The sequence below is a fragment of the Phascolarctos cinereus genome, unplaced genomic scaffold (assembly GCF_003287225.1).
Source record: "Phascolarctos cinereus isolate Bilbo 61053 unplaced genomic scaffold, phaCin_HiC Scaffold_726;HRSCAF=1367, whole genome shotgun sequence".
Taxonomy (NCBI): Eukaryota; Metazoa; Chordata; class Mammalia; order Diprotodontia; family Phascolarctidae; genus Phascolarctos; species Phascolarctos cinereus.
The window spans coordinates 119,744,858-119,816,361 of record NW_027556098.1 but is presented as its reverse complement, the minus strand read 5'-3'; the positions used below and the strand labels follow the sequence as shown (position 1 = coordinate 119,816,361).

The 71,504-nt window shown below is 46.0% G+C and overlaps 1 protein-coding gene across 1 annotated transcript; it reads left to right on the top strand.

Annotated features, from left to right (window-relative positions):
• The first annotated feature begins 16,261 nt into the window (after nt 1-16,261).
• TNK2 (tyrosine kinase non receptor 2) lies at nt 16,262-62,895 on the top strand. The gene is given in 18 exon segments (XM_078146753.1): nt 16,262-16,347; nt 34,590-34,770; nt 37,904-37,974; nt 39,757-39,978; nt 40,563-40,715; nt 41,589-41,866; nt 42,680-42,806; nt 43,585-43,731; nt 43,919-44,013; nt 55,016-55,210; nt 57,527-57,618; nt 58,808-58,852; nt 59,694-60,496; nt 60,498-60,785; nt 60,787-61,083; nt 61,256-61,351; nt 61,523-61,650; nt 61,971-62,895. Coding segments are annotated over 17 exon segments (3,207 nt in total). The 5' UTR covers nt 16,262-16,347; nt 34,590-34,607; the 3' UTR covers nt 61,978-62,895.
• Nucleotides 62,896-71,504: the final 8,609 nt, after the last annotated feature.

Sequence of the window (71,504 nt, the reverse complement as noted above, 5' to 3'; positions counted from 1 at the left end):
CCAAGTTATGGAGGAACTTGGAAATGCAAACAGGATTGCAAAGAAACATAGGAAGGTAAATTTATGTGAACCATCCGAGGGGGCTCTATGATGCTGCTTCAGGGAGTATTGAGGGAATGAAATAGTTAATATAAAGGATAGGAAAGTGGATTGATTGGTTTTGTTCTGATGGTTTTTAGATGGGAACTAAAAGGGAGGATAATACACAAATGAAGAAATGAGGAAGGAGGTGGTGGAACTTGCTATTTCTCATAACTGGAGGGTGTCAGAATAGTCAGCAAACAAGGAGGAAGGGGTAGGGAGAGCTGGCGTCAGATGAATCTCATCTTCTTGAACTGGACAAAGGAGGCTTGAAAACACACACACACACACACACACACACACTTTAGTGTATAAGTACATTGAATTCAATAGGGAAAAAGTTGGGGATAAGGAAAGGGAGTGTTAAATGGGAGGATAATACTGAGGAAAGAATAGTAGAAAACAAAAAAAAATCTTTATCCTCATGGCTAGTAGGGTTGAGAGTAGGAGGATCAAAAGTTTAATAAAGGAGAGAAATGACCTGGAAATTAGAGGGAGTGGTCATCAATTGAAGAATGGCTGAACAAATTGTAATATGTGAGCACTTTGAGAACAGCAACTATTTTTTGCCTTTCTCTGTATCTCCTGTGCTTAGTACATTTCCTGGCACATAGTAGGTGCTTAATACTTTTTAATTGACTAACTGAAACATTAGTGTACCATAAGAAATGACAAGACAGACAATTTCAGAGAATCATAGAAAGTATGAACTGATGAAGACTGAAGTGAGCAGAACAAGGAGGAAAAAATGTATATAATGATAATAACATTGTAAAGAAAAACAACTTTGATCAAGGAAATGACCAACTTATGATGAAATACAGTACTCTCCCCTGACTGAGAAATGATGGACTCAAGGTGCAGAAAGAGACATCCACTTTTTTGACATGGCTACTGTTTGGATTTATTTTGATTGATTATGCTTATTTTTTCTGTTTTCTTTTTCAGTAAGTCAAAAAGGATTTATTAAGGACCAAGCATGGCTTAAGTGCCATTCTAAGCTTTAGAGATAAAAGTACAATCAAGGAAACAATTCTCAATTACAAAATCCCATACATATTACTTAAGTGCCTTAGGGAGTTGTTATGTCTGACTTCTATATCTGAGAAATCATGACAACAGGTATGCCATTGGTTTGGAGCAGAAGCTGCCATGGCAAGTGGGGAAGGCTCAGTGTAGCCTATCCCCAAAAGTTTCTTTCTTTTTTTTTTTTAATATAAATTTATTTATTTTTAGTTTTCAATATTTACTTCCACAAGATTTTGAGTTTAAAATTTTCACCCCATCTCCCCCCTCCCCCCACCCCAAGATGGCATGCATTCTGAATATCCCTTCCCCTAGTCTGTCCTCTCTTCTATCTCTCCCCCCCTTCTCTTATCCCCTTCCCCTTCTATTTTCCTGCAGGGCAGGATAGACTTCTGTACCCCATTTCCTGTATTTCTTATTTCCCAGTAGCATGTGAAAACATTTTTTTTAAACATGTGTTTTTAAAACTTTAGGTTTCAAACTTTCTCCCTTCCTCCCTCCCCACCCACCCTTATTGAAGAGGCCAGCAGCTCAATATAGGTTATATATGTGCAGTTATGCAAAACACTTCCATAGTAGACATATTGTGAAAAACTAACTCTATTTCCCTTAATCCTATCCTGCCCTCCCATTTATTCTATTCTTTTTTTTGACCATGTCCCTCCTCAGAAGTATTTACTTCTGATTATATCCTTTTCCAATCTGCCTTCCTCTCTATTATCCCCCTGCTCTCTTGTCCCCTTCTCCCCCTATTTTCCTGTAGGGTAAGACAGATTTCCATACCCAATTCAACGTGTATGTTATTCCCTCTGTAAGCCAAATCTTATGAGAATAAGATTCACTCATTCCCTCTTACCTTCCCTCGTTTCCCCTACACTGTAAGAGCCTTTTCTTTTCTGGTTATTTTTTTGGGAGATAATTTACCCCATTCTACCTCTCTATTTCTTCTTCTCCAAGTATAATCCTCTCTCATCCCTTAATTTTATTCTCCAGATATGACCCCTTAATCTTCAACTCACCCTGTGCCCTCTATCTATCTATCTATCTATCTATCTATCTATCTATCTATCTATCTATCTATCTATCTATCTATCTATCTAATTTTTTTCCTCCAACTACCCTAATACTGACAGAGGTCTCATGAGTTGTAAATATCATCTTTCCATGTAGGAATGCAAACGGTTCAACCTTAATAAGTCTCTTCTGATTTCTCTTTCCTGTTTATCTCTTCATGTTCCACTTGAGTCTTGTATTTGAAAGTCAAATTTTCTATTCAGCTCTGGTCTTTCCATCAGGAATGCTTGAAAGTCCTCTATTTCACTGAATGACCATTTTTTCCCCTGAAGGATTATACTCAGTTTTGCTGAATAGGTGATTCTTGGTTGTAATCCTATCTCCTTTGCCCTCCGGAATATTATATTCCATGCCTTGCGGTCTTTTGTTTTTATTTCTTTCAGGATTTTTTTTGGGGTAGGGGATTAGAAGACAAAATAGTGGGGCTAGCTAGCTATAGGGTTACCAAAATGGAAAAAAAAAAGTTTTAACAAGTTAGAAAGAAGGGTCACTGAATCATTTTTTCAGTGCCCAGAAGAAGATAGAAGGAAAATCAGTAGGAAACAGGTAAGTAGGACTGCTTTGAAAATCATATGTTGAAGGAACAGCTAGGTGGCACAGTGGATAGAACACCAGCCCTGCAGTCAGGAGGACCTAAGTTCAAATCTAGCCTGAGATACTTACTAGCTGTGTGACCCTGGGCAAGTCACTTAACTCCAATTGCCTATTAAAAAAAAGAAAAGAAAATAATATGTTGATCAAAATGGGATGTATAACCTAAATATTAAAAAGTATACCATAAAAAAATTAGAAGAGAAACAAATCATATACCTTTCACAACTATGCATAGAAGATGAATTCTTAACCAAACAAAGGATAGAAGGCTGTTACAAAAGACAAAAGAGATAATTTCGATTACACAAAATTAATTTATGTAAGTTAAGAAGGCAAGAGGTCACCTGGAAAAACAAAATAAAACTTTGCACCAAATCTCTAATAAGGATTTGGTGTCAAGATATGTAGACAACTAACAAATACATAAGACCAAAAACCATTCCCCAATAGGTAAGTGATGAAAGGATATAAACATATAGTTCTAAGAAGAAGAATTACAAACTATTAACCATATGATAGAACGCGCCAAACTGCTAGTAATAAGAGAACTGCAAATGAAAACAACTCTAAGGTTTCATTGAATATTCAACAAATTAACAAAGATGACAAAAAATAGTAATAGTCAATATTGGAGGAGCTGTGGAAAGACAGTCACTCTTACATATTGTTATTGGTGTTGTGAAGTGGTACAACTATTTTGGAAAGCAATTGGGGGTTGTGCATATGAAGCTGCTAACACAGCCACACCTTTTGACCCAAAGATTTCACTACCATGCTTATATACCAAGAAGGTCATTGATAAGAATAAAGTCCCCCTATATAACAAAATATTGTTGTTGTTCAGTCATTTTTTTCAGTCATATCTGACTCTCCATGATCCCATTTGGGGTTTTCTTGGCAAAAATACTGGAGTGGTTTGCTATGTCCTTCTCTATCTCATTTTACAGGTGAGGAAACTAAGGCAAACAGGGTTAAGTGACTTGCCCAGGGTCACATAGCTAGTAAGGGTCTGAGGCCAGATTTGAACTCATGAAGACGAGTCTTCCTGACTTTAGGCCTGGCACTCTATCCACTGCACCACCTAGCTGCCCCAAAATATTAACAGAAGCTTTTTTTTGTGATTGCAAAGAACTGGAAATAGATATCTGTTGATTGGAGAATGCTAAACAAATTGTGGTCCATTAATGTAATGGAATATTTTTGTGCTATGAGAAATGATGAGCACAATGAAGACAGAGAAGCATGGATAGACTTACATGAACTGATACAAACTCAGGGAGGCAGAGCCAGGAAAACAATATAAATGGAAAGAATAACCTCAAAATAATCTAAAATGAATATTGGGAAATAGGAAAGAATTAACTTGACAACAAAGAAGAGATCTGAGATCTTCCTACACCCCCATGCCCCCTACACTTTTATTTGGCAGAGGTGAGGAATCCATGGGTGTGGAATATTGCATGTGATAGAGGACTTTGTTTCCCCCTCCCCTTTTATTCCTGTTTTTCTTTCTTTTTTAAAGAGTTATTTGTTAGAAGGGATGGCTCTCTGGGAGGGGAGAGAAAGAGGGGCACAGGAGAAATCTAGGTGATGTAACAACAAACGCTATCCATAAAAATCCATTAAAAATGAAAACATGTTGAACTTCTTGTGTTTTTGTTCATGGTGCTAGTTTATGGCTTCACGTGCAGTCTTCTTCTTCTGTTCTGCTTTGCATATGGAAATGCTTATTTATTTTGGTATTTGTTAAGTTCAGAACAAAAAATAAAGAAAGAAAAAGAAATATGCCTTTCCCTGAGGTGGAGTGTGTATCAGATGATGCCTGGCTTTCCTCTCCTTTGTCACAAGTGGAAATGGTTACTTCCACCAAAGATCCCCATCTCTTTCTGCCTCAGCAACCAGCCCCTCCTTGCCTTTGCTTGAGAAGCAGCTCTAGAATAGAATTCCTTCTTATCGGTTTCTCTACCTTTCAAATTACTCCAGAAATTATTAACTGAGAGAAACTGAGAGAAACTCCAGCAACTCTCTGGATAACTGAAGTCTGTCCTTTCTTTCTTTCTTTCTTTCTTTCTTTCTTTCTTTCTTTCTTTCTTTCTTTCTTTCTTTCTTTCTTTCTTTCTTTCTTTCTTTCTTTCTTGCTAGGCAATATGGTTAAGTGACTTGCCCAAGGTCACATGAAGTCCTTATTTCTATGATATAGCACCCATGTGCCAGGAGTTAAGATCTGTTTCCCAAATTCCTCATCTGTTTCTTCTTTCTTTCTAGGTGACAATTCACGACAATTCATATCTGTTTTCTTTTCCTTTTGACGTTTACTCACTAACAATAATAATAGCTAGCATTATAGCATTAGAACATTTATAAAAATTTTGGAAATACATCATTTTATCCTCACAACAACTCTGAGAGGTAGATGCTATTATTATCCCTACTTTACAGATGAGGAAACTGAGGCAGACAGAGGCTAAGTGGCTTGCCACAAAACTAGTGTCTGATGTCGAATTCAAATTTAAATCTTCTGTCTCCAAGTCCAGTGCCCTAGCCACTGTGCTGTCTTGTTCATTTGTTTCAGTTGTGCCTGACTTCTTGTGACCCCATTTGGGGTTTTCTTGGCAGAGATACTGCAGTGGTTTGCCATTTCCTTCTCCAGCTTATTTTACAGATGAGGAAACGGAGGCAAACAGGGTTAAGTGACTTGCTCAGGGTCACACAGCTAGCAAACGTCTGAGGCCAGATTTGAACTCAGGAAGATGAATTTTCTTGACTCCAGGCCTGGCACTCTATCCACTGCGCCACCTATCTGCCCACTGTGCTACCTAGCTACTTCAAATGTTATCCATTTTTCCCTCCTTGGGTTCCTTAATTTCCTTATGTGAGTATATATATTTTAACATACCATGTTTCTCAGCCCCTCCTTTTCTGTTTCTTTTGAGTATGGCGTATCCTTTCTAGAGCTGTATTGCAGTCATAGATCTCATCTCACTAAATTTCAGTGATACCTATAAAGTCTAAATTGCTTCCTTGTGTAACTCTTGTTTTTTAGTCATGTTTTTTCTACTTGTATATAGCCATTTGTGTGTGCGTGTGTGTGTGTGTGTGTGTGTGTGTGTGTGTTTTGTTACTGGTTCCTTTTGGGGATTTTGTCCAAGAAAGCTTAGCATAGTGCCTGCTACGTAGTAGGTACTTAATAAAAATTTGTTGGCTGACTGACTCTTATTATTATTGCTTCCTGGGAATCTCTACATGTCCATAACTGTTCTTTCTTTTTTTTCCTTCAATTCACAAACATTTATCAACTATCTACTATTGTGGAAAAGTTGTACTAGGTGCTCTGCTCTTTGGTATTCTACCACCTAGGTTTCTATTAACGTGTGTTTTCTATTACATTTAAACATTGAGTTGTAAAAATATAAAAATAAAACATAAAAATATGATAATCAGTAATTTCCTTGAAGGCAAACAAAATAGGCACATTAATTTTGATGAAAACAGAATTTTGAAGTTCAAAGTAAGGCCCATCATTCTTTATCCCACAGTAGGAATGTCGCAGAGACAGAAATCTTTAACAATTAGGCTCATCCCCCTATGCGTCCCGTGTTTGTGTGACATGTGTGTCAGGGATACCTGCACTAAAACTATCTGCCAGCTACATGTTTCTCCATTGCTTTGATTCCGGTGCTTTCTCAAAGCAATCAGGGACTTATTTTCATGAGCTGGCCCCACAGGAAGGCGGGTGGAAGAAGGGAACAAAGAGAGTCCCTTAAAATCCTAGACTGAGGGGCAGCTAGGTGGCGCAGTGGAAAGAGCACCAGCCCTGGAGTCAGGAGGACCTGAGTTCAAATCAGACCTCAGACACTTAACGCTTACTAGCCATGTGACCTTGGGCAAGTCACTTAATCCCATTGCCTAGCTCTCCCCCCCCCCCCCAATCCTAAGACTTAGTGGGAGATGCTGAGCAAGGGAGAGACATTCCATCTAGTGCGGGAGAGCGTCTGGAACAAATTCACTCTTGTTGGCCCTTGGAGGATCCCTTCCACACCTGGTCAAAAGCATGCCACTCTCCTATTTTAAATAGAGGTCTAAAAAAATAAAGGACCTTAATTTTACACATGAGGAATCTTAGAACCATAGACTATTAGAGCCGGAGGGCACCCCCTCACATATATACAATTGATACCAAGGCCAGTGGAAGCCCAGTACTGGAAAGTTTGAGCTGCCTCCAAAACTAAATTAATCTGTTGGTTCTTCTGTCTTCACAACATCAAATTCCTTGTCCCACTTCTTCAGCAAATTGCAAGTATTGACTATTTTTTGGGGGGGGTGAGGCAATTGGTGTTAAGTGACCTGCCCAGGGTCACACAGTTAGTATTCATGAAGTGTCTGAGGCTGCATTTGAACTCAGGTCCTCTGACTCCAGGCCTGGCACTCGATGCACTATGCCACCTAGCTGCCTCTTTTTTTTAAATTTTAAGACATTTTTCATTTTATTGATATCTGTTGTTTTAAAATTTCCCTCGTTTCCAAAAAGACCCCTCCAGCACCCAGTGAGCCATTCCTTTTTTCCCTTTTTTAAAAATTCATTTATGGCTATTTGTTTTGACCTCGTACAGATGCCGCCCAAGAGGCAGAGCTCTATTTAATAACAGACCCTTCAGATGGCCGCCGCAGCCACAAAGGACAGAGCAGGCTTTTCACATGTGCGCTACATGAGGAAGATCAAAATTTAGAGGCAGAAGGGACGTCAGAGGTCACCTTGTCCAATTCCCTCATTTTACAGATGAGAACATAAGGCCCAAGAAGGGAGCATGAGGCAGATAGTACTTGGCAGAGTTAGGATTTGAACCCAGATCAACTGAATCTAGATCCAGGGTTCTTTCTGTTGTACATGGGAGATCCATCAGCTTTACTTCACTTTTGCAATAGCCCACCTCCTTTCCTGATTAGAAATCATTCCAATGGTATCATTTATGCCATTCCTCATTGGTGATACACTGTGATATGGTCATGTCCTCTACTCTAATATGGGTTCCTTCCTTACTAGCTTTGTGACCCTGGGCAAGTCATTTAAATGCTGCCTGACTCAGTTTCCTCAGCTGTAAAATGGGAATGATAATAGCATCTACCTCGCAGGATTGTTGTGAGGATCTAATGAGATAATATTTATAAAGTGCTTAGCACAGCGCCTGGCACACAGTAGGCTCTTAATAAATCCTTGTTCTCTTCCCTTCCCTTTAATTACTTGCTTTTGTTGTCGTTGTTCAATTGTGTCCAAGTCTTTAGACCCCATGGACCATGGCATGCCAGATCCTTCTATCCTCCACTATCTCTAGAAGTCTGTCCAAGCTCATGTTCATTGCTTCCATGACACTATCTATCCATCTCATCCTTTGCCCTCTCTGTTTCCTTTTGCCTTCAGTCTTTCCCAACATCGGGGTCTTTTTAAAAAAATATATATATATTTTTTAAATTTTCAGGCAATTGAGGTGAAGTGACTTGCCCAGGGTCACACAGCTAGTAAGTGGTGTTTGGTCTGAGGTCACATTTAAACTCAGGTCCTCCTGACTTTAGGGCTGGTGCTTTATCCACTGGGCCTCCTAGCTGCTCCTTGGGGTCTTTTTTTAATGAGTCGCATCTTTTCATTATGTAGCCAAAGTATTTAAGTATCAGCTTCAGTATTTGACCTTCCAGTGAATAGCCTGAATTAATTTCTTTAAGTATTGACTGATTTGACCTCCTTTTTGTCCAAGGAATTTTCAAAAGTCTTCTTCAACCCAGCTCCAGATCAATACTTTTGTCTTTTATTGGTTTTTTGTTTTTTTGGCAGATAAAAATATTATTGGCTGCATTTGATTATAGCCAGCAGGCATATATTTGATGCATCTGCAATATCATCAGTGTCCACACTCTTCCCCAGCTATAACCTATCTATACCTTTTCATATTATGCAGCTCTTGCTTATATTTTCCAAGAAATCCACCAGCGGGATGGGTGGACATGCATACAGTATACTGAGGTCCTTGCTTTCCTAATACTAGTAGCATACACAGGCTGTTTATCATCCCTTTCTCCTTCCACTTCACTTTCTATTCTAGCCATATGTCTCTCTGGGGACCTCCTTTAAGCTACTTTGATCATTTGATAGGAGAAACATTGATGTTACCTGCACCTATCGATAAGGTCAAAACAATGCTTGGCCAATCAAAAGCGGCTTCAAAAGGTTCCACTTAAAAATAAAATGAGGGGAAAGAATGTCACACCTTTGTAAAGACCTTTGTGATCAATTAATTGAGAATCCTATTTACTTTGGGTTGTACTTGTGGTAGCAAAGAACTGGAAACCCAATAGATTCTTATTGATGGAGGAATGGCAAAGCAAATTGTAGTATGTGGATTTAATTGATTATTACTATGCTGGAAGAAACAATGAAGACAGAGAAGCATGGAAAGACATATGAACTGATATAAAGTCAAGTAAGTAGAATCAGGAAAACAATATGTATGATGATTACAAGGTAAAAAGGAAGAACAAAAAGCATGAAACAATCAAATCTGAATGTGGTGAAATTATAGTGACTAAGCTTGACCCCAAGGAAAAGATAAGATACTTTTCTTCACTGCTTTACAATGATAGAAATCCCTGGGTAAGGGAGACTATATATAACAACAGCCCCCCCCTTTTTAAAATACATGTTGATTGGTTTTGCTAATTTTTTTCAGTTTTTCTTTTCCTCTTTTTTTTTTAAGGCAATTGGGGTTAAGTGACTTGCCCAGGGTCACACAGCTAGTGTCAAGTGTCTGGTCTGAAGTCAAATTTGAACTCAGATCCTCCTGACTCCAGGGCCAGTGCTCTACCCACTGTGCCACCTAGCTGCCCCCCTCTTTTCTTCCTTTTAAAAAATTATTATAAGTGATGGCTCTTTTGGAGAAGGTAGGAGGAGGGATATAAGGAGAAATGTAGGTGAATCTATTTTTTAAAAAGAAACTGATGTTAGGGATTTGTTAACTTTGCAATGCTACATCAAGAGAAAATTTCAATTAAAGTGACAGATTTTAATGTTACACCCCTCTCTGAGATACTCCCTAAGTTGACACTCACATTTATAGGCTGGGTCACAAGAAGGTGAATACCTCATGTTCTAGGGTAACCAAACTAAAACTATCATTCACAAGCCCCCATTAGTCTGCTTCTCAGTTAGCCCAAAGCAATGACACATATTAAAATGACATAGTGAGAACAGTATCTACAAAACATCCCTACCACCCACAAACAGGGGCATTCTCCCAACAAAACATACAAAGTACACAGGAAGAATGAGTGCAAACTTCAGATATAACAGTATCAAGGTACACACGTGTCCAAGGCTATTCTCTCCTCTGGTTCTGCAAGGTCTCGCAGTCCTTTATTTCCTCACACAATCCTCAGAAAAATTCTATGTTGGGTCAGTGTCTCTGCTGGGTGAGTTGCTCAGCTGGGGTCACAGGGTTTATTTCTTCCTGCATCCTGAGTCTCGATTGCTAGCCCTAGCTCTCCTGAGTAAAGAGCTGGTTGCTTTCTATTGTCAGAGGCCCCCTTGTTGAAGCTGTTTACTGCCTCCAATGACTATCTTTCGGCTTCTGTGTTTGTCTGAAGTGTATGTTTCTCCTACCTCAACTGTGCATGACACTCTCTTCAATTTCTGTGGGAGTGGTTCTGCTGCTGGATGCCATGGTAAATATGAGAGGAGGGAAAGACAACGCCCTTCTCCTCCGAGGAGGTGGACTTGCATTCTTCCCCTAAATGATGGATCCTGCCTCAGCTCTCTAAATGACTGAATTGTATCTCTGACTGAATTGTATCTCTTACAGGTTACCAGATAGCTTGTTCAATCATTGTTTATCCAACGACATTGCTCCTTTCTGATTCACTTGAGGGACCTTGTTTGTTTTTTATGAGTGACCTCATAAAGCGATCATCTGATTTGGCTGCATTTTTTTCCCCTGAGACTAGGGCTTCCCATCTTGTACAACCTCAAAGTACATTGGCCGTTGGTGGGCCTGACCGTCCTAACTAGCTTGGAAGCTTTGGCCTGCTCCATTTCTGACCCAGGCCAGTTCACCCTCCTTAGGCAACATAGGTTGACTCCTGCAATCAACTGTCTCTTCCCGGGGGGTTCCCTATGTTCGTGCCAGATAGTGCAGACCCTCAATTGGTTTTAGCCCTGTTGCAGTTCAGAACTCATGAACTCAAGCAATGCACTACCCTCAGCCTCCCCAACAGCAGGGACTTCAGGTGTGAGCCATTATCTGCTGCTGTGGCAGCGTTTTTACAATTAATTATCATTCTCTTTTCTGTGATTTGGTCCTGGGCTTTTAAGAACCAATTCTTCTACATTAAAATGGAAATTATATAATGTGGGAAAAGTATATTGGACTCTGCCTTGATGGAGGTCCATTGATGTCAAAAAGTCTACAAATGCTAGTTAAAACGTGTTTTCTCCTGCAATTTGTATACATTGCATCTTTCACAGACAATCACCTATATCAAGATATATGAACAAAGAGTTATCTATGTAATTATTTTTGATGTAATGATGTAACTCCTTTGGACTTCAGAAAGCTGAATGTTGGAAGGGGACAGAGAAACAATAAAATATAAAGGAAACATTCTGCTCAAGGCCAATAATGACAATGAACTTGCTCCAGGGCACTGACCGCCTTTAAACTTTTATCCCAGATACTTGTCTACATAATCCTCCAATAGGAATCTGGGAAATGTAGCTGTATGATCACCGTAAATAAAGGTAGGGTTCTTCACTGCAGGAATGATTCTCTGGACCATAAAGAATTATTAAACAGGAAAGACTAGACTTTTCTCATGTCCTGTCTGGAGGTGACAATCCTTAGAGCCAAAGGCCTCAGGGGAATCATCGATAAAGGGTTTCTATCAATCCTAGACCAAGGGTCTCTGCCCTTCCTAAAAGAGCAAAAAAAAGCAACCTAGTTAAAGAGGGTCCAGTGATACCCAGCTGAGACTACAGCTTCCCTTTGAAGACCAAGCCCAGGAAGGTAAGTTGATGCACAGAGATGTCATCCCCTGGGAAGAGCTCTGTCTAGTGTGGCACTTCAGCCTAGCCAGCTGAAAGACCTACTTGGACCAACCCCATAATGGATCCTCTATTCTAGTTGAGATATGGGAAACTCATGAGGACACTCCTGGGAAAGAAAGTACATTGGGGCCCAGCTGTTCCACAGTTGTGAGTTGTGCTGGCAACACATGTTCCCTACACACCTGTACTATTGATTGCACTTTCAGTCTGTGGCCATTCACCACCCTTCAGATTCCATGTGTATTTGTGGAGTGTGCAGTCCAGGATTTGAGAGGAACATTTTTATATTTACTGCTTTTGACGTGTCAGTTGAGTAAATGCCTTTTCGTAGTTAATTGAGTCTATTGTCTAATTGTTAAAGGGAAGCACAGCAACAAGGACTTGAGAGTTCTAGGAAGACTTATTGCAAAATTGTGTGATGATATGGGTGCAGAACATAGAGCAATTTTATACTATTGGGAAACATGCCAGCTTTCTTGTAGCCAAGTACATTGAAGGATGCTTGAACCAAAGGAAGAAATTGCTGTTTTTCTTAATGCTAAAAATAGAGATGAAACAATTCATTTTATAACAATTTTTTCCCTGAAGCTTACGTATTTGATTTTTTTTTTTAAGCTGAGTACTCTAAATAAAACAATTGTTGTTGTTCAGTTGTATCCAACTCTTCAAGACACCATTTGGAGTTTTCTTGGAAGAGATAATGGAGTGGTTTGCCATTTCCTTCTCCAGCTCATTTTACAGATAAGGAAACTGAGGCAGAGTTAACTGACTTGCCCAGGGTCACACAACTAGTTAAGTGTCTGAGGCTAGATTTGAACTCATGAAGATGAGTCTTCCTGACTCCAGTCCTAGAACTCTATCCACTACACCATCTAGTTGACCCTAAAAAAAAAATGCGATATTTAAAAAGTCATACTCTGATTCAGGAAAACAATGACAGCATTTATAGAAAAGAGCTAAGGATAAAAAACTTGCAAAATAATATTTTTATATGTTTCCCAGTTTTAAAAATACCTCACCGGAGTATGGATGCACTCCTCATCTTGTTTTAAAGACCTTGATATGTCCAAATAAGAACAGGAAAGGAATCCATTTGCCAATAACAAATATGTTACATGTGTTCTTCCTGCCTCTGTTGGAGACTAGTTAATAGATTTGTCTTGTTATAGTGCTTTGAAACTATCATTTGAATCTGGATAGCTTATATTTTAGCTACAGGTAAAGAATTCATTACTTTATTCAATCAAATGATAAAGCTTTTACTAATTTTTATTACCTATGTATGAAATGGGTTTTTCTGCTTTGTCTATCTATAAAGACAAAATATAGACCTCAATTAATGGTTAATGAAATTAGAAGTAGCAATATCATCAATGACAACATTTTGGAAACTTTGCCCTAACAGACAAGCCTGCCCATCATATTAAATATCATTATTTAATCCACTTTAGGGATTGAGATTGGACCTGTGATTTCATCATTATAGAGAACTCCCAGGTGAATAAAGAAAAGTCAACATCTTCTCTGAAACTTATAGTAAAAGAAAGTAGCCTAGGGTACTGAAAGGTTAGATGACTTGCCCATGGTCACACATATATCTGTGGGATACATGCCAGAGGAAAGACGTACTGCAAGTCTTCCTGGCATGGAAGCAGGCTCTCTATTGACAACATCAAACTGCATCTTATTAGTTATTATCAATATGAAAATTGTAATAGATTTTTTAAATGCTTAATGTCTGTTGCATTGTTTTATTGTATTTTAAAAATATGCTTTGAGTTATTTTAAAATCATAATAAATTCTTAATTTAATTTGAATAAATGTGAGGTATAAAATTATCTGTGTAGATTATTTTACAAAACATAGGGGGGTAATGGTGACTTCTTTTTGTTTAAAAGGTGGGAATCACTACATAAAATTTTGAAATGACTGGATATGATGCTCTCAAAGGCTACATCCATTTCTAAATCTATGCTTATAGTCATTTGCAAAAGGGGTAGATGAGCTCTAAGTATTCTGTGATTCTTAGTTCAGGGTTCTTAATCTTGGGTCTCCTGGACTTGGCTGAGGAAAAAATTACATCTTTATTTTCACTAACCTCTAACTGCACTTTCTTTCATTATGAATTTAAATAAATAAAAAACCCCCATAAAACAGAAACATTAATTGGATTGGTTCATAGTCTTCATCAGACTGACAAATGGTTGTCGTGAAGATCAAATGACATAACATAGTGTGTGGCACATATAAATGGCACACACACATATATATATATATATAAAACAAATAAAAGCACTAGATAAATGTTGTTATTGTTGTTATTATTTAAAGGCATCCATAGTATAGAAAAAACTTCTTTTTCTTCTCTTTCTCCTCCTCCTCCTTCTCTTCTTCCTCATCACAGAAAAAATGATGACAATTGAAGGGGTCCATGACATAGAAAATATGGTTATTATTGTTATCATCATTATTATTACCACTACTACTATTACTATTATTACTAAAGGGGTCCATGAGACAGGAAAGGTGGTTACTACTACTACTACTACTACTACTACTACTACTACTACTACTACTACTACTACTACTACTACTATTACTATTTTTATTAAAGGGGTCCATGGCATGGAAAAGATGGTTATTATTATTATCATTACTACTGCTATTTTTTGTTTTTACTTTTTGGTGAGGCAATCGGGGTTAAGTGACTTGCCCAGAGCCACACAGCTATGCTACTACTATTACTATTATTATTAAAGGGGTCCATTGCACAAAAAAGATGGTGGTTATTATTACTACTATTACTATTTTCATTAAGGGGGTCCGCGGCATGGAAAAGATGGTTATTATTATTATTATCATTACTACTACTACTACTACTACTACTACTATTCCTACTATTACTAAAGAGGTCCATAGCACAGAAAAGATGGTTATTAGTATCACTACACTACTACTATTATTAAAGGGGTCCACGGCACGGAAAAGATGGTTATTAGTATTACTACTACCACTATTATTACTAAAGGGGTCTATGACACAGAAAAGGTTACCCTGCACCCCTGCTCTCGTTCAATCCCTTTTGACAGATAAGGAAACCGAGGCCCCGAGATGGGATATCACTTTGCAGCGGGTCCAGTGCCCAGCGAAGGACCTGGAACGTGTCCTAATGCCCAGCGCACCCACCTCACTGCGCTAAATGCCTCGCACTGCGCCCCTCCCCACCCTCGGGTACTACAGCGCACACCCCCCTGCCGGCTTGCGCCAGCCCCGCACTTTCTTCCCGGGAGGGAAGCGCGCGCACCTTGCCTCTGCGCAGGGAGACTCGAGCCGGCGCCTGGCCCTTTAAGAGCGAGGGCCGTCCCGCCTCGTCCCGGACACGCACGCGCGCGCACGCGGCGGCTCCCTCCCCCGGCCCCACCTCCTCCCGCCCTGTCCTGGCTAGGCTGTAGCAGCACCTGCGGGGGCAGGAGGGGGCGCGAGCCCCGGGCCCGCGGCGGAGCGCGCGGGGCTAGGGATAGGCGCGCGGGAGCGGTAGGGGGCGGGGGCAGGCTCTGCAGCCCCGGAGGAGGAGAAGGCGGAGGAGGAGGAAGGGGCTCCGCGGGCTGAGCCCGGGAGTGCGGGGCTGCCCCAGCGGGCTGGAGGCCTCCCCAGCATCATCATCAGGAGCAGGAGGGCAGCGCGGCCTGAGGAGGGCAGGGGGCCCCGGGCCCCGTGGGGAGGGCTCCCGACCGCAGAGGGTTTGAGTGCGGCGGTGCCAGAGGAACCGCGGCTCAGCCGGCGCGGGCTGCTCAGCTGGGAGCCGCAGCAGGGGCGGGGGCTGAGGCCCAGCGTGCAGGAGCAGGGGGGCGTGAGCCCAGGGGTGCAGGAACAGGGCGGGGTGGGCGCGGGGGTGCAGGAGCAGGGTGCGCGCGGCGGCCGCAGGCCGAGCGCGAGGGGCAGCGCTGGCTCTGCGGGCGCCCCCCGGGAGTGCACGAGCCTGCTGCTTTGGGGCCGCTCCGGGAGCTGGCCGGCGGTACAGGAGGTGGGCTTGGGTCCTAGGAAGCAGCACCAGGAGAAAGGGGGAGGAAGCCCCGCAGTCCAGGAGCGCGGGGAGGCTAGAGCCGGGGTGCAGGAGCGGGGCGAAGGAGCAGGTCTGCAGAGACAGCCGGTGGAGCAGGAGGTCGGGGGCAGCCCCAGCGAGCAGGGAGAGTGGTTTAGGGGGAGCCCCGAGGAGCAAGCGGGGTGGTTCGAGGGGAGCTCTGAGGAGCAGGGGGTGCTGCTGGTGAGGAGCTCAGCCAAACAGGCAGGGCAGTTTGGGGGAAGGCCACCTGAGCGGCTCAGGGGGAGCTCCGGCAAACACAGAAGGGAGGAAGTGACCCAGCATATCTGGAGAGGGTTAGAACTGCTTGGGGGAGCCCGACTGGTAGGACCCGGAGGACCTGAAGGAGAAGGTCGGCTCGGGGTGCAGGAGGCAAATTGGAGGCCGGGGGTGCAGGAGGGACAGGTGAGATACTCTATCCAGGAAACTTATTTCGAGAGAAAAGGACACAAGGAGGGACAGGGCCTTCCCCAGGGTGCAGAGGCCACTCCGGAGGGGCATAGGATAAGGAGGCGGAGGAGGAGAAGGAGGTGGTGAGCCAACTTTCTGGGGGGAGGTGTGTGTGTGTGTGTGAAGGGGCCTGCCTGCGGGGGACCGCAGAACGTAGTGGAGGACGGTGGGAAGCAGAAGCGGGTTGTGAGGCAGGGAGAGTTTCCGGCACTGGAGTCCAGAAGCAGAGCGTTTGACCCTCTTCTCTCACCACTTTTTGGGGAGCCTGGAAGCTAGTGTGGTTTGGGAACTTTCTTCCCCACATCCTTCAGGGGCAAGGCGGCAGAAGGCTGCAGGTAAGGGCATTACTTAGATCTCACTTCTGAGTTGACACCTGGGTCCCTTTGTTGGTGGGGGTTCTTAGAGCCAATGGGAAGAAGCCTGTGGTCATATAAGGTTCTCAACTCTGACCCTGATATGTTTTTTATTTGGTTTCTCTTTTTACCTTCCACTACTGGTTAAGGTTGGGGGTGAAAGATACTCAGTAATTGGCTTGATGAATCTTGGACCATTTGCACAACACATATGGGGAAGGCCGATGTAAATAGGCCATGTGTATAATCCTCAAAGTCAAGAGATGGTCACACAGCCCTCTGTTCTATATGTTTCATAGGAATGCATTTCACTTTCTTCCAGAAAAAATGTCTCAGATTGGGCAAAAGGACCAGAGAGTGATAACCATCTTCCTCCTTCTCACTTTCCCTTTCAAGGGGTCTTGTGGAGGATATTCTCTTTTATGTGAGAGTGGTGATAAGTATCAGTTTGTAAGCAGTTCACAGAGTTTGAAATACTTTGGTGCTGGTTGCTAGAGCATATTCAAAGTAATGGGACTCAAGGCCAAGCCAGTATGGGTTGAAAGAACTTCAATAATAATAATAAGTCACATTTATATAGTGCTTTAAGGTTTGCAAAGGAGATTCCTGCCATTCTTATGGTAGGGAGAAGTAGGTTTGGACCAGCAAGCACCTGGCATCTTCAGGACTCTGTGAGGTCAGTGCTTGACTGAACACCTCATTCAGGGAGAGGGAAAACCGTAGTTAAGTCCAAATGTGATTTGCTCAGAAAGCAGAAAACTTATCCTGTAACTTTGCCATGTGGGCCAGAGGTATGAATGTAGCACCTGCCCTCATATCTACTACCCACCCCCATATGACAGGAACCTCATTATTATTGGCCCTTGGGGAAAAGGATGAGAAGTAGGTGGAAGGGTGGTGGGTATAGAAGGTGAGAATCTTACTTGGGTCTAGGTGAGACTGCAGATAAGGCCTATGGTCACAAGACTTGAATAGCTAGCTCACATTTCTCTTGTTTTTTAAGGTTAACAAAACATTCTACTCACAGCCCTTCGAAGGAGTTGCAGTTAATGCAAGTGTTATCATCCCATACTGGAACCTATGAGGCACTTAACTAATGCTTATTAATTGATTACCCTAGTTTTTACATTTGAGGGAACTGAGACCTATTGATTGCACGAATTTCCTAGAAGGGTTATAACTAAAAAGTATGATAATTTGGAGTTTGAATTTGGGTCTCACAGTTTCCAAGACCCAGGTGGATCCTTTCTTTCTTATCTGTGGTTGCCGGGAGTCCTAGCTGGAGGCTAAATTTTCACCAGGATGAGCTGTGGGTATGGAGCCTGTATCAAGACTAGCTCCCTGTCAGCGTGTGAGGCATGTGCCACTTCAGCTTTTATCTCTCTTTGGCTCTGTTCCACCTGGGGGAGGTGGCAGCCAGACAAAAGCTCTGGCATTCGGGGTGTCTCCTTTTGCAGCCACACCCAGAGCTTGGAGATGATCTCTAGCCTCCAAAGATGTTTTGTGGTGGGGAGGAAGGGCTCTTAGATTTCTGAGTTCTGTTGTCTCTATCTGACTGGTGGTCAAGCTGTGCCTTAGTTTCCTCCCATGGTGCAACAGTCCTTTTCCTTAGCTGACCATAGAACAGCTATGGAAGGAAGGTCAGAAACATTAGAGTTCTTCCTTTCCAGCTTCCTTGTTTGGGGGGTAGAATCCCTGTCTCTCTCTAGCTATCAACAGGACACATTATGGTCCTTTCTTCTTATCTTTTCAGTCTCGGGGAAGATCTGTAGCCATGTCTTTTATTATAACTATGTTGGGACCCCTTTTTTACCATAGTATTAGTATAAATGAAGCTACAAGCCAATGATGGGACATCCCCTTTGGGACTTGATCCCTAGAGGGAGAGGAATGAGCTGCCCGAAGAAGCTCCTCCCTATTTCTTCCCCTGTAGGGCTGAGGGGCAGCCTCCTTAGCAGGCAACTGTGCCTTAGCCGGTTAGCCTGCTCCAAACCCGTCTGTCTGCTCCCCGTCCCACGCCTGCCAGGCCATGGTTGGAGAACCGTAATTCTACAGTGATGACGTGCCACCCCCTTAGAACCCACACCCCAGAAACCTGGCTCCAGTGAGTGACCCTGTGTGGCTCCTGTGTCCTCTGTGTCGACTGTGGGTGATATTTGTGGCCGTGGGGGTGGGAACTACTGGGGAAGGGAGCTTTGGATGGTAAAGTAGTAGCTTTCTTGTTAGCTCTGAGTGCAGTCCCTGGTTACTAAACACAGCCCTCTCAGAATCTGCCCCCTGCCATCCTGTGTGTGCTGTAAGGATGAGTGTGGTGTGTGGGAAAGGAAAACAAAACAAAACGAAAGCAGCTTTGGAGTTGGAATCAGAAGACCTGAGTTCAAACCTCCAGTCTGTTAAATTCAGTTTCTGTTTTCCCATCTGTCAAACTGAAGAGTTAGAGTAGGAAAAAGAAACATCACTCTCACTCTGTCTGTCTCTGTCTCTCTGTGTTTGGTTTGTGCCCTTCCTCCTCCCCAACAAGTTGCTGGACTGGACAGGCCTCATAGCAGAGGGTGATAGGAAGATGGAAGAAGGAAGGAAGGATTCAGCCATGAGTGTGGGGTTTGGAGCTTAGAACTCTTGAAGGGGCAGGCCTGGTACTCCAAGTGGGAGTGTGTAGGCTGGGATTTTAAATGCCATCTCAGGGAGGTCAGTCAGTGAGCATTTATGAAGCATTTACTTTGTGCAAGTCATTGTGCTAAATGCTGGGGATGTAAAGAATGAGATGGGGGGAAGCATGGCCCTTAAGAAATTCATGTTCTGATAGGGGAAAATAACTGCATACAAGGTATATACAGTATAAATGGAAGGTGGGCACTGGAGATGGAAAGGGGCTTGAGGAGAGAACTTGGAAAGCCCCTCAGAGGATGGAATTTGAGTTGAGTCCTGAAGGAAGCTGAGGGAGAAAAGGCATTCCAGGCGTGGGGTGACAGGAGTTTCCTATGGAGAATAGAAAGGCTAGTGTAACGTATAGGAAGGATTTGGAAGGAGGCAAGGCTGTGAAGGCCTTTAAATGATGATCAGATTATAATAATAGGTAATAGCTAGCATTTATATAGTACTTTAAAGTACTATCTTGTTTAATCCTCCTGGTGAGGTGGGTACTACTAGTATTCCCATTGTGCAGAAGAGGAAACTGAGGCTGAGGAGGGTTATTTAAACTCAGGTGAGGGATCTGGATATGACCTTTATGAGCTACTATCTGGTCCTTCTTATTCTCCACCCTCTCCATATTCCCAATTTTCTTTTATTAGTTGTGGTCCCTTAATCTACCACTGGGGAGAAAGAGGGAGTAACTGCATGGGTGAGGTATATGTTAAAGCTACTTAGTATTCTCTTTCTTCTTGGGTTGTTAGTTTTTGGTGATGGGTATATGTTAGAGGCGACTGAATTTAAAAACGACAACAAAAAACATTTAGCCGTCTAAGATAGAACCTCTTACATTTCATTTCCATCAACATTTTTTTAAACTGCATTTATGTTCTGTGGAGTGCTGCATTTATTCTTCTTAAAAAATTAGTATTTTATTTTTCCCCAATTACATGTAAAAACGGTTTCCAACATTCGTTTTTTAAAATTAAGTCCCAATTTCTCTCTCTCTCTCTCTCTCTCTCTCTCTCTCTCTCTCTCTCTCTCTCTCTCTCTCTCTCTCTCCCTCTCTCCCTCCCTCCCTCCCTCCCCCTCTCCACACTCCCTGCCTCCATACTCCCTCATTGAGAAGGAAAGCTATTTGACATAGGTAATATTTATATAGTCATGCAGCATTTATTTCTAAGCTAGATATCAGTTACTTTTTAAATCACAAGAGACCAGAAAAGGAACTCTGGAATAATATTTTTAATAATAATAACTAATCCTAGTTAGTGCAGGGTTATGTTATGTTTAAGGTTTATAAAGTACTTTCTTCTCCAAAGCCTTTGAAGTAGGTTGTGCAATGCAAATATTGCTATCCTTGCCCAGGGTTTCACAGCTAATAAGTTACAGAGCTGGTGTTCAAACCTAGTTTTAGATTTTCTAAATCCAAGACCAGGTCACTTTTGGCAGCTAGGTGGTGCAGTGGATAGAGTGCTGGACCCATGGTCAGGAAGACTTGAATTCACATTCCATCACAGCTACTTATTAGTTGTAGGCACCTGGGTATCTCACTTAAACCTCTGCCTCAGTTTCCTCAGCTATAAAAAATGGGGATAATATTAGCACTTACCTGCCAGGGGTATTGTGAGGATCAAATGAAATATTTGTTAAACACTTAGTACAGGGCCTGGCACTTCATTTGTAAGTGTCAGTGAAACATTTATTAATCACCAGACATATGGAGAGTATTATACGAGGTGGGGTGCAAAATTTAGACAAATTTAAGAGCTCTAACTCGAGGATTAGGGCTCTTTTTTTTCCCCTTTCTTTTTAACATCATACTCTTATAATGACAAGAGTTGTTACCTTTCTTCAGTTGCAGATATTGAGGGAGCTAAAAACCCAGGCTGCCCTTCTGTTGGCGAGTCCTCTTTCTTCTGAGGCTTTCTGATCCCAAGTATTCACCCATTCACCCTGATGAACCTACCTAGGGGACAGAGCTAGAACCCAGGTGTCTCAGCTGTAGGCTGAGGGTAGAGGTTCCTCTTACTGCCTGTCAGCTGTGTGATATTGGTCTCGTCTTTCTGGGCCCTGGTTTTCTTGTCTCTAAATTATAGGTGTGAGAGAGGGGTCTCTTCCAGCTCTAAAAGTCTTAGATTCTGTAATCTAGTGCATTGCTCTGTCTCTCAGCTGCTGCCCTATCATCAGGGTCCCTGGGGAGAAGAAAAGGTCATAGAGTACTTTCAGGAAATTTATCTTTTCTCCCTCTTTTCGAATTCTCAACTTTTATTAAGTTGAACCAGAAGTTAGGAAGACCTGAGTTCAAATCCAGCATCAGACACGTAGCTGTGTGATCTTGGGCAAGTCACTCAATCTCTGAGTGCCTCAGTTTCCTCAACAGTAAAATGAAGATAACAGTCTCTGCCTCACAGGGTTGTGAGAATCAATTGAGATAATATTAGTAAAGCAGTGTGTGAACCTTAAACCACTGTCTCTTTGGGGGGGGGGGTTAGGCGGTGAGGTTAAGTGACTTGCCCAAGGTCACACAGGTGTAAGTGTTATGTGTCTGAGGTCGGATTTGAACTCAGGTTCTCCTGAATCCAGGGCCGGTGCTTTATCCACGCTGCCACCTAGCTGCCACCTAGCTGCCCCCTTAAACCACTATTTAATGCTAGCTGTTAGCTGTTGTGTGGAGGGCTGAAGAGGGAAATTGAGTATAGTGGCAAGAATCTTGAGTTAGGTGTCAAATGACCTGGTCTGCCCTTAGGTGCTTTTTCTGAGGAAGAGGTCAAAGGTTGCTTTCCTTTCTTCCTAAGACTGGGGTGATAGATGACATCCTTCCCACCCCCTGCCCTCCCAAAACCCTAAGCCTAAGTAATATACAAACTCCTCAGCCAGGCGTTTAAGACATGGAAACTATTACATTACCAGAATTATTTCATACCACTCTCTTGACAGATTCTACTGGACTCCTCTGTGTTCTCTGCGCTCTGATAAGCCCCTGTCCCCCATACCTGGAATTTTCTCCCACCTCATCTCTGCCTCTTAGAATCCTTCAAGGCTTAGCTCAGGTGACCCCTTTTCAGCATGGAGGACCACCTTCTCCCCTGACCTGGTACCGGGACAGCACCATACTGAGTGTACCTAGCCCTTTGGAACCTGTCCAAGAGGGGAGTAGTGGGTCTGGACCTTAGAGAAGGAGACCATATCTCTGCTAGACCCAGAAGTTTATAACCCCTCCCCGGCTCCTCCTCCTTGACAGTCCCTCTCTTCTCCCACTCCACTCTGAGGACTCTGGCCTCAACAATGGACCTCTTCAGCCCAGACCTCTGGCTGGGCATAGAAAAGAGTGAATATAGGCAGGGGCTGATTAGAGCTAATCTTTGCCCTTCCCTCTGCTTAGTTTTGGAAAAGATCTGAGGCTGGGGAGGGGAGGCAGGAAGTAGGGTGTTGTTTTTTTTTTTTTTCATTCAACATTACCCCTTCAACTCTAGTAAATTTTAACTTGTAGATTTATGTCTGAGTGGCATATTAAATATTTGTATGGGCTATGTTCATAGCCCCTACTGAGTCTTAGTTTCCTCCATGAGAAATATGGGCAATGGCAGAGTGTCTGGGCTCTTTTTGTTGTTTAATTGTGTCCCACTGTTCTTGACCCCATTTGGGATTTTCTTGGCAGAGATACTGGAGTGGTTTGCCATTTCCTTCTCCAGCTCATTTTACAGATGAGGAAACTGAGGCAAACAGGATGAAGTGGCTTGCCCAGGGTCACCCACCTAGTGAGTGTCTAAGGCTGGATTTGAAATCAGGAAGAAGAGTCTTCCTGTTTCCAAACCCCAGTGCTCTAGCCACCGTGCTATCCACTAGATAGCACCCGTGCTATGCACCTGACTGTCCAAGGGCTCTAGTATTCTTGTGAATTGTCTCTCCTCCTTGCCACCCACCCTTGACTTTCTGGTGAAAGGCAAGAAGGTCTTCATTCTGAAGTCCTCAATAGGTCTTGTCAGCATAGCTGTGGAACTTCATAAGATTATGTATTTAGAGCTGGATGGGACATCCAGCAGAGATGAGGCGGGACATCTCTCTCATTTTACTGTTGAAGAAATTAAGGCCTAGAGAGGGTAAGTGACTTTTCCAAGGTCATCTAGAGAGTGGCAAGTAGAATTTGAATTCAGATCTTCTGACTCCAAATACAGACTCTTTTTCCTCCATTCTACCAAGCTGGATCCTTAATAGTCTTTAAGTGGGCAGAGGGGCTCCTTCCAGAATATTTTTTTAGGCATTGAGAAATACCCTTCCCCCCCCAAACATTAATAATGTGAACACTGTCTACAGGGTTGTCAGAGACATATAGCTATAGGGTGTAGGTGAAACAGTTTTAAATATCTTGTATATGTAGGTGGGAATTGTGAATTCTGTTGGGGGATTTTGTCTCTTAGGTGAGAGCTCCTTCTTGTCTTCCTTCACCCCTAATCCTTAGTCCAGGGGTGAGGAACCTGCAGCCTTGAGTCCACCTGTGGCCCTTTAAATCCTCTAGTTCACACTTTGATTCCAAACAAAGGGCCACACTTGAGGACCTAGAGGGCCACAACGTCCCTTTGGGGAGTATAGCTCCTGCCTAGAGGGTCCTGATAGAGTGTGTTGGGGAGCCCCTCGCTCTGATTCAACCCCTGCCACAGCATTCTAGCTTTTCCCCAGAATGAGCCAAGTTGGGCAAATCTGTGCCCCTTCCAGACCAACCCTTCATGAGGTCCTTCATCCGTTTACCAACTTTCCTATCTCAGTGGGGTTTGGTGGCCCCAGGTGGTATCAAGTCAGCGATGGTGGCAAAGGGGCAGAGAAGCTGACTTGGAGCTTTCTCCCTGTAACCACAGAGGAGGCTGAGAGAGAGAGAGAGAGAGAGAGAGAGAGAGAGAGAGAGAGAGAGAGAGAGCATTTGAGACTGGGCTCGAAATAAATTGATGCTGAAGCCATAAGAGATTTGTAATAGCCAGGGAGCTGTTATTAGGTTTGTAGTAGCAATAGCAAGGATTGCATTGACGTCCCCAAAAGGCATCATCATCCCTTCTATCTCCTTGTCCCAGGAAGACTCTGGCTTTTCTGAATTAAAACAAAGAAGGGTTTGGGGGAGGGGATCCCTAAGGCCTACTGGATTTGGTCCTGCTTAATCACTGTTTGCAACTAGAACGGTAAAAAGATGCCAACTGCTGTCAGTATGAAGGTAAATCTTCCCTCTCCTATAATTGCTTACTTGTTCTTGTAATGAAGGCTTGTTAGAAGGGTATAGGACTCAAAGGGTATAGACCTCCTGGACCTCTAGAGCTGGAAGGGGTCTTAAAGCTTATTTGGTCCAATCTCCTCCTTTTACAAATGAAGAAATTGAGGCTCAAAAGGGTGGGGTTAGCTTTGTGCCTTGTCACACCTCTAGCAAGTGATGGCAGGAAATTTGGACTCGGATTTCCTGATTTGAAGGTCTGTTCTCACCACAGCATGTTGCCTCTGTTTGGACGTTCTGACTGTCTACCACTTCCTTCTTATTTTTCACCAAACCATTTTGCAGAAAGGAGTATAGACTGAGGAGCCCAGGATTTTGTAATATTGGTTCCGGATTGAACTTAAACTGGTGCACCGGGAGGACATGATAGGAAACATTTGTGAGTTCTCTCACTGCCCTGGGGTTTGTCATGGAAGGGGCTAAAGGTTTGTATTTGTCTGTTTGTGTGTGTCTGTATCTGTTTTTCCAAATCTCCCACCCCCAACTATTCAGCATATTGCCTATCCCCACCCCTAGATCTCTGTCATTTGGTTTATAATGTCAGTGATTGGGGTTCTTAGGGAGAACAGTGAGAAAGTTCCTGCCTGCTACTTGAAGTGGAGGGGAATCAGAATCAGAGGGGCTTGGGAATCCAGAAGCAGATGTCCAGCACCTGCCCGATTACTGCCCTGAAACACAGGGTGGAGGGAGTGCCAGGGATGGTGTGGGTTTTGGTAACAACACTGTGAAGAAGGAGGGAAGGCTCTCCTAATGTTAGTTCTTAACAAGGGATCTGTTCCAGACTTGGGAACATGCTGTTACTCTTCAAGGCCCAGTGGTGAGGAGGTAAAAATTAGGCTTGTTTATAGGTTGGCGTATATTCCCTGAATTATGGTAGGTTGTTTTGAAAAATCCTCCTGTCCGGAAATTGCATAGCTGGTCTGCTCCTCTGTGTGGATTTGTCACTTTAGTGCTGCTTTGGGGACCTGTGGGGGTGGGGAGGTGGGCAGAGATTCCAGGCACAAGTCCCTCCCTTTCTAGGGGGTGTGGAGCAAGAAGAGGACTAGGTGTGGAAGGGGAGGGGGGAGCTGTTCTCACTTCTTGCCAAAGATTATTTGGATACTGGAGACATCCTGCCAGAGGGAGGTGGGGGAGAAGGACTTGGGTCATTTGAATGACATTTGGTTACAGTCACTCCTTTCCATCAACCAGAGGAGGAAGGAGATAGGTCTGGTTTCCCTAGACAGGATAAAAATCCCTGGTAAAGTGCCCTTGGAACAATTTCTTCATAAGCCATCTTAGCTGTGGTGTAAGAGAGGAGCAAAGATGCAAAACTTCATTCAGGAATGGGGCCTGGAAGTAGTGGGCACCCGCGTGGCATAAGTCTTCTCCCTCCATCCATTTGGCCTGGGGTTCCATGTTGGGGAAGGCAAGGAAGGAGAAGAAATGGTTACCAAGAGCCTCCGAGTCTCCCTTCCTCCTCCCTTTCCCAGTTTGATCTTTCCTTAACAAGGCCCTCTGGGGTTTTCCCAGGGACAAGTATAGGATTGAAGCTTCCTTTGGGTAGTAGGGATGAAGGAGGAGGGTGGCAGGAGCTGGCTGCCAGAGTAAACCAGAACATGTCTCCTTTGTGTCAATCCAGGACTGGCTGAGATGGCCCCATCACAGCCCCAAATACCTGGTGAGGAGTCAGTGGATGCTTCAGATGCCAGGGAAATGAGGGTGTATGTGAGTGTGTAAGTGTGGTGGTTAGGGGCCCTGGGGGATGAAAAAAGAGGAGGAGTTTCTGGAAGAGGCCTTCTTTAATCCAGCAGTAGCCCTGGGGTTGACGGGAGGAGAGCAGCAACTTCTAGGGGAGCAGGTTGGAGCCATGCCAGGCAGAGGTGAGCCTTAGGTAGGACAGGGGCAGGGCCTATCCTATGGATTCTCTCCCCTTTCCCTTCCCTTCCCCCCTTCTCCCTTCTCTCCCTCTTCTTTCCCTCCTCCCTGCTCTCCCACCTCCTTTCCTTCACACCCCCACACCCCCCACCAGAGTTGTGAGCATTTGTTTCACAGGGTCTATCTGTGCCTTGGGAATTATATCACTAGACCTCTGTCATAGGGCCAGTGGGTTCCCTGGTGGGAAGGTGAGCCATTTGGTATTGGGAGCTTTATAAGGGGAGGAAGTTGGAAGAGAAACTGAGCATGGGGAGCTGGGAAGCAGCTTGAGGGTAGAGGGCGAGGGCGTTGCTTCTCTGCTTGGGTGAGTGCTGGCCATTTCTAAGAAGAATCTCCCAGGACCCTGAATTTGAGTACCTCCCCTCCTTGAGAGTAGAAAACCTTGTGAATAAGATAAGCTGAGGTATTCTGAACTAAATTTTAATAGGGGAGTGGGAGGGAACTCTCTACTATGCCAAATGCATCTTAGTGAGAAGAGGTGACCCATGTGGATTCTAGGACTTTACCCTTAAGGGAGGGGAGATAGAAGTGGAGAATGTCTTCATACCAGATGGTAGCTGGTATCCCCAAGTCCAAACTTCATTAGGGGGCCTTTAACCTCTGAGGTTTTGGTGAGGTCTGGGGTCCCACCAGACTGGGGCTTCTTTGTGAAGCTGGGGCAAATAGGCTGTGATTGGGGGGTAATCCCATCTAAGTGGCTAGAGATGAGACCTCCTAGGGTAGGAGTTCTTTACCGGTAAAGAGCCAGGGATCCTTAGACAGGTTTGAAAGGGTCTGTGGACTTGGGATGGGAAAAAAAACTACATCTTTATTTTTGCTGACCATTATTTTCCTTTGTTAAAGGTGTTTTATTTTATGTATTTAAAAATATTGTTCTAAGAAGGATCCATAGGTTTCTCCTGTTTGCCAAAAGAGTCTGTTACATGCAAAAAGGCTAAGGAACCAGTGTCCTAGAGGGTCATCTTCCCCCCCCCCCAAGGTCTTTTCCCCCCTCAGGTCTTTGTGCCTCTCTGCTCTTCCTAAGCTGAGAGCCGTGGGGGAGGGCCCATTGGTCTGGATGGGAGCATGAGCATTAGCACTGCCGAGGCTGTGTCGCCAGCAGCTGAATGGAAGCTGGGAACGAGGTTAGGGGGAGGGGACAGACAGGACAGTGAGGAAGCAAATCCAGCCTCCCCAGGTGGGCTGGGCGGCAGACAGCAGCCCTGCTGGCTGCCTGGAGTGCCTCCTTCCCAGATGGGTGGTGGGATTTGGGGCCTAAAGGTGAGAAGGGGAAAGGGATAAAGGAGGAAGAGAGAATGGCAGCCTTTACCATCCCCTCCAGGGTGAGGCCCTGAGAGCCCTTGACTGTTCTCATTGGGATCATGGATTGTTTAGGAATAATCTGGGAGATTGCTGTGGGGGAGGAAAGCAGTGGGGCTGGGGTCCTGCCTGCGGGGAAGCTTTGAATGGTGAAGATGCTGCTGGCACAATGGGTTTGGTAAAGACGGGAGGATTGAGGAATGCCCAGGCCAATGGGCTTTGGCTGTCTTCCTGGTCCCATTTGCCTGCTCCCTGGACTCTTAGGATCACAAGCTTGCACCCTTCCTGCCATTTTGGCATCACTTTTTTTTTAATTTGTCATTGCTTAGCAAATATTGAGGAGTATCGAGAGATAAACCTGGAGGGTGGAGAAGGGGAGGGGATGAGATAAATGTGCAGAATTAAGCAGATATGCCCTTTCCCTTTCCCCTTCCCTTCCCTCTTCCCCTTATTCCCACCTTTCCTATGGGGTATGTGGGCAGGTGAGGGCAGTATATCTGTGCCCCTCAGAAGTGAGAAAGCAGTGCTTTCTTGGTGATGATAGGGCAGTGCTGAGGCTTTCAGATGGGAAAGAGATGAGGGAGGCTGTGTGGGGGAGGGGAGCTAGGTGTAACCACATCATGCCTATTTCCTCACCTGCGTGAGTCACCTCTAGGGGTAGTTGGTTTTGTCACATTACAGCCCTCCATAGCAGAACCGTGGAGACAGCATGGGGACAGAGGTTCCGCTTAAGTCCATTTGGAAGGGCATTTCTCCCCTCCGTCCTGAATAGATGGCTGGTGTTTAACTAAAAGGCAGTTGAAGCTGATTCTCAATGTCCCTTCTCCCCTTGGAGAATGCTGGGTTGGTGTTTTCTCCTAGAGCCTGCAGGGGGCAGCGGCCACCTGGAGAAAGTAGATAGAACTTGGAGCTTATGAGGAAAATGGGGGCAGGGTTTTCAGTGGAATTCTAGGCGTTCTCTGTAGACCCAAGTTTAGGATTTATAGCCCCAGGAATGCCATAGAGAAGGGTAGCAGGAGGTAGCAGTGAACTAGACCCAGGGTGACTTCTACTTCCTCTAGGTGTTGAGAAGCGAAGTTGGCTTCTGCTTTTGACCTAGCCTTAACCGTTTATTGGCCAGCCTGTCCATCTAGCACTGATCTAGAAATCCCTTGGGTTGGGTACAAACTGAGTTGCTTTTGGGGACCGTTTTAGAAGTTAGCAGTCCCTTTTCTGGAGGAGGGATCAAGCATGTCTCTTTCCCTTCATTCCTCCCATCCTCCACCCCCACCAATGCCTAACTCAGAATAAATTTGTACTTTGAGGATTAGATTGGAACTGAAAGAAGCCTTGAAAAGGTGAGTGGTGGGGACTAGATGAAGGGAACTTTCTTAAGATGGATGGGCTGGTGGAGCTGAGGGAGAGAGCCGCAGAGGACTGTTATCCACCCCTTTGAGGCACACAGAGGAAAAACCCCAGAAAGAGAGAATCTAAGGATTCAGACTCCCCAAACCCTTCCTTCCCAGCTGCTAGGGTACCCAGCCTTCCCCAGCCAGCTGGTGTCCCTCACAGCTGTTAGCCAGCTGGGCTGGGACAAGGGACTTGTGTATTCCATTCAAGAGGGGCTCCTGGGTCTGACTGAGAGGGAATGGGGAAGTGGAGGGGGGGTTGGAGGCTTCTTCCTGCAGCTGTCAGGTGTGTCTGGAGGGAGTTGAGTTGGGGGTGGGAGCATCTCTTAGTCCCTTCTCTGAGCTGGGGTGGGGAGGAAGGCAGGCAGAGAGGATCGAGAAGACGACCAGAAGCCTGGAGGTGTTTGTGTCATGACACCGTGGGGGTGGGGGGTGACAGAAGTGACCAGACAGGGTATGTGTGGTAAGGGGAAGAGGATGTTTGTAGGACTTGTACTGGCTGGTTTGGTGGGGGAGTCTGGGTGTTGTGAGCTGAAGACAGGGTTTCCCTCTTGAGGAGGAGAAGGAGAAGTCCCCTTGTTCCCCCACCCCCACCTCATCTCTTGACTGGCTGTCCCAGCTCTGCCTCCTGGCTGGCTGCCAACCCCCTATTTCCATCGGGCACCAGGGCAACAGGGACACATGGGGTCTGAGCCAGGAGCCACACAACTAAGCTTGGGGGCAAAGGAGACAGAAGAAGGGTCTCTGAGGAGCCTGCCTTGAGGGAAGGGGTGTTACCTGAACCTCCAAGCCTGGGAAAGGGGCTGCGGAGTTCTCTGCCTCAGGGCCAGTCACCCATGGGACTCAAAGATTCTGTTCCTTTGGGGCCTGACACTACCCTTCCCCCCTACCCCACTTGTCCCCACCCTCATCTAAGGGGCTGTCTGGAAGAGTGGGGGCTGGGCTGGGAGGCAGGAGACAGGGGGGCCTTGTGTACAGTGAGAGAGGGAGGGGGGCCATGGGTGACTGGGAGGTCCAGAGGAAGCACACACTCTCCTCCCCCCACTCCCACCCCCATTCCCACCGCCCTCTTGGCTACGGTTCAGAAAGGTCTTTTCTCAGCCAATGCCAGAGCTCCTCAGTCTGGGAGGGGAGCTACGGAGGAGTGAGGGCTGGAGCTGTGACCACTGAGCTGGGCGGTGGGAGAGACAGAGACCCAGAGACAGCCTGAGGAGGACAGCCAGCTGACCAGCCCACTTCCCCAGACAGCTCTGAAAGAGTCCTGAAGCAGGAACAGGGAAGGAGAGCAGCACACTCACCTCTTGTGAAGTAGTTTTTGGAGAGTGGGAATGTTGGGAGTTTTTGAAGGAGAACCCCCAGTTGCCTTGTCTTTGGTGGAGAGCCCTGGGCTTGGGGGCCTAGAGGCTCCCACATCTTGCAACTCTCATCAGCTCAGGGTCCTGGAGTTCCACTGACCTCCTCACAAGCACTTGGTTTTTTGAGGATTGAAGGGGTTAGGGCCAGCCTCAGAGATGCTTCGCCGGTTCCCTGGTCTGGAGTTTTCCTTCCCTTTCCTGACTCGGCTTCGACTTCGTCTTTACACAGTGAGTAGGGGGACAGCAGAGAAAGTGGGAGTACACTCCTCAATAGTACATAGCCCTTGGGTGGTGGACAGGAAGAAAGAAAGACTTGGGAATTCTAGGTTCTAGGGTCAATTTTGTGTGGGAATGAGGACTGTGATCTGAGGGGCTTCTTGCCCCCAACCCCCTTTTCTCCTAATTCCCCTACCCAGTACTGGTTTTCTTCAGTGGTCATAGGGAGTCGGGATGGGAGGGTGTTATTAGAAAGAGTTTAGGGGTGTGTGTGTGTGTGTGTGTGTGTATGTATGTGTGTATACATTACATATTTACATATATGCATACACACATACTTATATACACATATACATTATATATATTATATATCATATATACACATACATATATATGTATATACATATACACACATACACATGCACGTATACATACATACATACATACATACATATATATATATACACACACATAAAACATGTTTTGCATGAGTATATGTACCCATAAATGTGACTTCTGAGATCTCAAGAAAGTGCTAGCTTTCAGGGAGTGGGGATGGTCTCTTTCCTCAACAGACCCTTTTTACCCAAAAATACTATTCCCTTTCTTCTCCACCTGCATGCACAAACTCCTTCACTGAGGTTGAGAAGTCGTTCTGGGCTGTCTTGTCCAGTTCTCCTAGCTTCATCAGAGGGAGCCTAGAACTGTCTTCCTTTAAGACTTAATGCAACCTTCTACAAGGGCTTTTCCAGGTTCCTCCCACTGCTGGTGCTTCTCTGAGATTACCTTCTGTCTGTTGTTCAGTCATTCCGTCTTTGTGACCCCATGTGGAGTCTTCTTGGCAAAGATTTTGGAGTGGCTTGCCATTTCCTTCTACAGTGGATTAAGCAGGTAGAGATTAAGTGACTTGCCCAGGGTCGCACAGCTACTGAGTGTGAGGCCGAATTTGAACTCAGGTCTGACTCTAGGCTCAGCGCTCTATCCGCTGAGCCACCTAGGTGCCTTCATCTTCTGTCTACTCTGTATCATCTTGAAAATACATAGTTGTTTGCATGTTGTATCCCCTTTTAGAATGTAAGCTCTTGGAGGACAGGGTCGGTGTTGCTTTTTTTCCTCTTTTTGTATCCCCAGAGCTTCGTATAGTGCCTTTCACATAGTAATTGATTAATTAATGCTTGTTGATTGACTGATTGAAAGTAGTATCTCCTTTGGCCTCTGACCAAGGCTTTGTGGTCTTCCTCAGCAGCTGCTGTCTTTCTTGCTTCTTGCCTCCATCCCCAAAGAGAGCTACATTGTCCAGGACTGTGGGAACAGGGAGGTGGCAAGCCTGGAAAGGCTTTGCTGTTCCAGCTGGGACAGAGCAGGGGTGCTGTGTCTGTTAACAGCTGGGAACATGGCAAACCTAGAGATTGAACCAGGGCAGTCCAGATATTCCCTAAGAGCTTTGCTGTGAGAAACAGACAGTGATGATAGGAACATTGGCTATCATGGAATCAGAGAATTTCAGAGCTGAGAGTTTAGGGATTGCCTAGTCAGTGCCCTGATTTGAGAGGAGAAAACTGTGCGTTAAACTTGGAAATGAAGTGATTCTTCTCAAATATTTTATTGGTGCCATTTGTTCTTTTATATCAACCATTTCCCAATATAGTGACCTCCCCCCTCCCTGGAACAAAGAAAAACAATTCAGCAAAGCCAGCTGATAATGTTTGCAACATTCCGCCTCACTAGCACCTCCTCTATCTACTACAAGAAATATGTTTTATCTCTTCTCTAGATCCAGGGCGGACTATGGCAATGAATCTGAATTCAGCTGCCTGTTAGTGGTTTTCTTCTTAGTATTGTATAATTAGTTTATTTAATATGGCTTAGTATTTAATTTATATTATTAATATAAAATACAATTTAATTTATATGATAATTCAATATAGTAATATATGTAACATAATTTACATGTTTTTCATAATTTAATATTCTTTTGTATAATTATTTTAGTGTTGTCTCTTATCTCTGTTGTCTTTGCTTTGGATAAGGTCATACAGATCTTTCCATGGATCTAACAGTTCCTTGTATTCTTTGCTTATAACACAATAATTTTCCATTTTATTCATGTATCATCGTTTAGCTGTTTCTCAATCAGTGAATATCTGATTTGTTTCCAGGTTTTGTTTTGTTTGGTATCACAAAAAGGGGTGCTGTGAAGATTTGGGCATCTGTGGGACCTTTCTGTCTTTTGATCTCCATAGGGTACTATGTCCAGTTGTGAGATAGCTGGATCAAAGAGTATAAACATTTTAAAGTGACTTTCCCATCAAAAGTGCACATCCAATTAGTGTTACAACTGGGATCAGAACCCAAGCCTCCTTGCTGTTAGTCCAAGGCTCTTTATTGTATCATTTTGGGAACATTTGAAATTTGGGGTAGAAGGAACAGTGTTGGTGGGAAGGCTAAAAACTCTGGAGGTCCAGGGTTGGTGGACATGGGTTCATTCATAGGACCACAAAAGGAACATGTTTCACATCTATAAAATGGTTATAAATTATAACCTGGACATAATCATCCAGTGAGCTGATGCATGCAAAGTGCTTTGTAAACCTTAAAGTGTTATATTATTGCCAGCCAGCCACTACTTGACTGAGTGGTCCAGTATTTTATCAGAGGCTCCTTACTGATGTCACTGACTAGTTTTTACCTTGGTATCCCCAATCATACACTCTCAAGGTGATACTCTTATACATGACTGGTACTAGAGGATCAGGTTCTCCCTCTTTGTGGATACTTTGGCTTTAGGGATTGACTTGGCTTCTCCAACCTTTATTCTCACAATCCTCCGTCTGGTGTGAGAAATGTCATTTTCGGGCTAGGGTGGGAAAGAGACTTAGGGGAATACAGCTGGTATGTAGCAGAGAGCTAACTCTTCTCCCACTGAAAACCAGGGATTTGTTGCATTTCTCCTGTGGGAAGCTGGGAAGATCCTCTGAATAATCAAGAACTAGGAAGGAAGTCAGTCACCTCTCCAGCTCCCACAGACCTAGCTTGGGTCTTCCTAGGTTCTCTGCAGGAAGGGTGATGCTTGAGGAGTCTGGAGAGGTGGCAGTTGATGAAAGACAAAATGGTTAGTTAGGGAGTTAGCCCTCTTAGGGCACTGGGATTGGGGACTAGTGAGTAGGGTTTCTTAGCTTATCTTGGGGGCACCTAGGAAGATAGGTGAAGTCACTTTGTTTTTTGCTTTTAGGCAGTTGGGGTTAAGTGACTTGCCCAGGGTCACACAGCTAGTAAGTGTCAAGTGTTTGGTCTGAGGCCGTATTTGAACTCAGGTCCTCCTGACTTCAGGGCCGGTGCTCTATCCACTGTGCCACCTAGGTGCCCCAACATAAGATTTTTTTTTAAGGCAATTAGGTTTAAGTGACTTACCCAGAGTCACACAGCTAGTAAGTGTTATGTGTCTGAGGTCAGATTCAAACTCGGGTCCTACTGACCCCAAGACAAGTGCTGTGTCCACCGTACCACCTAGCTGCCCCTTGAAGTCACTTCTTTAGCAGGGAAGAGAAGAGGCCCCTTGTTTGTATACTCTCTGGAAAGCTGTTGTGTTTGGGGGCAGGGAGGTGAGGGGTGACATGTAGCCCCAGGGCTTCCAACGTGTAGACCTGGATTTGCCCCTTTACTGCCCCTGTGGTGTTGCCAGGTCATTCAGGGAGCCAGAGTGAGCAGGGTGGGGAGAGACTCCTTCCCATTCCCCTTCTTGAGTCTTTGTTGGTCCTGACCCAGATCTCCTTCCCTACAGAGACTGGAGGGAAGCAGCATGCAGGCAGAGGAGGGCACTGGCTGGCTGCTTGAGCTATTGGCTGAGGTCCAGTTACAGCAGTACTTCCTTCGTCTCCGAGATGACCTCAATATCACCCGCCTGTCACACTTTGAGTATGTCAAGAATGAGGACCTGGAGAAGATTGGCATGGGCCGACCTGGTACGTAGGGATGCTGCTTTTGGTTCTTGACCTTGCCCTATTTTCTGTTCTCTGGTCACATTCCTCACCTGCCTTTTGACCTTTACCCTGAGGACTGGCCATTTTTCAGCCCGGTTCCCCTTTGTTTGCTGTTGGGGGTAGGCAAGAGTTCAGGGAAAAACTGGGAACTCCGTCAGCACCAGCCTGGAGAGTGTAGGTTTTTGGGCAGGCTTAATGAAGCACTTGTTAAGTGTCTTTCTATGTGCCAGGCTCCGTGTTAGGCACTGAGGACACAAAGGAGACAAAAGTGAAAGTGCCTGCCTTCAGGGGGCTTACATTCTAACAAGGGATTAGAATGCCCCTTTCTACCTTTCCAGTCTTCTCAGACTTTATTCCCTCCCGCATACTGTGATCCGGTGATGCTGGCCTCGTTGCTGTTTCTTGCACAGGGACTCCAGCCCCTGACTTCAGGCACTTCCACTGGCTTTTCCCTATGTATGGAATGCTCTCCCACCTGTCTCCACCTCCTGGACTTCCCTGGTTTCCTTCAAGCCCCAGCTAAAATTCCACCCTGTACAGGCATCTTTTCTCCATCCCTGCAAAAATGCCCTCTGTTGATTGATTATTGCCAACTTAGTGTATATCTTCTTTGTCCATAGTTGTTTGCATGCTGTGTCTACCATTAGATCGTGAGCCCCTTGAGGCTGTTTTTTGCCTCTTTTTGTATCTCTGGTGCTTACTTAGCCCAGTGCCTGGCTCATAACAGGCACTTAATAAGTGCTTATTGATTTGGCTAGGGGAGACAGTCTGTCAACTTGGGATGAGGTCCTTATAGATAAAAGAATCTCAAAACTGGAAGAGTCTTTCGAGGTCATGATGACCAGCCTGAACTTATGCCAGTATATGACTGAGTATAACTGATTTCTAGTAGCCTTGGGTTAATAGGGTGTCTCATAGAAGATGGCTGGAGTCAGGTCCATCTGGTAGTTTTGGCTGCAGGAGTAATCTCGTGGTCACCCAAGAGATGAGAAGGTTTTTGTGCTTAAATAACATCCCATTAAGGGATCATCTAGCCTGCCCTTCTTAGGGAAAGGAACCCATTCTCTCCCAAGGAACCATGTTCTCCTCTGGGTCAGCTTGCATTGTTAGGATGTTTTTCCTTACTTCGTGTTGATGAGTGCTGCACTGCAAATACCCACCCCGAACCCCCGCCCCGCCCCATCCTCTTGTCTTAGCTCAGTCATTTGGTCAGATTGCCTTTTTTTGTATCCCTAGTGCTTAGCACTGTGCCTGACACATTGTCAAGTCTTTTTCAGTCATGTCTGACTTGGCAAAGATACTGGAGTGGTTTCCTTCTCCAGCTCATTACAGATGAGGAAACTGAGGTAGAGTTGTGACTTGCCCAGGATCACACAGCTAGTAAGTGTCTGAGGACAGATTTGAACTCAGGAAGAGGAATTTTCCTCACTCTAGGCTGCCCACTTTGCCACACAGTAGGTACTTAATAAATGTTAATTGAATTGAATTGAATCAAAGAGACTAAGTCTAATCCCTCTTTCACATGAGAACCTTCCAGAATTATTGCACCAAGCTTGGTCCCTTTGCATGTAGTATGTGCCTGGGTGGTATTTGTTGATTTTTTGGTTGGTTTGTGGTGAAGGTGCTTGCTTTGCAAAGCTAAAAACTCTGTATCAAGCACATATGTGTTGTCCAGGATGGGGTGGTCATATCAATTAAAATATGTGGTTTGTGTTTGCTTCAAACTTTCCCTAAGATTCATTAGCCTGTTTCACACTTTGCCTTTATTAAGTGTGATATAATCGTACCTTTCTTTGATTCAAGCTCTTGGAGGGCTTCAGGGTCAGGTAGGGGTGTGTGTGTGTGTGTGTGTGTGTGTGTGCGTGTGTGTGTGTGTGTGTGTGTGTGTGTGTGTGTGTGTGTGTGTGTGTGTGTGTGTATCTAGGTGTGTTTAGAGTTTGGGAAGGGTGGGAGTGAGGAGCTACTGTGTACTGGGGCTGACCCTCAAGCAGGAAGGGGAAGGATAGCCAGTGGTTAATCCTTCAATCTGACAGCAGCTCTCCCTGATTCTGGGGAGGGGACATGTTGGTGGCATCCAGGCTGAGTGCCAAAGAAAATTAGTCCGCGTGCTTTGCTTGGCATGTGTGCAGGGGGTTGCTGAGCTCTGGCCATAGGTGATTGGGCTGAAGGTGTAGTGTCCTTAGGATATACCCCAGGAGGGAGATTAAAAAAATTCCTGATTTGGCTTGGTTTTTTGTTTTGTTTTGTTTTTGCTTTTTTTGGTGAGCCTTCCCTTCCTTTTTCTTCCTTTCTTTTTTCCTTTCTTCCTTTCTTTCTTGATAATCAGGGTTAAATGACTTCCTGAGAGTCACAAAGCTAGTAAGTATCTGAAATTGGATTTGAACTCAGGTCCTCCTGACTTCAGGGATTATGCTCTATCCATGGAGCCACCTAGCTGCCCTCTCCTATTCTTTAAGCAGACATCTCCCCCTTATTTTTATTGTTAGTTTTTGATTTTACGTAATTTTAGTTTTTGAATATATTCCCCTTCACTGCCCTACCCATTGAGCCATGCACTGTAACAGAGATTTTTAAAAGGAGTAAAAAAAAAAAGTAGTTAAAAAACCCCAGTGAACAGGCTGATTTTATCTGCCAACATATTCCACACTCATGGTCTCCCATTTCTGCAGGTCAGAGACAGAGGTGCTTTTTCTTAACTTTTCTCTGGAGCTAACCTTAGTCATTATAATTTTGAAGTGCTTAGTTTCTTCTTTTGGTTCTTTCTCTTATACGTTGTCTGTTTTCCCCTTCTGTAAAATTATTAATGATTATTCTTCCTCCATTCTCTTTGTTATTCGTATAGTACAAGACAGCTTCCAGGGGGAAATCTGTAAGATACCTTGGCCCAAATCATGCCTTAAGGGGTCTTCAGTACCTTTACTGCAGTCTTTGGGGTGGGAATCTCAGCCTGCTCCTGACCTAACCCTTTCTTTTGCTGTTTTTTGGTTATGCATGGTGTCACCTTGCTTTTGGGCATGGTGGAGAGGAGGGGTAAAGGAAGGCAGTTCCGCTCCTTACCTCCTTCTCCATCCCTTGGGGTGTATATGCCCTCTGACACGGTGCCTACTCTCTGCAGGTCAGCGGAGGCTGTGGGAGGCCGTGAAACGGAGAAAAGCAATGTGTAAGCGAAAGTCTTGGATGAGCAAGGTGAGTGCGTTGGACTGTGGCAGGGGAGAGGTTGGGGTGTGTAGGGGGAAGAGCAGAGTCCTTAGCAGGGACCTCATTCTCTCTTCCTCCCGATGGCAAAAGTCAGTCTGTCAAGTACAGTGGGAACCATACGACCTCATGTGTACCCCATTCCCACCCTCAATTCCCGGAATCTAGGGAAATTCCACTGTAATATTTTTCTTAAAAACAGCTTCTTTCTTGTTTGTGTGTATGTGCTTTCAGTCTTCTCTAGTCCCTAGGGTAGCTTCTGCCTTAAGTAAATGTATCCCCCTTAACTGCCTCCTCCCCAGCTGCCCACCCCCATCCCCAGCTGCCTTCTTAGCTGAACTTAGAATTCATTCATTCTTTGGCCCTTTGCTTGTTGTCCTAAAAGACAGTGAGAAAGGAAATTTGTGTAGGCCTGTGTTCTGCTATTAGAAAAGTCTCCGGCCTTCCCTCCCTATCTCTGTCCTGTGGGCCCTGTCCCAGGGGGTAGGGGTGGCATTGGGGATGCTTTTCCTGGATTTGGCAACAGCAATTTCCTGGATGGCCCTACAGCAAAGGACCCACTTGAGAGCCTGATAAGGGGCAGCTGCAGCAGGACACGTGGTCTCCTTTGGTGATGCTGCCCTGGCCCTCTGCCCAGACCGAAGGGAGGGGGTTGAGGAGAGAAATGAGAAGAATAGAGGAGGAAAGAAGGTTGTGTGAAAAGGGTAGTGATGACTAGGCCCAAATCCTGGACTGAAGAGAAGCCAGCACCCAGGAGTAGGACCCAGTGCTATCCTTGGTTCTTGGAATCAGAGTGGCTTTGGTGTTGGTGGCCTTGCCAGTCTTAAGGAGGTCTTACTGGGCCGGTGTGGGATGGGAGCTAATGATAGGATAATAGGGTGGGCTATTGCAGAGGGGGCATTCTGCAGGCATGCACTAGCTGGGCTAACTCATGAGCAAGAAGGGCTGACTAGGGCTGTATTGCTAGGATTCCATTTTATTTTATTGGGGGGAGGCGGCATATAATCTTCCTGCTTGCTTTCCTGCAGATTTAATCCTTAGACACCTTTAGCCTTGCTTCCTTTCCTCAAACTCATTTTCTCTTTGTGTTCCTTTCTGATCTCTTTCTCAGCTCCAAGATACCATCTCAGCCTTAGTAGGCTGTTCCTGAGTGTTTCAGATACTGCATTCCCCCCACCCCCCCCAAGATACACACACACACACACACTCTCTCTCTCTCTCTCTCTCTCTCTCTCTCTCTCTCTCTCTCTCTCTCTCTCTCTCTCTCTCTCTCTCTCTCTCTCTCTCTCTCTCTCTCTCCCAACTTCCAAAACTAAAATTATCTTCTCCCCTGGGCAGGACAGGGGACAGAGTGACTTCCTGGGGAGGGGGTTGGAGATAGGCAGCACCAAGTGGCTATCAGAGGGAAGGAGCCAAAGCTAAAATTAGAAGGGGAGGTGCAGAGGGCCCCTCACTGCTTGAGGAGGGGTTAGGGTCAAGGGAGGCCCCTGCATCTTTCCTGGCTCTGATTCCATGCTGCGATGGCATAAACAAGTAGCTGTCGACAGGAGACAACTCAGTGTCTGCACAGTGGCCAGGAAAGGGCGGAGAGGTGCTGTGGACTGCCTGTGCTATTCCATTAGCTCCCTTCCCCCTTCCTCACCATGCCCAAATTGGGCCCTCAGTTCCCCAAGGAGTCCTGCTCTGCCCAGCTCTAACCCAGAGCCAACCTCAAACCTTGGTCTACCCTGTGCTCTCGCTTCTCTCTAACTCCCTTTCTCCCCTGTCCTCCAGGTGTTCAGTGGGAAGCGCTTAGATGCAGAATTCTCCACTCCCCAGTCACAGAATACCTTCAGAAAGACATCACCCATCCCAGGGGTTTCTGCTGGGGAGGGGTCGCTGCAGAGCCTTACTTGTCTCATCGGGGAGAAAGATCTGAGCTTGTTTGAGAAGCTTGGTGATGGCTCCTTTGGAGTTGTACGCAGAGGGGAGTGGGATGCTCCCTCAGGGAAGAAGGTGAGCCGGATTTACCTTCTGGATTTCCTAGAAGGGTCAGAGAGGACAGGGTCAGAGGGGTGTTAACCTGGGGTCCATGCACTTGGGGAGAAAAAAAATTACATCTTTATTTCAATGCAATTCATTTCCTTTGTAATCCTATATATTTTATGTATTTAATGACGCTGTTCTGAGAAGAGTTCTATAGACTTCCAGATTGCAGAGGATTCCATTATACGCAAAAAGTTAATAACCTCTGAATTAAAACAAATACCTTGGTTATACCCAGGTCAAGCAGGGATAGTAAAGGTCCCTGGGGTGGGAGTTGAGGGCAGGATTATTCACGTGGTGATTCTCCCCATCCCTTACCCTGAAGAGAGTGCATTTGCCTTCTCTTTGCTGCATACCACTGGACTAGGGATAATAGGATCAGGGAAAGTCAGGCAATGGTGGCCTTTGGGGCCTAGACTTGATTAACATTTAAACTTGAAGATTCGCTGAGAACTGACTGTCGTACTGATGACCACCCAGGCCATCATGTTCATGGCCATTGCCTTCGCTGGGACCTGTGTCCCAGCTCCTTGTGATCCCTCTGTCTTGGACAGGTGAGCGTGGCTGTGAAATGCCTGAAGCCCGATGTCCTGAGCCAGCCCGAGGCCATGGATGACTTCATCCGGGAGGTCAATGCTATGCACTCCTTGGACCATAGGAACCTAATCCGTCTATATGGGGTAGTCCTTACTCCACCCATGAAAATGGTGAGTGGGGCCTGCTGAGCATGGGGGAGGAAATACATGGACAAGAGGAGAAAGACAGTTGCCATCTTCTGTTAGCTTTCTGCCAGTCGGTCTTGCATGGAGTCATCTTCCTTTCCCCACATTCTCAGAATGAAGAAAGTGGCTCCCTCATTCCCCTCCCCCATGATAAGGCTACAGATTTTATAGTAGGGAGGTGGGGAGAAGAAGGACAAAGTAGAAAATTCTGACATTGATACCCTTTTCCAGAATAATGTGGCATGTAATGCCAAGGAGCCCAACTGGATTTTCACTTCTGCTCACTCTCTGAATTTCTTTGTATGACTCTCCCACACCCCCTTTTGAGGCAGGAATATGTCCGTGAAGCCTCCATGGGAGTGCTGAGGCCTTAATTTGGTAATCTTGGAGTTTCTAATCTGAACCTCCCTGAACTTGCTGAATGAATAAATAAATAAATGAACAAACAAATGAACATTTATTAAGGACATACTGTCTTCTGGGGATTTAAATAAAAAAGATGAAATGATCCCTAACCTCAAGAAGCTTACATTCTAATGAAGAAAAGCTCTGAGCAGGCCTAGGTAGGTAGTCCCTATGGCTGAGGGGAAGGCGAAATCACAGACTTTCTTTGAGCTGGAAGGGAAGTCAGCTAGTCAATCAGTCCACTTCTTGTTGGCTAGTCCAGCTGACTCGTGTTATAGATGAGGAAGCCGAGGCCCAGTTGTCAGGATGAGAGGATGCTGGCTGAGGAGGAGAGGAGATCACCAGGGAGTCCTTGTGGGCTGGCAGGAGGGGAGGGCCTGGGCTGGCTCTGGGGTTGAGGGCAGGCGTTCTTCCCCTGACTCCCCCTTCCCCATGCTCCTCTGGCTGTACCAGGTTACAGAGCTAGCTCCCCTAGGATCTCTTTTGGACCGTCTGCGCAAACACCAGGGCCACTTTCTTCTGGGGACTCTGAGCCGCTATGCCGTGCAGGTGGCCGAGGGAATGGGCTATTTAGAGGCCAAACGCTTCATCCACCGAGACCTGGCCGCCCGCAACCTGCTGCTGGCCACGAGAGACCTGGTCAAGATCGGGGACTTTGGACTGATGAGGGCCCTGCCCCAGAATGACGACCACTATGTCATGCAGGAGCACCGGAAGGTCCCCTTTGCCTGGTGAGGGAGGGAGCTGGGTATCACGGCTCTCACCTGTGCCTCCCACATGATGGGGCCCTTTATTTAAGGCTCTCCCTTTTCTGCTTCCCCATCATAGCCTTTGCTCCTACTTGCTTGGTCTTGGAGCCCTTTGAGACTGTTCTGCTTGCCTTTCTAGACAGTCAGGTGGCATAGGAGATAGAGTGCAGGACTTGGAATTAGTAAGACCTGCATTCCAGTCTTGCCTCAGATACTTACTAGCTGTGTGACCCTGGGCAAGTCACTTAACCGTTCTCAGCCTCACTATCCTCATTTGTAAAATGGAGATAATAATAGCACCTGCTTCATGGGGCTGTTGGGCTCAAATGAGATAATGCATGTAAAATGCTTTACGTATCTTAAAAGTATACTATAAATGCTAGCTATGATAATAATTTGATATCATATTTAATATATTCACATAAAATATTATTATTTCTCCCCTTCATTTTCCCTTTGCGTAGTCCCAGCTCTATATCTACCCTGGGCTGCCTTGATCTGATCCTGTCCTGCCTACTCTTCCTAATCTAGGGTAGCAGTGTTCCCAAGTAATCATTTACCTATCTTGGGACCTCTGATAGCTAGAGAAGACCATAGGAAGATTATAGGCTATTTGGCTTATTTTCCCCAACCTCTGGAGCTCTGGTTCAAAAACACCGGCGGGCCCACTTTGTTACACCTACTCCTGCTCACTTTGCCTGTTCTAAGAGGTGGTGGTGAGGAGATGAGGTACCGTAGGCAACATACATAGTAAAGCTGGTAACTTTTTCTTGTCTGGGTTCTACCTTCCACCAGGTGTGCCCCAGAGAGCCTGAAGACACGGACTTTCTCCCATGCCAGTGACACCTGGATGTTCGGAGTGACCCTGTGGGAGATGTTTACCTATGGCCAAGAACCCTGGATTGGCCTAAATGGAAGCCAGGTGAGATTATGTTCCCGTCTGCCCTCCCACCTTCACAAAATGGACCTGGGACAATCTGGCCAGTTAGCCGGATTCCTTGTCTAGTCTTCTAGGAATAGATCCCTGGATACTGAGCAAGAACAGATGAAGCAGGGACTCCAGACTCATTGGCTGGAGACACCTTTTAAATAATCAGTTGACATTTATTAAGCATTTTCTATGTGTCAGGCACTTTGCTAAGTGCTGAGAATACAAATAGAGGCAAAAGATAATCTCTGCCCTCAAGGAGCTTACAGTCTAATGGGGGAGATAACAAATAAATTATACAAAGCAAACTGTATCCAGGATAAGTTAGAAGTAATTAATAGAAGGCACTGGAATTAAATGAGAATAGCAGCTGGGTCTATATGCACCCTCTTCCCTTCTCCTCTAACTCATCACTTTACACCTGGGTACCCTTAGTCAGTTTTCAGGTAGGGATAACTGGGTCTATATGCACCCTCTTCCCTTCTCCTCTAACTCATCACTTTACACCTGGGTACCCTTAGTCAGTTTTCAGGTAGGGATAACTGATCATTGGGAGATGGGTCAGAGAAAGAGAAGTAACATTTGACTACTTCTCCCAAGTCCTGTACTTAGAGCCCATGCCTGGATTTATCCTGGCTCCAGAAGATTCAGGTCTCACCTCACTAAAGGGGGGAATGATCAAATTAGCCTTTTGTTGGGAGATGGGGTGGAGGGTTTGGGGGGAAGGATGGAGTCTCTAGTTGCATACAGACCTTGCCTTTCCCTTCCTCAGATCTTGCACAAGATTGACAAAGAGGGGGAGAGGCTGCCTCGCCCCGAAGACTGTCCCCGAGATATCTACAATGTCATGGTCCAGTGCTGGGCCCACAAACCTGAGGACAGACCTACCTTTGTAGCCTTGCGAGACTTCTTGCTGGAGGTAAGGGGCATGGGAGACTGGAATTTGACCCTGGGGTGAATGAGCTGGGGGTATTTTGGGAACCCTGGTGGGGCTGGGGGAGGAGGCTGGCACTGGGGTAATATTCTCTGCTGTCAGTAGGAAGGAAGGCTGAAGGGTGGAATTGACCTGCCCTTGACCACTGTCCGCCTTCTGCCCTGTCCCACAGGCTCAGCCCACAGACATGAGAGCCCTTCAGGACTTTGAGGAGCCGGACAAACTGCATATACAGATGAATGATGTCATCACTGTCATCGAGGGAAGGTATGGGTGGAGGTGGTCCCAGGGCCACATTTGGGTGGATCTGGGCATGTTGGAGGCTGTGAGAGAGCCAGCTCTGCTCCTGAGCTGAGGTTTATGTGAAGAGGAGAGGAGTCAGGACTTGATCAAATTTCAGCCTCCGGGGTCTTTATCTGGACAGAAGACATAGGGGACAAGCCCAGAGGCCAAGAGATCTGAATTATATATTCTTTTTTTTTTTTTAAAGTTAGGTAATTGGGGTTAAGTGACTTGCCCAGGGTCATTCAGCTAGTAAGTGTCAAGTATCTGAGGTGAAATTTGAGCTCAGGTCCTCCTGACTCCAAGGCTGGAACTAGCTGCCTCTGAATTATATACTCTTTAAAACTTCATCATTAATTATATAGAGAAACTCTTAGATGTAGAGCTGGAATCTCAGAAGCCATCCTTTTTAACCCTCCCATTTTACAGATGAGGAAACTGAGGCTAACAGGGTTAAGTAACTTGCTCACAGTCACACAGCTACCAGGTATCTGAGACCCGATTTGAACTCAGGAAGATGAGCCTTCCTGACTCCAGGCAGGGCAATCTATCCACTGTGCCGCCACATTGGGCAGTTTTAATTGTTTAAAAAAAAAAAGTCTTCCTTTTATCAAGTGGCAGCTAAATGATTCAGTGGATAGAATATAGGACCTGGAGTCAGGAATACTGGCCTCAGACACTAACTGTGCTACCCTAGGCTGCCTGCCTCAGTTTCCCCACCTGTAAAACAGAGATAATAATAGTACCCATCTCCCAGGATTGTTGTAAGGTTCAAATGAAATCATATTTGTAAAATGCTCCACACCGTATGTTGTACATAGTAGGTGCTTAATTGTCAGGACTTTCTTCATTCTCCCTGACTTCCAAGACTTTACCGATCTTTTCAGGTCCAGGCCCTGGCTGTGTACATAAGAGCCAGACCGGGGTGGGGACCCTGTGGCCTTGGTTCCCCGCCCTTGGGCCAGACTGTCTTCACTGGAAATGAGAGGAACACGAGGTGTAAGAATCGGCTGGGGTTGGTTGGCCCCGTGGCCACTGGGGCTGTGACAAGAATCCTATGTCCTACTCAAAGTCTCCCTCTCTCCTTGATATGGTATACTTGGAGAAAATTGGATTTGGAGTTAGAAGACTTGGATTGCAATCCTAGCTCTGTCACTTAATGCCTGTGTGACCTTAGGCAAGTCCCTTAGACTCACCTAGCTCACTGTTTCCTAATCTGCATAACGAGAGGGTTACTTTTTCTCCTCCCTAGAGACCCCAAGATGGGGCATATAGGTGGCACCGTGGATTGAGCACCAGACCAGGAGTCAGGAAGACTCATCTTCCTGAGTTCAGTCTGGCCTCAGTTGTTTACTAGCTGTGTGACCTTGGGCAAGTCACTTAACTTTGCCTCAGTTTCCTCATCCGTCAGGCCTCGAAGATCTCTGTGATCCTGTGACTTGCCTCTGACAGATATAAGGGAGTTAGACCCTTCCCAACTTCGACACAGAAATCAGCAACATCCCTTACCAATAACACCCCTTGCCATTGGCCTCTCCCTAATCCCTTCCTCTTAATTCCTGCTGATCCCCTCACAGATCTTTCTGATGACCAGTCTCCTGAATGATCTGTCCTCCCATTACAGCTAGAACACTTAATTGCTTTCTCCCTCTTCTAATTCTTACCATCCCGCACGCATAAATTCATCTGACACCTCTCTGATTCCCCCATTCCAGTGGCCTCCCAGTGAACAGAGCGATCCCAGAGACTGACTCTTCCAACCATTCATTGCCTTCCTCATGCCCACACACCCCTGCTTCTCCAATCCCCACCTCTAAGGCTTCCCGGTCGGGCCCTCCCTAGCCCTGACCCTGGGTGACTGCTGCCGCTCCACCCCCCACGTGCCTCTGCCTCCAGGTACCTCCTGAGTCACCCGCTTCTCTCCTCTCCAGCCCCAGCAGTGCAAGCCTATGTACCAAAGGAGATGGCCCCACCTGCTGTTATCTGATACCTTGGAAGTTGGAACTGGTTCGGGCAGGGGCAGGTTCAGGGTTAAGGAGGAGAGTGAGGCAGGAAAATCCCCCTTAGGACTGTCTCTTCCCTATTCCTTCTACCCTTTCCAAACCCTCCATGCTTTCTAAGTAGGCGAGTTTAATTCTCCCATAGCTGCTTCTCCCATCCAGGCTGCTTGTGTTGTGGGGGAAGAGAATCTTCTCCCAAATTGTGTTTCACTAGAAAGCTATCTTGGGGTCTATGTTGGGTTTTTTTTTCAGTCGTGTCCGACTCTTTGTGACTCCCATTTGAGATTTTCCTGGCACGTACTAGAATCGTTTTCCGTTTCCTTCTTCAGTTCATTTTACAGATGAGGAGATTGAGGTAAACAGGGTTAAGTGACTTGCTCAGGGTCACATAGCTTGTCAGTGTCTAAGACCAGATTTGAACTTGGGAAGATGAGTCTTCTTGACTCCAGGCCCCTGTGCGCTAACCACTGCACCACCTAGCTGCCCTGCCTTGGGGTCTTTAGGGAGGATACAAAGTGAGACATAGCCAGAGGAATTGTCAGGACGCCTGTGGAGCAATGCTGGCTCATGCATCTGGGATCTCCTGGATTTTTGAGATTTCCTCAGCAGGCTGTGGGAGGAAGAGGCTGCAGCTGCTGAGGGCCTCCCCCAGAGGAACGAGGCCAGTGATACCTGCCCAACTGTGGGTTGGCTTCTTCTAGGGCATTCTCAGGATGACTATGGGATTCTCAGCCCCACATAGTGGTTCCTACTAGGATGGATGGATGAATTTCTTCTAGTAGAGAGGGGTAAGAAAGGAGATATGGGGGAAGGGCTGGGCACCCAGAGGCCCTGAGGAAGAAGAGAGGCAGAGGGAGGACGTGTGGCAAGAGGAGAGTAGATACAGAAGGGGAGGATGTGTAAATTGAAATAAATGAGGTGGGGTAGGAGGCTAAGGAGTGTGTGTGGCAAATGGAGATAGATTCCAGAGAGTGGGGACCAGAGCTGGGATCGGTTGCTGCCATCGCCATTGTTACGATCCAGTTTTTGCCTGGATTCACACTGGGCAATGTGGTTGGGATAGATCTGGTTCAGAACGATGAAAGTGAACTTGGCCATAAAACTTGGAGATACCAAAAAGATGTGGATGCTGAGAAGAAACCCTGTGGGCCTCGATGCCAATGCTAGCAGTGCCTTTTGGCAGCTTTGACCCTCATCCTGATAGGATGCCCTTCCTGTCTGCGATCGGATGGTCTTCTTCCCCCCGAGACACCCCGAGCTACCTCTGAGCTAAACGCACCCCAGACACTAAAAACTCCCCTTTCCTTTTTCTTCCTGAATCCCCCCGGCCCTCTTCCTGTGTAGGAGATCCTGAGGCTTGAATCATGGCGCTTGACTGGGAAATGCTGGTCTTGATTGTTGGTCCCTCTTTTTACTTCTTAATTGTGGGATTCTAGTAATTTCTGATTTCTGAACCAAGAACAGTGGATATCGGTTCCCTGGGTTTAGTTGTCGCTGGCTCATCCACCCACAGTTTAATAGAGCTGGACGGCATCTCAGAGGCCATTTAATCCAACCTCCGTATTTTACAGATGAAGAAACTGAGGCCCGAGGAGTTTGACTCAGAGTAGACTTCTTTCTTATGTCCATCCACATACCAGAAACAAGTGTTAGAGGGAAAGACCTTGGACTTTGGTACCTCCCCTCTCCCAACTGAATCCTCTTTCACTGAGAGTGTCTTAAATATTTTCTCTAATTTCATCCCCTCTTCTCATCCCTTGCAATTTTGGATGTACTTCTTTCCTTACAGTCCCTTTTTCCCAGTTCTGCCTCCCAGATGTGAGTCAGGGTCATCCTCTCTGGGTAAGAGGAAGGTCTGGGTACAGAGGGCCCATCCTGCCAACCATTCCCCAGGGGGTGACTCAGAATCTTTGTGTGTCTTTGGGGCCTGGCCCTCTCTCTGTCGCTGCCAGAACAGCAGGGGTGGAGGGGTGGGGGGAGAAGATGGGAGGGCTCTTAGGCCGCTCCCTCCTGGGAGGGCAGTTGTGGGATTGCTGTGCTCCACCCTTCCGTCCCTGGTTCCACCGGCAGCTCCAGCTGCCTTTGCTGCTGCCTGGCTGCCTCCAGCGTGGGCTTGAGACTTTCCAGGGAGCCTCCAACCCTGGCCTGGACACAAAGCCCCTTGCATTTAGCTCCTGGATCATTTCAGAAAGTGGGAGGTGAAGGGGACTGAGGCCAGAGCAGCCAGTGAGACCATTATCTGTGTTTGTATTTGTTTATCTCTCGGTGTCTTTTGACTCTCCTTGTCCCTCTTGGGTGGTTATGTATGTGTTTCTTTGCCTCATTCTCCACATCTCTGTGTTAATGGTCTTTCTCTGTCCTTGGTACTGTCGCTGGGTCTGTTACTGGGAAGGGGGTAGGAGTGGGTCTTTCTCTCTCTGTGTTTGGATTTCCCTAGGGGGTCTTTTTCTTGTTCCCTGTCCTGGAATCTGAGGTGTTCAAAGTCCCAGGACCCAACTGATCCTTCAAGATAAAGTTTTCAAGGGGCCGGGGATCTAGGATAGTTGTTGGTAGGGAGGTAGAAGAAGGGTGGACAGGACAGAAAGAGGATTATCTTCTCAGTTGAATCCACGAGGAGCTGGGCTGTGTGAACTTATTTGGGGGTGGGGAAGACTTTTAGTTAGGGGTTTGGATACAAAAGCAAAAACTTAGCTAGGATGAGGGAGGCAGTGGCCTTGGAGTCTCTTGACTGTCAGGGACCTGAGTAACCTCTCTTGTGGACCATTGGCTAGGAGCCCTGTTGGAATCCAGTCTTGAGAGAGGAAGAAAGAGAGAAAGAGAAAGGGAGCAGAGGAGAGAAAGAGAGAGAATGAGAATATAAAGGACGAAACATTTGTGTAGCTAACCCTGATTCAGTTCAGCTTGGTGATGGAGAAGTAAAGGGGCATACAAAGTGTGTGACAGTCTGTTCCTTAACTTAGCTGGGACCAAGATGGTCCTTAGGCAGTTTTCAGCTTGTGCCTCAGTTTCCCCTTATTTGGATGCTGCCTCCAGGTCTGTCTCTAGCCTAGGTATTGAAGGGACCTGGAGTGGGGGAGAGGTAGTCTAATTAATTAGATGGGAGGTGCTGGGCTGTTTTCTTACTCATTCAGGGACTCTCTGTCATCTTCTCTGCAATGACACTGCTGGCTGGCAGAGCTGGTCCTCTAGTTACCATGGAAGCACTGATGGCTGAGCCCCAGAGCTATGCTGGCCCACTTAATGGGCCATGTGTGGATGGAAGGAGGAGAGGGTGTGTGACCGGAAGGACGGGGAGATGGTAGATGGGGGAAGAGAACATGCCTATTGATCTTGTAGGAGTTTGATCCAACCCTTCTTTCTTCTTCAGGATCATCTGTTCCCACTAAACTCCAGAGAACCTAGGTGGGTGAGCATCTTGAATAAGTAGACTTTGAATTTGTATTGCTCTTTGAGGCATATAAAACACTTTCAGTCCGTTTGCTCTGTCATTTGGGGAGTAATTCCTTGAATTCCCTTTGGGAAGTAATTCCCATAAAGACCCACTGAAAACAACTTCACCCCCATCCCCACTCCCAGGGCCAGTGGGCAAAGTTGAGGTTGAAACTAGTTCAGTTCTATGTAAGGGCCCCTTAGTAGTGAGGATGGGGAACCAGGACTTCTGGGACCTGTTCCATAGTCTCTCTCTTGGGGTTTGGGCCTCTTCTGGGGGTCTCATTCCATAATGGGGCAGGGGTGGGGATAGGGGGAGCAGAGTATTGTTGGGTGTGCTAAACCTCCCTTTTTCGTGTACGAAGCAATGGAAAGTTGACCTTTTGTGATGTACTGGGTGGGACTATAGCTGAAATTATGACTAGAAAAGGAGGGGGGCAATGCAGGCATTGTTGGAGTCGGGATTGTCTGTTTCTGGGAAGGAGAGTTGGGGAGAGACATGATCAGAACTAAAGAAAAGTAAGTATTGAGATTTTTTTGAGGCTAGAAGAGGGGGTGGTGGAGTGGGGTGGTGAGAATGGGCCTCAAATGCGATAACCCTGGGCCCAAGTGGCGTGGAGCAATGGAACAGAGTTTAACATCCCCCTCACTCCTCAAAAAACCCTACAAGGTTTTTTTTTGGCTTCCTTCCATTTCTCACATGTGTTAATGAATAACTTTAAGGTGGTGGAGACAGCAGGGTCCAACCTCCAGGTGACTCATTGGCCTAGATAGAGACAAGAGGAGAAATGGGCCCCAGGGGTGGGGGTGGGGATGAATAAGTGAGGACTCGGTCCCAAGGGGGTGGCAGAGGATGGATAATTGGGGGGGGTGGCATGGAAAAGACAGAAGGAAGTCTGTGGACTTCTCAGAAATGATCATGCCTCCTGGTTTTCATGTGGTAGTCCTCTGGCCCTGGAAAATTACAGGGTGGTCTCCCTCCTACCTATGGGAAGCTGTTTATTTTAGGATGGTGGGGGTGTTGTCCTCTTCCTTTGTCCTTTCTCACTCTCCCATCCTGAGGACTGGAGTGTTAATCATAGGGTGGTGATGTCTAGGGACTCAAGATGGACTGGAGAGGGGGAAGAGGCTAGCTTGTTTCTTGTGTGATGGAAAGAGAATATCTGGGCTGCAGCTGTATTGCTTATAACTCAGGATGCCCTTGGACAAGTTACTTAGCCTGAGTCTCATTTTCTTCATCTTTAAATTAGGAGGAAGGGGGAGGGAGAGATAATATCTACCCTACTGACTCATAAGGGCATTGAATATCAAGTGGAGCAAATGTATTCAGTAGATCTTTATAAAATCATCTATGTGGCATTTGTAAATTCTCTTTACTCTAGTACATTTGGGCTGGTCCTGGAGTGTTTCCCCTGGTCTGTAATCATGTTTCTGGACTTCATTTTGTTTTTTAGGGAATAAGTCTTTTGTGGAAGTAATCCTTCCATGGCTATGGGGACATTCATTTGACAGGGATCTAGAGTCAGAACGCCTGGGTTTACATTCTACCACCAACACTTGCCACCGGTGTGTTCTTAGACAAATCATTTCGCTGCTTTGAGATTCAGTTTCCTCATTTTTAAAATAGGAGGGAGGTGGGGTGTTGAGCTAGATGATTCAAGGCCCCTTACAGCTCTGAGTCCTCTGATCCTGTGGATGTCTGTGAAGTGTTGGGGAGGTTTTGTATAAAGGATTTAGAACCAGTAGGTAACTTAGACTTTGTCTACTCGAATCCCAGCATTTTTGCAGATGTGAAAAAAGAGCCCAGGGAAGTTAAGTGATTGTCCCAAAGTAACGCAGGTGTGGGCATTGTTTTGCTTGCTCACCACCAGACCCCAGCTTGGAGAGCCAGGGTAAGAACTTATCAAGTCCTTGGTTTCTTCTCCAAATTAAAAAAAAAAAGGTAGGGGTGTGTGTGTGTGTGTATGTGTGTGTGTGTGTACACACATACACATATACATACATATACAAGGATACACACCACACACACACACACCACATATACATACAAACACACACACACACATATATATACATGCATACACACACACACCACACACACCCAGCCTTCCTTTGGCATCCACCTTCAATGGTCACTTCTGCTTGGAGAAATCTGTAGGTCATAGGTTTAGCTACATGGTGCAGTAGATAGAGAGGGCTGCTCTAGGGTGAAGATTTAAGTTCAAATCCAGATTCAGGCCTGGGGAAGTCACTTAGATTCTGTCTTCCTCAGTTTCCTCAATTTTAAAATGGGGATGATAATAGCACCTATCTCATATAACCATATGCTATAAGGATCAAATGAGATATTTTAAAAGTGCTTAGAGTGCATGGCACATAGTAGGGGCTTTTAATGATCCCAGTCTCTTCCTTATCATTAAGACAGGTCCTCAGGTGCCCTTCTCCTACTGCCTTGTTCTTCAGGAAAGCTTCAGTTTAATTATTCTCTAGCTGTGTGACCTTGAGCAAGTCACTTCTCTTTGGATTTCAATTGCCTCATTCATAAAATGGGGGTTACATGACCTCTTGATGTCTCTTTATGCTGTCCATTCTGTAGTACTTACACATATAGAAAAGAGGTGGCAAAATGGTCGTGGCTTATTGGTAGTATGTCTCCTATTTCTTGATCCCCCTTTCCCTCTTCTCCTCTCCTCGCCCACATGCAACACACACATGACCATCATTCTATGATGACAAGAACCCTGTCTTGTCTAAACTTTGTATCTAAACAAATTAGACAGTAATTACATGGTTGAATTCACCAAGTGCTGCCTCTGAAAGCTGTGAGTCCTCATGGCTACCCAGCTGCCAGAGACCCCTGTCTCTTCTTAAGGCTTATGGTCCCTGGTCAAGTAGTAGTGGGAGGGTGCTCTGCATTGGTGGATGGAATTACCTACATTCAATATCTGTGACTTAGTAGAGAAATCCTAGGAAGTTGTCAGAAGCATTGAGAGATTAAATAAATGTCTTGCCCAAGGTCACAGAGCTAGTATATATTGGGTAGAATTTGAACCCGAGTTTTCCTGACTCCAAGCAGAACACTCTCTTCACTATAGCACTCTGGGTCTAGTGAAGCTATGAACCTGGAGTCTTTGAACTTGTTTTGATGTTGTTTTTGATGACTGTGTTGTTCAGTCGTTTCAATCGTACCTGACTCTTCGTGATTCCATTTGGGGTTTTCTTGGCAAAGATAGTGGAATGGTTTGTCATTTCCTTCTCCTGCTCATTTTACAGATGAGGAAACTGAGTTAAGTGGCATGCCCAGAGTCACACAGCTAGTAAGTGTTTGAGGTTAGATTTGAACTCATGAAAATGAGTCCTTCTGACTTCAGAACTGGTGCTCTATCCATTACAACGCCTAGCTGCCCTTGAATGATATTTCAGTATGATTGGTTTTCCTTGATAATATTTTATTGTATTTTATGTATTTACATATTTTAATGTGACATTTTATTTTATGCATTTAAAAAGATGATTCTGAGAAACAGTGATTCTGTAGGCTGATTAGCCAGACTGCCAAAGGGGTCTGTGAAACAAAAAAATATTAAGAACCCCTGATGTGGAGGATTCCTATATCTTGGACAATCCCTGTTCCTTCACGGGATGTGAAGTATCAGGGAAGACACCATTCCTTGTTTCACTGCCACCTGAATCAGGCTATATTCATAGAGTAGCCTCAACAAAACAGAGGTGATAGTTTTGCTAAATTTTGCTGTGGTCTGACTTCTCTAACCTGGAATATTGTTACCAGATCTTTTCACTGTGTTTTATATGTGTCAGAGTAGGGTGATCAAGATGCAGGGGGAAGGGGATGTTCTGGAAATGATGTCATATGATGATTGGATGAAGCAGCTGGAGATGTTTAGCCAGGTGAAGAGGAGACAGAGGATTGTGGGCATGATAGCCGTCTGCACATATTTGAAGGTTGTCATGGGGAAGGCAGGGAGTTAGGTTTGTTTTGCTAGTTCCCCTAAGAATAATTATTGGATATTACAGGATATTACAGGATATTAAAGCTTTTGGCTTAATATAAAGAACTTTCTAAAAGTTTCTAAACTTTTTTTCTAAAACTCAGATTGGTCCACCAAGAGTGGAATGGTGTACCATTCCATATAAAGTAATGAGCTCTCTGTCGTTGGAGGTATTCAGGCAGAGACCGGATGACTACTTGTCAGGGATGTTGTACTCCCTTGTATAAGAGGTTCCTCTGTTGGATGGGAGGTTAATCTCATGTGGTGTAGTGGAGGAAAAATAAAAATAAAAAAGCCCCAAAAAACCCCATTTATTAAGTACCTGCTTTATGCCATATGGGCAGCTAGCTGGAACAGTGGGTAGAGCTCTGGGCCTGGATGACTTGAGTTCAGATCAGACACTAGCTGTGTGACCCTGGGCAAGTCACTTCACCCTGTTTGCCTCAGTTTCCTCTTCTGTAAAATGAGCTGGAGAAGGAAGTGGCAAACCACTCCAGTGTCTTTGACCCCAAATGGGGTCGTGAAGAGTCAGACACGACTGAAATGACTGAATGACAACATGTACCACGTACTGTGCTGACTGCTTTACAAATGTGACATCATTTGATCCTCACGACGACTCTGGAAAGTAGGCGCTGCCATTATACCCATTTTACAGCTGAGGAAACTGAGGCAGAGAGAGGTGACGTTACCTGCTCAGGGTCATGAAGCTAGTAAATTTTCTGAGGCTGGATTACCACTCAGGTCTTCTTAACTCCAGGCCCAGTGCGCTGTCCGCACCAGACAGGAAGAACCCTAGATTTGGAATCAAAAGAATTGGGTTTGAATCCCAGCTCTGCCACTTAACCAGCTCAGTGATCTTGGGCAGGTCAATAAACTTTACCAGGTCTCAGTTTCCTCATCTGTCAAATGAGGTAATTTGATTATGTTCTATCTAAGGCTTCTTCTGGCTCTTCTGTCAAGGGTGACCTGTAAGATCTCATCCCACTCTGAGGTTCTATGAAGTGAGTTCTGAACCTTCTTCTCTGCCTGATCTTCACTGGAGCTTCTAGGGAGGAAATGTAACATCTGGTGCTTGGAGTTGACAGGGAAGGGGGGAGTGGGAGTAGTGCCCAGGAGGTATAGGGAGCCTTTCTTTATTCAAGTTATTCTTCTTTGGCTTCAACTCAGAAAAAAAGCAAAGCAAAACAAAACAAAAAAACCCCACATTCCCCAGCAGTTGGTGGTTTTGTTTTTGTTTGTTTTTTTTCTTTTATGTCCCAGGGGTATAGAATAAGATTGGGTGGTCACAATAGGCCACACCTGTTCTGAGAAGTTGACAGGGTGAAGGATTTATGTGTCTTGGCTTTCCTTCTGTGCCCTGTGGCTCCAGGTGGTGAGTTCGTCAGCAGTGCCCTTTCAATGCCCAAATGAATTCTCACATATACCTGGTGCATTCCCCTTGAACTTGGTCCCGTTCTTGGGGCAGAGCTGAGGTGGACGTAGCCAGAACCATCCACTTGTCCCTGCTACCTCTTGGTCTTTACCACGTCCCTTTGGGCTTGACAGGGCGGAGAATTACTGGTGGCGTGGGCAGAATACAAGGACGCTGTGTGTGGGGCCCTTCCCAAGAAACGCAGTGACCTCCGTGGCTGGGTTGTCAGCCCACGACATCAGCCAGCCACTCCAGAACAGCTTCATCCACACGGGCCATGGCGACAGTGACCCTCGACACTGCTGGGGATTCCCGGACAAGATCGATGAGTAAGTGCCAGCCTGGGATGGAATCTGCCCCTCACCCTCAGCCCTTCTGCCTGGGAGGGAAACAGAGTGTGATTCACCTGCATTTTATAGTTAGTAGTATGCTTCCTTATCTGGTTCCCTTACTGTGATTAGGTCCGTTAAAGACCAATCCCTAATGTACCCCTCCTCTGGGATTCTGTTTTAGTCTCTTCCTGAATGTGTGTCCGTGTCTTCTCCCTCTTCTCCATTGTCTTTCCCCCAGTTCTTGACCCTGGGTCTCCTCCTCTGTCACCCTCTTATTCATCTCTCTTTTTCCCCAGTTCTTGACCCTGGGTCCCCTCCTCTGTCACTCTTATTACTCATTTCTTTCCTCTCCCCCCTTCCTCATTGTCTTTCCCCCAGTTCTTGACCCTGGGTCTCCTTCTCTGTCACCCTCTTATTCATCTCTCTTTTTCCCCAGTTCTTGACCCTGGGTCCCCTCCTCTGTCACTCTATTACTCATTTCTTTCCTCTCCCCCCTTCCTCATTGTCTTTCCCCCAGTTCTTGACCTTGGGTCTCCTCCTCTGTCACCCTCTTATTCATCTCTCTTTTTCCTCCATTTCTTGACCTCGGTTCCCTTCTTTTGTCACCCTGTTACTCATTTCTCTCTTTGCCCCCCTTCTTCTTTGTCTTTCTCCCAGTTCTTGACCCTGGGTCCCCTCTTCTGTCAGCAGTTTACTCATCTCTCTCTTTTCCCTTCCCCATCCAGTTTCCAGTGCTCCGAAAAGGAGAAGGGCACTGGAAGCCCCCCCCCAGTAAGCCTAGAGAAGGAAAGGCAGGTCACAGTAGGGATTTGGGGTCAGGGGGTGGGATGTCAAGAGACCTTGCAGGCTGTAGTTTACTGAAGGCAAGCAGTCACAGTGGAAGAGTGGAACCATTGAGGGGTCTGCCTTCCCCTGCCCCACAAAGGCTCTATCCCCTTTCTTTCCTTAGCATTTCATATCCTTTTGCTACTGTTCAACCCCAGACAATAGAAGCCCTGAAGGGTCAGCTCCCCATACTCAGGCTCCAGGGGGGCAGACTTGTGGAGCGCTTAGAATACTGAGTTCATAGAAGGCCCTTTGTCAGTCTGGATGTACATGGGGAATGCAGTGTGCATAAGGGAAGAGGGAAATATTAACCACATCCTGGGTGACATGTCAGAACCATCCAAGGTGTTCATGATCTAGGTTGTGTCTCAGACTTCTCTGACTCCGTCTTGGGTCATCCACTGCCTCCTTTTACAGAAGAGAACTGTAAGAAATTAACTCTAAGAGAAATTAAGTGACTTGCTGAGGTTCGCACAGGTAGTAAGTAACAGAGCTGAAATTTGAACCCAGGTCCCTGTGAATCCAAAACTAGCCGCCTTTCCATTGTACTGCTCTGGCTGCAGGATCCTGGGATGCTATGTTTCTGGGTCCCTTTTGGCTGCTGACCTCTGGGAGGTTAGTCCCCAAGACTCGGTAGGCTGCGGCTCACACACATACATACCCTGTTCTCTGTAGAACATGGGGTACAGGGTAGCCTTTCTTTCTGAAAAGAGGGAGAGATATCCCCCTGCTGCACTAGTGCCCTCTGCCCTATGCCTCATGTGGCGTGGCATGATGGGGTGGACCCAGCCCCATTCCTTAGGGCATTAATCAGCCTTAGTGACTAAGACCCAGATACTGACAGGCGGGGATTGAGGTTGAAGTGGGGGCAGGGGAGAAGGGAAGCTGCCCCCTGCCTCCCTGTTCCCACTCTTCTCTCTTAGCATTAATCATGGAATCTTAGCTTGTCAGAGAACTTCGAAACTCTCCAATATAGCCCCCTTTTACAGATGAGGAGGCTGAGGCCCAAAGAAAGGTAACATAGTTGGTGATGGAGCCAATGCCAGAAACCATGTCCCTCTTTCTTTTACTGTAAAATTCCTTAACCTGGGTTCATGAACTTTTTTTTCCTTTTTCAATATTTTCACTGAAAGTATATTTTAGTAGAATTGGTTTCTTTTGTAATCCTATGTATTTTATGCTTTTAAAAACTTGATTCTGAGTAGGGGTCCATAGGCTAATTGGCCAGATTGCCAGGGGTGTCCCAGATGCACAAAAAAGGTTAAGAACCCCAGTTTTCCTGGGATAGGGGGAGATAGTATCATGCCCACTGCCCAGGTCTTTCTGGTCCCCAGTACCTTTTAGTCTGCATACTTTGTCTGCTGCCTCATCTGGTCCTTCCCTAGTGTTTGTATCTATACTTTGGTCTCATCAGAGAAAGAATGAGAAGCCGGTCTTCTCGGGGGCTACCTCTTCCCCACCAGCACACTACTCTGGTTTTCTCTGCAGACTCTATCTGGGAAACCCTATGGATCCTCCTGACCTGCTAGCAGTGGAGCTGAGCACCTCCCGCCCCACCCAGCTCCTAGGAAGGGTAAAAAGTAAGAGTCGGCTCTTCCCCAGGATCACCCCCCCCATTCCGTCCCCTGGAGCCCTGGCTTTCTGATAGGAAGGAGTGGGCAGCCCCTTCCTAAGGACGCCTCCATGCTGGTCTGCTTGGCTCAGGGTTAGGGTGAGAGCAGCAGGTGGGTTAGCTTTGTCCCTGATCCCCCCAACTGCAAGTGGGGTGGAACATGAGGGGCACCTGGTGTTGGCTCCTGTTGTATCCGCCAGTGGTGGGCATCATTTGGACATGGCCCTGGATTAGCCCTGGACTTGCTGCCAGCCCCCTCCCCCATGCTCTGTGCCCCTCCACCCTCACTGGCTTAGCACCAGCCTGCCTAGGGCTCCTCCTGCTCTTCTCCCCGTCCCTGTCCCTCCATTCTTGAGCTTAGTTTTCTGCTACTCTGCCCACCCAGCTTCCCTCCCTTTGCCTTTTCAGATGCTCATTAACTGATCTCATTTCCTGCTCACCTTCTTTCCCCCTCTCCCTTTATCTCTGCCTTTCTTTCTGTTTCCCCTTCTCTCCCCCATTTCTTCCCCTTCCCTTCTTTTTTCCCTTTTCTCCCCATCTCTGCCCCCTTTCCACTCTTTCTCCTTTCCTTTCTTTTCTCCCCCTCACTCTCCTCCCCTTTCTTCCTTCCCTTCCCCTTTCCTCTCTTTCTTCCCTTCTCCCCTCACCCTTCCTCTTTCCTTATCTTCTCCTTCCTGCCCTCCTCCTTTCCTTCCTTCCCCCCTTCTCTCTCCTCTCTTTTCTCCCTTTCCCTCTCCTTCCTCTCTCCTCTCCTTCCTGCCTTCCTGTCTTTCCTCCCTTTCCCCCCACTCCTTTCCCCCTTCCTCTATCTCCTCTCCCCGTCTCTGCCCCTTCCTCTTTTCCTTTCTCTCCTTCATCTCCTTTCTTCCTTCCTCTCTCCCCTCCTTTCTCTCCCTTCCTCTGTCAACTTTCCCCGCTCTTTCCCTCTGCTCCTCACTCTCTTCCTTTCTTCCTTTCCTCTCCCCCTCCCTTTTCCCCATCTCTTTTTTCTCCTCTCCCTTCTTCCCCTCCCCCTTCCCCATCTTTTCTCCCTCTCTTCCTTTCTCCCTCCCCTCCATTCTCCTCTCCTCTCAATCTCTCTCTCTTCTTTCTCTCACCCTCTTTCCTTCCTTCTCCCATCTTCTGCCTCTGCCCCCTCCCCATGGCCTCTCTTCCAGGGGAGCCTCCGCCTCGCCCGCCTCAGCCCGCCATCTTCACTCAGAGTAAGTGGGGCCGTTCTCCTTCTCGATGCCCTGGGCCCTGCCCCTGTCCCCTCTGTTCTCTCATAACTCCTCTCCTCCTTGAAGGTACACAGCAGGGGGCTGAAGGGGGGGAAGGGGAGGAGGGAGTGTGCTGTGAGCTTGCTGCCGCCAGCCCCCTAGCATGACTCAGCCTCTGCAGGTGCCTGGTGCTTGTACCTCCCCATTGGCCAAACACCAGCTTCCTCCCAGGGAGATGGAGCTGTACTCCCCAGCCAGACTCCCCAGACCCAAGGCTGAGATGCCAAAGACTCAGTCTGTTCTCACGAATGAAGTTCAGCCTGAGAGTAGGGATACCGTTTTCTTCTGCTCCCATTTCCCTTGTAAAGTTCCCCCCCCACTCCATACTGATTCCCCCTTCCCATCTTGCACTAACTCGTGTGTGGTGTTTGGGTGGGCCAGGAGATGGGTCTGGTAGGAAAACTTTGGACTTTGGGGTACTGCTGACCACAGCTCTAGGGAGAGATTTTCAAAGGCTTAATATTGGCAGAGGAAACGTCAAGAGGCAGTACTGGGGTGAGGATGCCGTCAGAAATGGCAGAGGTAGAGGCGAGGGTGGGCTGGGGGCCCAGCTCTGCTACCTCTTCAATGAATCACTGTGACTATACTTGCTTGATCTAGGCAGGGGGCAAGGATTGGGTGGGATGGGTTAGATTCTCAGTGGTGGTAAGGACAGGGTTAATGTTGCCACTTGGGGTAGAGGGAGGCAGCTTGTGTTTTCCTCTCTTTACCCTGAGAGGTAGGTGTCAGAGCTGATCTCTGACACCACTTTCCTGGGGGTTCCTTCCTCTCCTCTGTCCCACAGAGCCTACTTACGACCCCGTCAGTGACGAGCAGGACCCCCTGTCTGCAGACTTCAAGCGTCTCTGTCTTAGGAAGCCAGGCCTGCCCAGGGGTCTGTGGCTGGTGAAACCCTCAGCCCGAGTGCCAGGCACCAAGACGAGCCGAGACGGGGGTGAAGTGTCTCTCATTGACTTTGGTGACGAGCTCGCAGCACCTCCCTTGGCCAACCCTTCCCAAAAGCCCAGTGCCCCCTCCCTGGCCCAGCTGGCCATGGATGCCTGCTCGCTGTTGGACAAAACACCCCCACAGAGCCCCACCCGGGCACTTCCAAGGCCCTTACACCCCACCCCCGTGGTAGATTGGGATACCCGCCCACTGCCTCCGCCACCAGCCTATGATGACGTGGCCCAGGATGAAGATGATTTTGAGGTCTGCTCTATCAACAGTGCCCTGGTCGGTGCCAGAACCCCCGAGGGGCCTCCCCATGGGGAGACTAACTATGCCTTTGTGCCTGAGGCTGGACGGCCCCCTCAGCCCCTGGAAGACAATTTGTTCCTCCCACCCCAAGGGGGGAGCAAGCCCCCTAACTCCCTCCAGACTGCAGAAATCTTCCAAGCTTTGCAGCAGGAGTGCATGAGGCAGCTGCAGGTCCCATCGGCTTCTCTGGCCTCCTCTCCTAGCCCTGGCCTGGGTGGAGAAGACAAACCCCAGGTGCCACCCCGGGTGCCCATCCCACCTCGGCCCACTCGGCAGCGAAGTGAGCTGGGCTGCTGCTCAGGGGAACTGTCACCAGCTTCAGGGGGTGAAGAGGAGCAAGGACGGTGGCGGGGGGGCAGCCCCTCCCCCACAAGTCCCCCCAAGGGAGCCGTTCTCCCCCCAGGGCTCCCGTACCCCCAGTCCCTTGGCACTGTCTGGTGGGTCTCCCTTGCCCCCTCGCCTTTCCAGCTCCCCTGGGAAGGCCATGCCCACCACCCAGAGCTTTGGCTCTGACCCCAAATATGCCACACCCCAGGTGATCCAGGCTCCTGGCCCCCGGACAGGGCCTTGCATCCTACCAATCGTCCGAGATGGCAAGAAGATCAGCAACACACATTACTATCTGCTTCCAGAGCGGCCCCCCCTACCTGGAAAGATACCAGCGGTTCTTGCAGGAGGCCCGAAGCCCTGAGGAGGAACCTCCTTCCATCCCCGTCCCTCTGCTGCTGCCACCCCCCAGCACACCAGCCCCTGCTGCCCCCACTGCCACTGTGCGGCCCATGCCCCAGGCTACTCTTGACCCTAAGGCCAACTTCTCAGCCAACAATAGCAACACAGGTGCCCGCGCACCATCCTTGAGGGCTCCCACCCGCCTGGTGAGGGGCTGCCCAGGGGATGGGCTGGAGGCTGGGCGGCCCACAGACAAGATACAGATGGTGAGTCCGGGGAACGAGATTGTCTGGGTGGGAGGACATCAGGGGAGCGGGGCCTCTGGGGTCCTGGCCTTTCAGCAGGGTTCTGAAAAGGAGCACATGGAGCAGGGGACCCCTGAAATTGGTGCCCAGCCCCATGAGCAGTCCTGACAGAGAGTGGTGGGGGTGTGCCCAGGTCCAGGCCATGGTGCATGGTGTGACCACAGAGGAGTGCCAGGCGGCCTTGCAGAGTCACAGCTGGAGCGTTCCGAGGGCTGTTCAGTATCTGAAGGTACCATCCCTTGCCCCCTAGCCTCCCCAGAGCCTCGGGAAGCTGGCTTAGTACCTGACTCCTGAGCTCTCCTCAGCTCCTCTGACTTGTCTGATGCCCCTCATGCCTTAGTCTCACTGTGTGCCCTCAGGCACTTGTCAATGCCCTTTTTGCTCCTCACCCTCCCAACAGGTGGAACAGCTCTTTGGCCTGGGTCTGCGGCCAAGGCAGGAGTGCCATAAGGTGTTGGAGATGTTTGATTGGAACCTGGAGCAGGCTGGCTGCCACCTGCTAGATTCCTGTGGTCCCACCCACCATAAGTATGTGTTTCGATCCTGGTCTACCCCAGTTCTTCCTGTCTTCTCCACCCAGCCAGGTGGACCCGAGGGAGCTGGGTCCTTTAGGTCCAGGGACCCAGCGTTTCCCAAAGGCTAAATATTTCATAGCCAAGAGCCCCCCTTCCCCAAGGTCAAGGAAACTCCAGGCAGCCAACCAGTCCCAAAAGCTGACTGAGGCGGCAAGTCTCACAGAGAAGTCCTGGGCGTGGGGGTCATGGGACAGGGGAGAGGTGGACCCTGAACATAATGTAGCTGCTCGGCAATGATCTCTCCCAAGCATGCAACCCCCTCTCTTCTTGCAGGCGCTGATGGCAGGTCTGGGGAGCCGGAGAGTCTGACTTAAGGGGGGGTCCTGTTAGTCTGCCTGAAGGATCGTTTGAGCCTGTCCTGCATGGCAGGGGCCAGGGAGGGGCCTGGGGAAACCTGCTGCTGCTACCTTCTCCCCCCCCATCACCCCACTTCTTCAGATAGGCAGAGAGGAGCCAGAAGGAGCAGGAGGCTTGGATGGGACCACCCCTCCACAGTGCTAGCTCTAGTTCTCCATCTGTCTGCTCCTCCCACAGCCGCTCCAGAGGGACGACGGAGAGGGCACATCGGGAAGGGGGTGAGGAGGCATTCAGAGCTGGGCTGAGGGAGGGCTAGAGACAGGCCCAGGCGCGAGTGCCACCTCTTCTCCTGGCCCTTTCAATCTCCATCCGCTGTGATGCCTCACTTCCCTTTAGGGACCAGATTGTAGGGAAAACAAGCCTGTCTGCTTGTGTCTGTGGCATTTCCCAGTCCTACGGAAGCCGAAGGAAGGGGTCAGTGGGGGCAGCGAGGGCAGGAGTGAGACCCCAGTGCTCTGCTCACCTCAGTGGGGCCTGCTAGCTTCCCAGCAGGTGTGGCGCCATGAGATGGGCATGGCTGTGAATGGGGGAGAGAGCGCTCAGGATACAAACCCTGTTCCTGGGTTGGGATATCTGGCGGGGACTGTCGCCCAAGGTCGAGAATTTCAGGATGTTGGAGGCAGGGAGGATGCAAGCCCAGTTCCAGGGCGGGGATGGAACCCCAGCATGTGCAGAAGGGAGCAGATACCGGCAGCTAATGTGGAGACCAGTGCTCCCACCCCGGCCAACTGCTGTTTTGTGTTTTTCCCCAACAACCTCTCTTGCCAAAGTTGCTGCTCTTGTCCTGCCTCCACACATCTGCTTCTTCCAGAGAAATAAAGTTAGTTTCTATTTTACAGTACTGAGGGGTGTCGGTGTGCTTTCTTTGCCTCCTGGCAGTAGGGAGAACTTGGCACAAGCCCTCTGTGCCTTCCATCCTGAGACCTGCCATCATCTGAACTCATCCCAGCTAGGCCATTGATGTGCTGTGATCTGGCCATCCCCACTATGGGCTGATGGAGAGAGTATGAGACCAAAGGATCTCATTACATGGCTCTCCAGTGTGGACTAGAAGATGATGAAGGTGGCCTGTTGTGTGGATGAAGGGACTTGGCCTGTGCAAGGGAAACTCTCTGGGGCACAGGGGTGGCAGGGGAGACAATCTCCTCAAGAGAAGACCTGGGAAGCCCAGCTAGTGGATAACCCCAGCCCAGACGGCTTCTCACAACAGAGGAGTTGAACATGGCATGTGTAGAACAGTCCTGAGTGTGGCCTAAACCAGATAAAAATGTCACTGGGAAATGCTTAACAAAATAAAAATTCAATAAAAGATAATATTGCATTTATAAACTTAGTCAACGTGGAGCCTGCAGCAATCCTAATGTATGATTTAGTGACTCAGTCTCCATCTGAGTTTGACACCTCTGTCCTACAGCACTCACCTGGGTCAAATAGAGATGAAACCGAAATGTGTCGCAAGAAGGTCCCCCACTAGTGTTCTGGAGTCCATGGCTTTTTCCCTGCCTGTGGTGTGGGAGAATGACCATGGAGCTGAAAGTCAGAAGACTTGGGTTCAGGTCTCAGCCCAGGGAACTAAACTAGCTGTGTGACCTTGGGAAAAATTACTTGACCTTTCCTCATCTATAAAGTGCGTATAAGAATCCCTTTCAACCTTATGACGGGATTGCCAGGACTTAGGTCTGAGACAGTGTATGTGAAAAGTATACTCTTGCCTGCTTCCATGGGTGTGTGTTCTGCCTCACACAGGCACAGAGACAGTGTCTCCTTCAGTGTGTATTGTCAGGTATCCTTCGCTCACCCTGTGTGACTTGCCTGTGTCCTTCCACACATCTTCCACCATAGATCTGCCTGGACATTGTTGGGGATTTCTTCTTAACTCAGTATCACTCGGGTAGCAATTCAGCACGTGTGCCATCCTTTAGCTGTGCCTCGTTCACCCAGGAGTGAATTCTTGTATTGCTGCTATACTACTTCTTGCTCAGAATTCACCTTGGGTAATAATAAGCTGCGACTTATTCATACCTGGCATAATGTCTCACCATTGCCCTTTGGATGACTCACAAATTGGATTCTTGGGTGGCTGTGGCACTCTATGATTCACTGCTTTTTAGCATCCCTGGAAGAATATTAGCCTTTAAAAGATGGCTTTCAGAGAGGCTTGTTGAATGTGAATGACTCCATTGGCAGGGTGAGGGGGTCAGCTGGACTGTGGGAACCTTACAGTCACTGACTCCATAAATATTAATAACCGCTCATGACATCATCAGCCCCTTTCCCCCAAATTAAAAGGGTTACAGTAGGATAAGTGTTTAGAGTTGGACCATCATTACAACTGATGAGCTTCATGCCTGCCGTGTAGTAAGAACCAAAAACCTGTTCTACTCACTTTTTGGTACTCATTCTATTATAGTGGAAAGAATTCTGGACTTAAGAGTTAAGGGAGAGGAGCAGCTAGGTGGCCCTGGATAGAGCACTGGCCCTGGAGTCAGGAGGACCAGAGTTCAAATCTAGTCTCAGACACTAGCTGTGTGACCCTGGGCTTAACCCCAATTAACCCCAGTTGCCTCTGGAAAAAAAAAAGATCTGAGTTCAAATATCGCCTCGAATGATTCATACAGAAGTCACTTAAACCACTGAGCCTTATTTTCTCATGTGAGATCATTCGTGAACCTTGATGTGAAATATGAATGTTAGCTCTTATTTTATGAACCCAGTGGCTTTCTCAAGACCCCACCTCATTCTGAAATGCTAAAATTATGTACCAGCTTGCAGACTAAGAAGTCTGGGGCATGCCCTCCACCTTACTGATGACTTCATAGATAAGCCCAAAGGAGTTGTCTGAGGCACAGAGAGAGGTTAAGTACTTTTTCCCAGGCTCCTGCATCCAGTAAATATCAGAGGCAGCATTTGAACTCAGGTCTTCTTGACAGCAGGAGCACTTCTCCATCCCCTGTGTTGTTAGCTGCCTCTTCATAAGGTAGTGAAAATTCCAATGTTCTCTCTCTTTTTGTAAATAAACACTAGAAAACAAATGTACTATTTTGGTTTAGAATCTGATTGTAGGGGTAAGAAGACGGAAAAAAATGGGAATAGATTACAGAATGGGGAAGTCAGTTAACATAATTGCAGTTAAAGAATTAGAGTCAGAGGGTTAGAGTTAGAGTCAGAGGCATTTAGGGTTACGGTTGTGTTCTGGGATGCGAGATCTATGAACTCAGGGAGAAAGACTCAGGGACCAGGAGAGGTGAGGCGGGGTGCCTCAAACTTGGGTGGAGATGATGAGGTGTCTCAAGTCACAGTTTCAAAAACCTTCTATAAATTTTCAGGGAGATTTTAAATCTCCAAAAACTGGACTTTGGATCAGCAAAGCCTGAGAGGTTCAGGGCTGGATCCCTCTGGGTCCAAGGTACCAGGTGAAGTTATGGACCTTGAATTTACCCTCAATTCTAAGAGCTTCCATGAATGCCCCTGAATGCTAATGTGAGCTGCAAAAAACCATGCCTCTTAGACCCCAGTGAACATAATTAAGTTTACTGGCAATGCCATTAACTTAATTTGGCCAGTAAGCTCCTTGAGGTCAAGGACTGTTTTTATGTTTGCATCCCTAGTGCCTGTCACATAATAAGTTCTTTTTTGGTGTGTGTGGGGATCTTTTTGTGTATGTGATAATTTTTTTAAAACTTCATTTTAAAAAAATTTCAGTTCTGAATCTTTTCCCTTTCTCCTGCTCCTCCCCCACCCACTGAGAAGGCAAGAAAGTGATATCAATTACACATGTGAAATCATGTAAATCATATTTCCATATTAACATGTTGCAACAAAATAAAGCAAGAAAAATAAAGTGAATAAATTATGCTTCAGTTTGCACTCAGAATTCTTTCTGGAGATGGATAGCATTTTTCTTCTCAAATCCTTCAGAATTGTCTTGGATCATTGTATTAATCAGAATAACCAAGTCAATCACAGTTGATCATCCTACAGCATTACTGTTACTGTGTACGATGTTCTCTTGGTTCTTATTTCACTTTGCATCAGTTAATTTAAATCTTCCCAGGTTTTTCTGAAATTATCCTGCTTATCATTTGTTATAGTGCAACAGTATTCCATCATGATCATATATTACAACATATTTAGCCATTCCCCAATTGATGGGCATTCCCTCAATTTCCAATTCTTTGCCACCACAAAAAAAGCTACTCAAAATATTTTTGTATATATAAGTCCTTTTCATTTTTCTTTGATCTCTTTGAGATACAGACCTAGTAGTGGTATCACTGAGTCAAAGGTATGTGCAGTTTTACAGCCCTTTGGGCATACTTCTAAATTGTTATCCAGAATGGTTGGACCAGTTCACAACTCTGCCAACAGTGCATCAGTGTCCCAATTTTTCCACCTCCCCTCCAGCATTTGTCATTTTCCTTTTCTTTCATATTAGCCAATCTGATAGGTATGAGATGGTACCTCATAGTTTTGATTTGCATTTTTCATAGTAGATTCTTAGTAAATGCTTTTTGATTGACTATAGTGGGGCAATTCAGATTTCTAATATTCTGTCCAATTGTCCTAAAAAAATTGTTTAAAGTTCTGGAAATCTCAGTATCTCCTTAAGTAGTCACTAAATAAACCAATTTATTTTTTCAACAAGCATTTACTAAGTTCCTACTGTGGACAGTGTAGTCTCTTAGGCACTGGGGAAACAAAAAGACATTGCCCTCAAGGAATATTCTAGGTCTATAGAATTAATTCCAAGATTTGGAGAGGTGATAAAGTTCTCCAGCTCATTCCCTAACAGCAGCAAATATTTTCGTTCTTGTCGAATTTTTAGTTTTTATTCATTTTTCTGCATTTTACATCATCTTTATGTCCAAATGTTTCTGACCTTTTTTACTTTCTCCCTCTCCCCTAGAAAGCCATCCTTTGGAACAAAGGATGGAAAAAGAGGGGAAAAGTGATTCAATAAAACTAACTAACATCCGATGAGTCCAATAGCATTCTATAATCCTAGTTTCCTGCCTTTTTTCTGCCTTTTCAAAGAATAGAAGATAAATTTTTTCATCTCTCCTTTGGGATTGTTTTGTCATTGTAATTATATGGCATTGTTGGGTTTTGTTGTTCATTTTATTTCTATCCTTGCAGTCATTGGTTCTGTTTCTTCACTCTGCATCAGTTCATGTGAGTCTTCTCGTGCGTCTCTGAACAGATGCTTCATAAATGGTTGTTTGGTAAATACGGCTTCCATGCCATTAAAAGGTGAAATCAAAACCTAACACACAATTCACATAGATCCCAGTGGAGTTTATTGAAGGATATATTACAGGTGAGTGGATTTTGATGGATAGCAGGTGAAGAGAACATAAAAACAGTCAGGACCCTCTGTGTGTGCTTCCAGAATAGGGCATACATGCTTTTCGGAGCCTTGTCAGAATTCTCAGTCTACCAGCCTTTGATACATCACTCTAAAAGCTACAGCAAGAATTTTTGTCAGGAATGACATTTGGGGCTGGATTGCTTTTGCTTATATGTAGAAAAAGTTCTTCTGACATCCCAACAGTAGCTCTGCTTTTCAGTTGGCTTAGAAGATTTAAAAGTGGTGATTGGCCAGTGAACCAATAGCCAAGTTCATTAACAATCTTGTCTTTTGATAGCACCTTTAAGGAAATTTGGTCTTAACACACATTCAAGACCCTCAGGGCCTATGATGTATGTGACTGATCTCTGAGTAGAAACCTGTAATGGAGACAGCCAGTATGCTGAACCCAAGAACCTTAGGAATAAAAATGCTTCCAGCCCAGTGCCACCCCCCCACCCTCAACCTGGTAAGCAAACCCTGGGAGATTTAGCCTGGCAACTTCTCCTACAGTTGTTACAATCCCATCCACTAAAGACCCAAAATAGAAAGTTGTCATCAAAGACCTTGGCACAGTCAAATGTTTCAACATCAGAAACTGCTAATTTTATCAGCAGAAATGACATTAAAGCGTTAACATCTACTTTTTTTCTGCTGGCACCACAGGGACCCTAAAAGCCTTGGGAACTTTCCTTTTAACTTGCAAATGAAACCCTGCATATATTGTCTCTCCCTCCTTAGAATGTGAGTTCCTTGAAAGCAGGGGATGTATGACTTTTTTGCTTTGTATTCCCAGCACTTTGCACATAGTAATAAGCACTTAATAAATGATTTTTTCATTCATTCATTCATTCTCATAATTAGCCTAAGGATTATATGTGATATATGTAATTTCAGTGCCCTTGGAAGGAAGTCTGTCCAGTTCAGGCACTAATAATTGTCCTGAGAATGACCTTGGAAGACATTCTTGTTATCATAAAGTGGCCTTTGGAGGCGGTGGGGCGGGGCTGGAGCAGCCAAACCTTTTACAAAAATTACAAAGAAATCCACTAAAATTTTAGGAGTAAGTAAATAAAAATAGCTAATATTTGTGTAATGCTAATTATGTGCCAGGCACTTTGCCACTATCTCCTTTGATCCTCACAAAAACCCTGTGAGGTTGGTGTTATTATCTCCATTTTATTAATTAAGAAACAAGGAAATGGAGGCTAAATGTCTTGCCCTAGATCACACAGCTAGTAAGTGTCTGAAGCCAAATTTGAACTCTTGTACCTGATTCCAGACCCAGCATTCTATCCACTATACCACCTAGCCAGCTTAAATACATATGCTTATTTTTCTTAGGAAAGGTGTCTCCTCAAATAGAGAATGCACTTAAAGTTTTAGCATAATCATCATAAAAATAAAATTTTGATAATTGGTTGGTTGTCCTTTATTCTTGAAAAGGACCAAAATGATGTCATCGTGTTGGGGTTAAGATACAGCTTGTCCGACTGTGGCTGATCAGACCGATATGCGCTTAGAAGGCTCAACCACAGGTTGGGCACAAATAGTCCGTATTTTATAATAATTTGATCTATTACTTAGCCTAACTTCTACAGGTAGAATTCACATAGCAGTAACACCTTGAGTTGTGTGTTGGGTCACAACAGTCAAAATAAGACAATGGCTACAGTCAAGTAGGCAAATAAGACGTGAACCTAGATAACTCCATCAGGATTGTCAAAGGACCTGTAATTTCATCTCCCAGAATAAAGGTTCTATTTCCTCCTAGAGAAGTTGCCTAAGATACTGAGAAATTGTGACTCACCCAGAGTCACACAGCCAGTAAGTGTTGGAGGTAGGATTTGTAATCCAGTTTTCCCTGACTCCACAGTGGTCTATCTCCACTTCCTCTCATAACTGTAATATACACTATAGCCAGATACTGATTAATATGAATAATGAATCCCTGTGAATTCAAAGTCATGCTATTCAGAGTTATAATTATGTAAAATATGGAAATTGACTCTGGCTAAATGGGAATATGCAGTGTGAATTAGAATAATCCATCCACTTCAAAAGGATTCATTATTTTCACTAGTCAGGACCTAGTTGTACTACATGGTAAATGGAGAGTTGGGGTCTGAGGGATGTCTTAACAATTGGGGTGGGAGGAAGAAATCAGGAGATGTTTCATGGAGGACATGGCTTTGAGTTGGGTTTCAAAGCTATGAGTCAGCTTCACAAAAATATCTCACAAAATATTAAGAGTCATAGAAGATGGAAAAGTACAGGCTGAAGAAGCATCATTACTCATAAAATGGGTCCATACTGACACATATTATGTATATGTATAGTGTTTGCCTCTATTCCTCTACAATCCCAATTATTATTCTAGAAAAATCCTTCAGTGGATCATCATGAGTTCTTGAAGCCTATGCCCATAGAGCACAAGTTCTGGCAGGTTGTTTTATGCTGGAAAAGTCACTAGGTGATGAATTATTTGGCCACGGTAACCCATGAAACAGAAAAATACAAAATGGCCTCCAGTCCCATGCAGCCCCCTCTGCTACTCTAGTAAGCATGGGAGAATGGAGAAAAGGAGGTGAGATGAGGATAAGAATGAAAGTTTTCAGATCTTCTCTAACTATTAATTTAGACCTCGAAATGTGAGATCCTTTCTTGTTCTGGGAAACGAAACTACAGTTATCTTAACAGACAGGAAACAACTGGTAACTGATATGGGAGTCATTTCCAAATGTGTAGCCAAACCATCAGATTATTAGAGCCAAGATCAAAATCTGCACGAAATTGGTAGAAAGGGTAAATGTCTAAGCTGATCTGTTTAGAGTTAGTTGAGTGTCTGCAAAAGGAAGTGGTGATTACTAAGAGCTTGGTGGAGAACAAGTCATGCCAGACTCAACCTTGTTTCCTTTTTGACAAGATTACCCAAATGGTGGGTCAAAAGGATGCTCAGTTTACCCAAATATTAACAAAGCATTTGATTAGATCTTTTATGCTATCCTCTTGGAAAAGATGAAAAGATGTAGGCTAGGAAATAGACAATAAGGTGAATTTGGAACTGATTGAATGACAAGCCCTGAAGGGGAATCATTAATTTTTTTGGTGTTGGCTGGGAAAGAGGTTTGCACTGGAGTCCTCCAGAGATAGGCGCTTCACCTTATGCTGGTTAACATTTTAGTCAATGACTTGGATAAACATATAGATGGTATACTTTTTGAAATCACAGATGACAAAGCTAGAGAGATAGTGAAAACACCAAATGACATAGTTTTGTGGAAAAAGGGGCAGCTAAGTGATATGGTGGATGGAGTGTGGGACCTGGAGTCAGGAAGATCTGAGTTCATATCGGGCCTCTGAGACTTACTAGCTGCTTGACCTTGGGCAAGTCACTTAACGTCTGCTTGTCTCAGCTTCCTCTTCTGTAAAATGGGAATGATAATACCACCTATTTCCCAGGGTTATTATGAGGATCAAATAAGATAATATTTGTTAGCACAGTGCCTGACACATGGTAAGTGCTATATAAATATTAGATATTTTTAAGTATGTGCAGGCTGAGAGATACATAGTTTCTTCCCGCCTGAATGAATCACTAAAGCTTAGGAATATGCCTGGTATTTGAACCCAGGTTGGAGTAACACTGTGGGGGAAAACAGTGCCTGGACCAGGTTAGGCTCAAGCTAAATTCTGTCACAAGGGGTTCTTGGTCTAGAGTTCCTTTTTCAGCCATAATTCCCAGCTGTACTCTTCTGAAAGTGATGGGTTCCTTCAAGGTATCCCAACCCATGTGGAGTAGACTCCCAGTTCCAGCTGTCACATCCCTGACATTTTGGGAGACTCTGAGGCAAAAGGGACTTTGAGGAGCACCAGCTGTTGCTGCTTAGGCCCGTTATGAGACTTCTAAATTCAATCTCTGTGTATCCTTAAATAAAGCCTATTGTAAATAAAGCAAACCAATTCTAAGTTCTGTCAGTCAGACCACAGGAATCTTCTGAATCTTGTAGATTGTGCTAGATGCAGAGTCAGGATTTAAATAGATCTTGACAGGTTAGGCCAAATCAAATGGGGTGAAATTTATTGAGTTCAAAAAATTAACT